A 72089-nucleotide genomic window follows, 5' to 3' on the forward strand; every position below is an offset into this window, starting at 1 on the left:
GTTGTATTTGCTGATTTTATGTACCGTAGTAAATATATTGATAGATGATTAAGTTGAGCGACGGTTTTAGATACATAAAAACTAATTCAGACACAGCTTGGAGTTGTAATTAGACACACACAGCTTGTTCCGAGCTGTGTCCAAATATTAAAATTTTCTTAATTAAAAGCTTAATAGCTCTTGATTAAAAGCTTAATTAAAAAATTTATAATTAAGCTTGGTCCGAGCTGTGTCGGATTCCTATACAGCTCACACAGGGAGTCGGAATTCCAACACAGGGCGTCGGAATTACAAATTAATAGAGTTTGAAGTGCTGCCGGAATTAGTCTCTTGATATGATGAATTTAGTTACACACAGCATCAGAATTTAGGGATTTTGTAGGTTTGAATTATAAAGGCTTTTAAATAAATATGGCAACAGTTTGTGACATTTCATTGTTGCTGGCACGTAGTGTGGTGTTTTGAGAGTTACGTAAACCAATCAGAACTCGAGTTTCAATTTCTTGCTACGTCCTTAATGTGTTGGAATATACCGCATTTACCCAAGTTTAATAGTCTAATGATAATTGCTATTTTAAACTGTTGGGTCTCATCAACCTGAGCTGTTTCCTAGAATCCTTTTATTGAATAAATATAAAAACTTTTTCTATCAATTGAACCAGATATCATCACAATCATAGTTGCCTTTTGCAAAATTCAATTGCTCACGCTTCTGAGGCATCTTCCCTGTACAGCACTTAGTCACTTACGACTGAAAAACAATGATTAGTGATGGCTTTTGCCCAATGGAGCCTTGTGATGAAGCTAATCTAAGATTGATTCATCACTAGTAAACACCAGGTCTGTTTACTTCTATAATGGGTTGGCTTGGTAATGTGCTGGACTAGGAAGGAGTCTCTCACACTCACAGACTCCATGAACTAGGATGTTTGGTGATTCTCATCCCTTGGAAAGGATCCATCTGTCCAGTCTAGCTCTGGATGATGAAAATCACCAATGATCTACATGTGACTGCAGGCAGATAACTGAAGCACAGTGTGTTCAGACTAGCTATTTAAGTGGACTGCCGGTACTTTTGGCCATCTTAAATGTTGAAGAACGCCACCACCTCTAACTCTTTTGCGATATGTTGTGAACGCATAAATCAATGGACAGAGATGGTTTTGGTACCGTTAGATAGGTCAGAATGTCAGCTTCATCTTTAAGATGAGACTAGAAACCGGAAAAGCCAAAATCCTAAATTTTAGGGTAGATGCTCCCCTTAAGAGAAAGTTCACACCACACTGATTCTCTAGCTGATTGATGCTCTGCAGATAACTTGATTTGCTGGGTCCTATAAGAGGTTCTAACCCACAAAGCTACACCTCTACTGCACTGCTCTTCATTCAAGTTATGAAAACAGTCAAAACCTAGCAACTGAAATTCAACAGGTACAATTTTCCCCCTGTGATTTTTGGGGATTGTTTCTGTAATACAAATAATGTCTATTGCACTAGTTTTTAATCACAGTTCACAGTTCACTTTTTTTGTTCTATATGGAATCTGAGTTCGTGTGAAAACATTTAAAAACTTTTTGTGCACTTTCACTTTGATGCATGCATTTACTTCTTAGTTCTTACATTATTTATAGGCCTAGATCTATGGACATGACTTCTTACTTGTCTTCCAGCTCTGCTGGCTGACCGAGTGCGGCCGGTGTTATCTTGACATTGTGAGAGTGGTTCACCAGCTTCACCTGAGTCTCGGTGTTTATTTCCGCCTGAGTCTCTCCTGCCATTCCTTGCAAAAATTTGCTCTCTAAAGGGGTAGCATCCTTCTTAAAAGACTGAATTAAACTCTGGGAATTCAATTAGTTTTCTGCTTTTCTCACAGCCTTAAGCACATGTCCGACCTGGGCTGTATCCTGCACAGTCACCAGTAGTAGTCAACAGGTGGTAGCATCTTTTGATCGCAGCCTCTTGGATGCCATTATATTTACAATGACATTAAGTGCCTTGGCACTTCAATCAGTAATAAATTCAGCATCCAAAGCATTGCTTTTGAGAACATTAAACCAAACAAGGTTAAGTCTTCTTCTCTCTCTATCCAGCAGTTCACAAGTGCTCTTGCTGGCAAGATCAGAGATGACCTCTTTGTGGCCTTCACCTTCTGTGTTATTGCTATTTTCTGTTTTGTGCAGATGAGCTTTCATTTTCACTAGCTCGTTTTGTAACGAGTGTAATTCGCTACACAAAAAGCTCAATTTGTTTTTGTGGTTCTCCTCCATTTTGACTCTTTCTCAACTCTTGCTTGTTGGTTTCTTCCATTTTTGCCTTAAAGACAGAAAACATATAAGAGCACTTCTCTTCCACCATCTTTTCACTTTTTACAGCGCTAAGTGCAGGTTGTTGGCAGTCCCTGCAATACCAATGTACTGTCTTGTTTCTGCAAATTAGCAAGCAGTCTATGTTCAACTTAGCAGAATTGTTTCAGATGATATCCCCGCAACAGTCACGGGCCACTGTAGTGTCATTGATGAGGCAAAACCAGCTTGCAAAATTTACAAACTTCCCCTGGCCCATTTTGCAATTTGATCTTTGCATTTGGTTTAACAGGACTGGAGGCCTTTTCCATTAATCTTTTTCCTCTCTAACCAGTCATCTTGAAATGCAAGAGCTAAATACACGCAAGTTAATCAGATTGAGTAAAACTTACCATAATTACCAAAGTGCTGTAAAAAATTCTGTTACAGACTTGAGAGCAAGCAGCTTTCAGAGAGTGGCAATCTCAGCAACTTGGGTAAAACCATCTAATTTTCAAGTGCCCTGCGACGTGCTATAAATAGACATTTAAGGTGGCAAAGATACCAGACAAGACATTACTTGAGCTCTAATTCAGTTACAGATGGAGGGAATGGGAATGACTGCATGAGCACCTTCCTGCATGACAGCTACCAGGTAACAAGCATGGAAAACATCTACCTTCAGGGCCGTGACTAGAGCTTTCCCACCATTTCCAAAACCATGAGAGTTCCACCAGATTAATTACCTATCTAATTGTTAACAGAATTGCACAATCAAGCCGCGAGATTACAAATGTATTAAAAATTCATCACATTGGAGCTGCAAGATTAAGCTAGTATAAAAATTTCAATCCTGTTGGGTAACTAAGGTGCAGCGTCCACAGACGTGCCTCTTATGTGCCCTGCCACCAATTTCTGCCTATCTAAAAAGTGAAAGAGCTCCACAACACTTAACCCTTTTGCAATCTGTCGTGAACACATAAATCAACGTACAGAGATGATTTTGGTACTGTTGGATTTGTCAGAATGTCAGCTTCAACACAAGACTAGAAACCAGAAAAGCCAAAATCCAAAATTTTCTGCCAGACGCTTCCCTTAAAATGGTACCTGAAAATCTTGCTCTGTCCTCGGGGTACATCTAGAAATGACATCTGCCGTGAAGTGGGTGTCTCAGAGCGTAACATTGCTCTTTTGTAAATCAAGGAATTTAAAAGCAAAGAAAACGCCAAGAAAATTCACCATATCGATATTGAAAACGTTTCGGAGTCCAGCTCCATCATCAGTTCGACTAAACTAAAAATGAATAAAATCATTTTAAAAGTCAAAATTCAAAGACAGACATAAAACCTAAACAAGACCTAACATTATATCGAAATAAAAACCGACAATAATTTTAAACTTATTCCCTGACGTCTCGTCTTCAACTGTCCCCCATTTCTAAAAGAAATTTAAGAATACTGCGATTTTATCTCTATTTAGGACAGAGCTTTTTGTTTCGTCTCGTCCGAGAAAAATTGTCCGAGACGACGGAGACTTATATATTACGAACATGAGCGGTATTGTAATTCATTGCACCTTTGAGATACTTGTCACTTAGTTGACACTCGTAAAATTTTCAACATGAATTTTGTTCATTCGTGAACAAACAGACCTCCTATATTTTATTTTTCAGCTTTTTATCAATTTGAACACGAGTGATAATTTCAATTACTTGGAAACAAAAATTTGGTTCCGGATGCATGGTAGAAACATGTCTCGGCATTTACGTGATTACGTCCATTGCCTTGCCGCCCGACGGCGGGTAGGTACTACGCTAGTCGCTAGGTAGGTACTGCAGCTTTATTCGCTGCAAGCCTGCAAGCACGTGTTTGGCCATTTTATTCAAACTTGGTGTTGGTGATATCCCTGCAAAACATACACAAAAACTGAAAGTGATTTAATCCAGTTCACTGAAAATAATTTTCCTCAGTGCATGCACATAAGTGACGTAACATATCGCATATTAGAAATAGAAGTGTCGCCTGTGTCGGCACTGAAGAAATTGGCTAGGCTCATGGCCTGTTGGGCGTTGGCTGTTGCAGATTCTTACTACTTTTCGTGACTTCATCTTGATTCACAAGGGATCCGCCTTTGGAAGCTGATCTTTCCATAACTGTGACAATTGATTGAGATAGGTCATAGGCCTAGCTGCAACTGCAACTGAAATGTCACATAAATTATGATGGATATGGTTCAACCACACTACCACAGTGACAAACCACAGATTTTTTAGAATCAGTTCATTATTAATTTCCTCATTTAACTAAGATTTAAACCAATTTCTTACCACACTCAGGATGATGTATGTTTCTGGTGAATTTTCCCGCGCATTTTCACTTTTTTTAAGCTATTGCTGTGCACAGTTGGCGCAATGTAATGAAAATTGATTATCTTTGCGCACGTGTTCGCGCCTGTCTCTTATACACATCTAGATGTGTATAAGAGACAGGGGTAGAGGGGCGAGAGGGGGTGCATCTGAAGGGGAAAGTTCCCAAGTTTGTTTCTCAAAGTTTCTCAAATAAATTTGCTGTAGTGCAAGAATTAACTGAACGCTGTCTCTTATACACATCTAATTCACCGATAAGTAAACCAACCGGCAAGGCATGTCCGTGAACGAAACTCTACGACACAACCGACGACGCTTGCAGTAGCAATTTACGACTTCTCAGCTTCGAACATTATTATTTTCACCAGCTATTACTTCTAATTCTATAGAGAATCTGTAGTGAAACTGATCCCAGAATACTGATAACATGAGCAATTCTATGGCTAACTAATGCAGAATCAGGCTAAAGACGCATCAAGCAAGTTGCTACGAAGTACTCGGTGCATACTACGTCAGCAACCTTGTTTGATTCTTAAGGCGTGTAGAGCAATGTNGGTTTGCACTTCACAAACATGTCACTTCATAAAATTTTCAACTTCCGCAATCCGCATTGCTTTACCGTTCCTGCCAAAATATCCTGCAGAAAAAACAAAAACATCATAATGTAAACAAATCAACTAAACGTTTTGTTGAAGATTGTGCATAGTTGCGGTCATGTCAAAGTGGTCAGACTGCATTAACATGTGCTCAACTTACAGTAAAGACAAATTTTATTAATGCCATTTGACTGTTTTAGGGTAAAATTAGAGATTTGGGTAACCCGTGCATTGGTGCATGGACTTTGTAAATAAATTCGTGCCTCATAAAGGGCTTTTCATGGCCAAGATATGGAATTCACGGCTTGGTGAAGTAGAATCACGGCTCGAAGAAATGGAATCACGGCTGGCAAATCCATAAAACCACGGCTCAAAAAATTCTGTCGCAGCTCACCAAGCAGATATATTCCATGCCTGAACATGCCTAGAAAATTAACTTGACATTGTCAAGTTAATTATGTTAATAAAGCCAATAAACGATTTGGAGGCTTGGACTGACCAGACGCCCGTGAAAAGAAACTTAAAAAGGACAAAAATTTAGTCAAGAGTGTTCAAAGATATGCAACAAGGATAATTCCAGGCTTGAAACTCGGTTGAAAGGCAAGTCCTATGACTAAATGCAATAACTGGATCAGGATCAATGTTGTCATTTTTATCATGGTCCATGGATTATGGGTTTTGTTTTCTGAGTTCAAAATTCTATTTGGTTAGATTTGAATTGAATGTCGGAAGAGATTAATTGGTAGGGTAAACGCGGCATATTCCGACACATTAAGGATGTAGCAAGAAATGAATGGTTATAAAAATATCACCATATGCCGTATGCGCAACTCAAGTTCTGACTGCTTTATGTCACTCTCAAAACACCACACTACCAGACTGGAATAAAGGTTAGGAGCCACCTGTAGAAGAGCAAAAATCACCCGTGCACATGGGACAATTTCACCCGTAGCCATGGATAATTTCACCCGTGCCCATGGATAAATTTAAGTTATGTAACCATGCCCGTAGAGCTACAAATTACAATTTCAACAGTAATGGCCAAAAGCCGTTTACAAGCACCATTGTGACAAACCAGAGATTTTTTAGAATCAGTTCATTTTTAATTTCCTCATTTACTCAAGATTTTAACCAATTTCTTAAGTATGATAATGCTGGTATCCGTGATACTTTACTGGTCTACTTATAGGACTCAAAAATGAACTTGAGACTAAAAACTCTCTGCTTTGCCACTATGCCTATGAGTATGAGGAAAGATTAAAGATTATGAAGCTTCCAAGCCTCAGTTATTGATGTCTGCTTAGTGTGTGGTGACCTCATTGAAGTATACAACTTACAAGTATACATAGTGGAATTCTATGAAGAGAGGTACTTATGGCGGTCCACCGCCGTGCGGCGGTCTTAACCCTTCGCAAGGCGGTCTTAACCCTTCGCAAGGCCCCATGCCCTTGGCCCTTGGGCCTCTCTTGCAAGTTGCAATGGTCTAAACTCAACAGTTTGACCCCATGGTCTCATCACAACTCTCTTTAGAAATATGTGGAGTTTCAAAATTGATAGTAAAAAATCAATCAATATTTGAACTGGGAAATTCCTTAGTTACTTACGTTGGTTCCAGAATGATATCAATGACGTAAAAAATGACAATGATGTTTGCTGTCATTGCTGTAGCTTAAAAACTTTAGGAGTAGATGGGTTTGCACTGACAATGTGTGAATGTTCAGTGGAGTGCGACAAAGCCCCAAGCGCCCCACGACGCGCAATAAATAGGCATTTAAGGTGGCAAGGATACCAGACAAGACATTACTTGAGCTCAAATTCAGTTACAGATAGAGGGAAGGGGAGTGACTGCATGACAGCTATTGTGTAACAACCATGGAAAACATCTACCTTTTAGGCCACTACTAGAGCTTTCCCACCATTTCCAAAACTTTGAGATTTCCACCAGATTAATTACCTCCTATCTAATTGTTAACAGAATTGCACAATCTGGCTGCAAGATTCCAAATTATTACAAATTCATCACGTTGGAGCTGCAAGATTAAACAAGTAAGAAAATTTCAATCCTGTTGGGTAACTAAGGTGCAGCATCAATAGACATGCCTCTTCTGTACTTGGCTGTTAATTTCTGCCTATCTAAAATGTGAGAGCTCCATGACACCTAACCCTTCTGTAATCTGTTGTGAATGCATAAATCAACATACAGAGATGATTTTGGTACCGTTGGATTTGTCAGAATGTCAACTTTAACATGAGACCTAAAACCGGAAAATCCAAAATTTTCTGCCAGACGCTCCCCTTATCTTGTTTAGGTTTTATGTCTGTCTTTGAATTTTGACTTTTAAAATGATTTTATTCATTTTTAGTTTAGTCGAACTGATGATGGAGCTGGACTCCAAAACGTTTTCAATATCGATATGGTGAATTTTCTTGGCGTTTTCTTTGCTTTTAAATTCCTTGTGAACTTGCGATATAAGCAGACTAATGATATAAGTTCTTTTGTAAATTTTGTATTGTCTACTGCAATACCTGCATCTGGCGACCTCCAACCTGAAATGTTCTTGGTGTTAGACCGTTAGACACTCATTGAAGTTAGTTTTGTTAGAATTTTGCTGAAAATTATGTTTGCAATGCATCTTGGAAATGTCCATGCAGTCTGTTGACTCTTGACGCATCTTGAAGACTACAGGCAAGGCATCTTGGGTACTGTTGGCAGCATTTTTGGTCTACAAATGCTAAAATTTGCAACGCATTCACCAAACACTGTGCCTGGCCTATGGATTCAAGCACAGAAATGGTTCTACAGCTATAACCTTTATATACCAAGATTCACAAAAGGCAAGCCTGAACAGTACTAGAATCATAGAATGGGAGTGAGGGCACTGTGGAGTAGTGGGAAATGAAGTGGCAGACTGAGCAGCTGAGATTGGTTATCTCAATGCCCACTCAGCCTGAGTAGGTACACTTAGTACATTCAGCTTGAAAGAGTCTCACACAATCCTAAGAGGCTAACTACATGAGCACTGGACCAGAACATGGAAATGATGGAAGACCTTTGTTACTTAGCACACAACTCAACCTCACGATCAATAACACACTCCTTCCATCAGTACGCAACCCAAAAATACTAGGAATACTTAAGTCCCATCGCTCACCTTCCGCACACTCATTAGTAATACCCACAACAAAGCCAACATCACCATCAAAATAATCAAATTACTTAAAGCCACACAATGGGGAAAACAAAAAGAACTTCTCACTACCACATTCCAAACAATTGTGCATCCAACCCTCAAATATACAAACTCATCCTGGTCACCAATCATATCACCCACACACATGAACAAACTTCAAGCAGTCCTGAACTCGGCACTCAGGATAGCCACAGGCTGTGCCAATGACACCAACATCCATCCTCTTCACCAAGAAGCCAAACTCCTACCCCTAACACAACACTTTGAACTTCACAACTCAGACAGAATCCAACCCACCCACTACATGCCCTCACTCTACAGCTGCACCCACACTGCCTCATGAAACAAGCCATTTTCCATAATTCAGGTTTCACCACCAACATAGATATTCTACCAGCACAAGCCACACGAGATACAATTAAACAAAATCTCGAAACAATTCATACTACAATCACAGAAAACTAGCTTGCAACCCTTCCTCACAATAAAATTCTAAACAGTCCCTGAGCCACACCACAGATCCACCCATCTGAAATTAACTTCCCCAAACCTGCATACTGAAACCTTGCACAACTTTGCACAAACAAATCACCACTACTTCTCATATCTAAACAAAATAAACCCTGCCACAAACCCTTCTCTGCATCGCCCACTCTGCCTATCCAACACACACAAAACACCATTCATCTTTTCTTCTGCCCTGAAATGCCCACATCCCTGTTGGTCTGTGATCTTTGAGCAGACCCCATGAATGCTGAGGGGCTGCTGGCGCACTGGGGCAACCAACTTGGCTGGCCCCAGAACTGGGTCTAGGCCCTGCCTCGTGCCATGAAGCAAGGCAGAGAGAGTCAACAGCAACAACAACCTTTGTTTCTTGCTTTCAGATGTAAACTTTTTGAGCAATATCAACAAAATAGACCCTGCCACAAACCCTTCTCTGCATTGCCCACTTTGCCTATCCAACACACACAAAACACCATTCATCTTTTCTTCTGCCCTGAAATGCCCACATCCCTGTCGGTCAGTGATCTTTGAGCAGACCCCATGAACGCTGCGGGGCTGCTGGCTCACTGGAGCAACCAACTTGGCTGGCCCTAGAACTGGGTCTAGGCCCTGCCTCGTGCCGAGAAGCAAGGCAGAGAGGGTCAACAGCAACAACAACCTTTGTTGCTTGCTTCCAGATGTAAAATTTTTGAGCAATATCATTGAGGAACCCAGACTGCAACCCTGGCTCTGCCTGAAGTCTAGTAGACTGGAGTGAGCTGTTGCCTGACTCAGAATTGGGCATGCTTTTGTCAGAAGCCATCTGCACAGATTCAACATGAGCAACTTTGATCAATGTGCTCCATTATATTTGTATGTCATCTATGATAGTATCTGAATCTTATGCCAGTTTTGATTGGTTTTTGCCACCGGTTGCCCCACTTATCCGTATTAATTTTAATGCGTGAAATTCACTTATAAAGCCCATATGAATCGTTTGTCATTAGCCATATCAATCAATAATTGCAACTTATAGAGAAGCTTAAAGGTAATAACCAGTGAATTAATTTAGTGATAAAATGTAAATTTGGCATTTTATTCATTGTGAAAATGCATTTAAAATCCAAGGTTATGCAACAATATTGGTAGTACAGTATGCATAATCCATGATTTAGGAAGCCTTTGATCTTTATGAACAAATTAAAATTTTTAATTAGATTATCAATAGATTTTCCCCCCATTGTGGTTGAATTTTCATGCAAAAAAATAGGAAGACATCACATTCAGTTTTACAGCAGACAAAATTTTTTTATTTTGTTTCGTTTAGGCACAATGATTGTTTTCTTGGATGCTCAGAAGTTTGTGTTTTAGACTATCGTTTCTTAAATTGTGTCTATATGAATTTTACACTTTTAACTGATTAATATTAGTAACATAAATAGGTAGGCATTTTGAGGATAATGTTTTTAGTTTCTGCATGTTTACCTAAACTTTGAACTGCTGAGGAATTCTGATATTATTTAATTTTCTCTCTAGAATTGCTATTTCTTGCAAGAATTTGAAAACAAAGAAAATGCCATATTTCACCATATCTAACGAGAACATTTTAAAAACCTGCTCCATCATCCATTAAAAAAAATTTATTGAACACAAGCATGCAATTAGCAATGAAAAGGTTCCAAAATATGCACAAAAGAGATTGAAACCTAAGTTACAAGAAAATGATGACATGAAAATATATTTATTCACAATTTTAAGAGAAGAATTGTGCAATTTATTGAGACAAGGTTTCTACTCACATGATTATTCAGCGTGCAGGTGCACAGCTTTAAGGGACACCTAGAAATTGTCATTAGTGACACATGGGCCCATGGCATATTCAGCTGCTATGATTTGGTTTAATTTCACACTCAATTTACTTTAACACCTTCTTAACCCTTTAGCGGGCAAGCATTGAAATATCCAGAAATTAAAATTTCAGAAACCATTTCAAGAAAGTAAGAAGTATTATACAATATATTTATTTCTATGAATTTTTGCAAATTTTGCCTATTGAAGGTTTAAATTGCACTTGAAGAATTCAATAAATGTGATCAGTACACAAAATTTTTCTTTATAATTGAAATTCAGTTTATGCAAATGAAAAATTAGAAACATAAAAATTTAATTAAATTTAATCAAGTTGCCAAAATAAATAAATATATATATTTATACTTCCACCTTTTGAAGAAAATGCGGAAAGAGCGTCAGTTCCATTGTCCGAGTCAAAACCTTCATTTAAATGCTTAAATTTTGGCTTTAAGTTTTAAAGAATTTTGCTTGGCTTGTGCTGCTAAATAATATAAATTTTGTACTTGTGTTGTAGGTACTGTGATACAGAAGTTACTCAACTTCTTAAATGTTATAAAAATGGCATCTTCAAAAGAGCATGAAGAACCATGGTGAGTAATCTGATACTTCTATATCACTGATCACTCACTGATTTCTATATCTCTAGACTTCTCATTCACTGGGTTATTGGCCCTATAGTTTATACTTCACCCTGTTTCAAATCCATTATCACTTTTAATTTAACTACCTGATTTTAAAGATGTGCTGACCTATACTCTTACTTGTCTTTGCTGATTTGCTGACCTATACTCTTACTTGTCTTTGCTGATTTGCTGAATTGAGTGAAGTTAAATCGATTATTATGAGGTTTTGATTTATCAACTTTATCTTAACTTGTGTGTTCATGTTGAAATTGTGACTTTGTCTGAATATTTGAACTCCTAAATTAGAACAAATCTGTTCTTAAATGAATATTCTGATCTTATTGATTGTCACCAAAATCATACTTCATTAAAAATGAATACATCTTTTTTTAGCCCAGCTCCAAATGTTATGGTGGTATCAAATTATGCTTTATCAATATTACTTCATTAAAAATGAATACATCTTTTTTCAGCCCTGCTCCAAATGTTATGGTGGTGAGGGAAGTGTATGATAGCAATGGGGCCCATGAACAGTTTGCCTTGGAGCTGGAGCGCTGCTTGGAAGCCGGCCCCAACACAATAGTCATTGAACCAGCGGCCCTTGGTGATGAAACAGCTCGCTGGATTGCCGTCGGCAACTGCCTTCACAAGACTGCTGTGTTGGCTGGATTTGGTTCCCTATTTGGAGGTGAGTTTTCTTCTCAATGCATTTGCATTCATTTACTTTTAAAATGTCAGTTATGTTGCACTCAATACTTCAAATTTATTAGGTTAGGAAAGACTAAAGCTTTGAAATAATTAGTTCATCCTGATATTTTTTAGTTATGCATGTATGAATTTAGGGCATAAGCCAAGAATAAATATGAAATATAGTTCATGACTTTTATGTTTTTCTTTACTCTTGTAGACATTGTAGTTTAAAATTTTAAGAATCTCATTTCTAGTCATTATTAACATTTCCAACATTTACTTGAATTTCATAAGCAATTTTTGGTATTTCATGATATCCTACCATATTTGTGAGATGTGCCACTATTTTTTCTTTCTGAAATGTGCTATATTAGCTAGACTCCCATAAGTCTACTCATTTACATTGAGCTGCCATGTAATAACTAGAATCCTGTGGGGCGATACTTTCAAAACTCGCTAAGTGAACGTAAGTACTTACGCTCTAATTTCTTGTCTATGATTGGTGGATTTTGCTTGAAAGGCCATCAATAATTGGCTGATAAACTTACAATCTCTTAACTTTTTTTTTGAAAGTATAGGCCCAGTAGGCCCAGCGCTTATAATCACCTATGCTCAATTGTATCTTTTTTGCAGCGTGGGCAGCGCCAGAGCGACTAGTGGCTTGGGCTCCACTTGGTACCTTATCACTCGCCTGTACCGCCATATACACAGCCTCATGGCAGTTTGACCCTTGTTGCCAGTATCAAGTTAGTGTTTGTGCTATATTGCAATAGAAAGTGTATCTTTACCAATGACTTGATATTTTTTTGTGAAGGAGGGCCACAGGATTTTAATATTTTTTTTTTTTTGTGAAGGAGGGCCACAGGATTTTTTATATCTATTGAAACATGACAGCTTCTTGGTATGCATTCAGGTTTGTGTTTTCCTAGTGTAAACATTTTGGTGTGCACTAACTATTTTTACTTTATTTATTTTTTATTTTTTTTTTTTTTTTGTTGCCTCAAATCCATATATGTAAGAGACTTGCCATAAAATGCAGTAACTATCTAGATGCCTCAAGATTCTCTCAAGATTTTTTATTTCTGCTATGAAAGGATGTACATAGCCAAGACTTGCAATGGCTACAAATTAAAAAAAAAAGTAGAATGATTTGAGTGTAGATTTTTTTAAACACTATGACTGAATTTAGCCAAGCAAATCATGAATTGATATTGCCATAAATCAAAAGCACTGAAAAATTTTAAAAATTAATTAATCTTACTTCAGAATTGAAGCTTCAACTTGTTAATACGCTTTAAACACAGCCATATTCATGATAAGAATAATAATCAGGAATTTAAAAGCAAAGAAAATACCACAAAAATTCACCAGATCTTTAGAAGAGAAAACATTTCGGAGTCCAGCTCCATCGTCAGTTCATAACACAAAATTCTGCTCAGAAAAAGTTCAGTCCTAGTGACACAAATATATCAATTAGTAAAGTAAAATGCACTGTCAGGTTTCAAAATGAAAAATAAATAAATAAGACATAAAATTAACGCTAGTAAACAGCCTATCTATTTACTATTTCAAGAGGAATGGAGCTAAAAGCGGCAATAAGGTGAAATGTTTGCAGGTTGAGATGGACTCAGGCCGCCTCTCTCGCCTCATGCTGGAGTCTGTGGTGAGCAGCACGCCGGTGGTGCTGGTGCGTCGAGAGGACGGACGACGCAAAGTGTTGCACTCATCCATCTCTGTGCTGGCTGGTGCTCTCTGCCTGTACAGACTCTATCAAATGTATAAATAACACAGCCATGCCCTGCATATACAGCTGTATTTGTATAGAAGTAGCACAGCCCCCCCTGCATATACAGGCTGTGTTTGTATAGAAGTAGCACAGCCTCCCCTGCATATACAGGCTGTGTAAAGTATAAAAGTAGCACAGGCCCACCCTCCATATACAGGCTGATTTGAATATACGAGTAACATAGCCATGCCCCTGCATATACAGGCTGTGTCAAATATACAAGTAGCACAGCCATGGCCTGTATATACAGACTGTATGAAATATAGAAGTAGCACATCTCTGCTCTACCGTGCGATCATCTATTCAATTTTTACTGCTATGTAGGTATGCGTATTGTGATACTGTCGTTTGGCCTGCTAAATGCTTTATTTTATTGATCGTATTCAGGACCTTTTAGACTAATCATGTATGATGACGGTGGTATCTATGATTCAATGATTCATCAATAGTTAACTAATGAAACCTAAAGTCAGTTAACAATAACGTACACCTGCTGGCCGTTATTGTTTCTGAGTTATAATGCCTAAGATCAGACAAACGGTTTTGGCTTGAATTTTTCTTGATGGCTGATGGGACATGAGTTAAGGTACCCTAACCATTTAAACGCCAAAGATAACTAATGTCGTATCTACTTCATCAGTGAAGTAAAAGAAGTCACAGTTCATTTCTCATGAGATTCGCTCTTCTCGTGTTGATTTCTGGATGAATAGATGTTCATTTTGAGCTTGCTCCCTTATCAGCGCCATGTTGCACTGTAGGTTTTGTGTGCCTCACGTATCATGAACATTGTGATCTTAGTGATAGTTATAGGAAGCTGCCAGCTTACGCAGTACTTGCTGAATTAGATCAATCAATTGGCCTTATTGCTCTGTATATAATGATAAGGCGAATGTGCTGGATACTTTGATCAACCAAAATGCAGCGAGTTTTAAGGCGAGCTGTACACATGATGCCATTGATAAAACTCACTAAAATAACTTGTGCTATGCCGGAATCTATAATTTTGCAATTTATTTGTGTTTCAAGTATAAATTGAAGCTTTGATCAACTCAGATGCTGACTTCAGTAGGTGGTTATCAGTCGCGCTGTCATAATTATTACGTTTGCGGTTGAAGCTTATTTGTTATAGGCCAAACGTTTCTATAATCGGGTGACAGTGGTTCGGGCATCAGTCAGACTATACATAAATAAATGCGAATGTTCCTTTTACATTCACACATAAGTAAATGTGTGAATGTAAATGAAGGTGTAGAGAGACTGTTACTTCTTAGTGACTCAAGCAGGGCTGGGGGAACAAACCCTGCTTAACTTGGCTGAGCTTTCTTATTTATAATTACTTCTTCTTTCAATCCTGGAATAAAATGCGAACGACAAATTACCTTCATTCTTGCTAAAAATATTACTAAGAGTTGCTTGACTGGACGATGTAAATGTTTTTTTTTTTCAATTGATGCACTCCTTTACGTTTTGAGTGCACATGTGAGATAAAAATGTTCACATTAATTCATTTCAATGGTGATATTATGCAATAATTGCTAATTATAAGAAACTAAAGCAATTAGTGATGGTCTTGACTCTGATTGCACTATCTGATAGCCATAAGTATCACGATCACTTGCTTGCTTAAATCGCAAATTTACCTGGAATTTAAAAGCGAAGAAAATCGCCAAAAAGTTCACTATTTTTGTTTCTTTTTTCTTTTCGATTTAGGCTCTAATATCCACTATGTAAATTTTAGGTTACTAATTTTTTGTATCTGTGTTCTATATTTTGAACTAATGGCCATAATCTCTCCCCGTATCGCCGTACAAATTCGTTGGCTGCTTCATTGCCGCTGATGTTTCTTTCAGAAGCTGTTCTTCTAGCACAGTTTGTTCACACTTTAATGTTAGTTGCAGCAAAATGAGGGTCTGTAAATTTTCTCAACATCGCAAGCCTGACCTTGTTTATTTATTATTATTTGTATTTCTTTGCGTTTGGCTAGCTAAGATGTGCGAGGAATTTCAAATTTGTGGATGAACTGTCTTAATTAATCGTTAAAAATTAGTTATTGAGCTTACATACCATAAAGCTTTCATGCTAGAATAATAATGAAGTCACTTTCGAGCTCGGTTACTGAAAAATCGTTTCTCTATACTGTAGTATAGTAAGAGTTGTTGCTTGTTAAACCAGGGCTTGACAGAACTTAATTGGTCAATTTCACTTTCAATGACCAATTTCAAGAATTTATTGGTCAATTTCTCTCGTCTGAAGCTTCTGGGGGGCCGCAGTGATTTGCCTCATTACATTTCAATAAATTAAAAGTTTGATGCATTTAATAAGTAACTTTTCATTAATTATTCCATTCCCAAAATATCACGCAATCTGTACAAAGCAAAGATATTTTGGAAGGTCAGGCTGTGCTAATTCGCTGCTTAATATTTTCCCGCTTTTTAAAGGAACGTTCTAAGAAAAAGAATTGCTTGTTGCCTTCTGTTGTAACTTATGTTTTCTTCTAAGTCTAGATTCTCCTAACCAATGGGCTAACTTATTTTCTTATGTTTTATGAATTACTATGAATTTACACTGAAGTCCATTTTTTCGAATGATTTTCATAGGTTTGGCTTCAAAAAATGTCTTGTACTGGTGGCACATGTTGATAAAAATCAACAATTCTTGATTTCAAATGTCACTCTGCGGCTGCATTAAAGTTAATACATTTAAATGTTCAAGAATAGCACCGCTCAGCGGCCTTACATGTCGAAAAAAAAAAACAGGAAAAAAACTCAAAATGTGAGCTTTTTGTGCCTTATAAGTCTGTGCTATTGAAATGTTCTATTTTTAATCCAAGAGATTTAACTCCATTATTGATTATACTAAATCTAAAACATTTCACTGTGAGTGTATTTTCTCATTATTCCATATAAATGCCCCAAATGTATTGATTTCTTTGCGGATATTTTTTTCGAACAAGAAACTCGAAGTTATGGTTTCCATATTTCTGTTTTTCTCGTCATATTCCTTCAATGTGGATTGAACTCCATTAATGGGCACTTATTTCAACTGAGTTTGATGTTTGTGAACTCGAATAATTTGTATGCACTGCAGATGAGGTTGGTTCAAGTGATATGTTGCAACTGTGTTTTCAAATTAGACTGTTGCTCATGGCTCCACACAATGGCAGAAGCTCTCCCATTCCTCTCTAGGTGTAATAAGGTCATTCGTTGACGCCAGTCATTTAATTCCTAATGCATTTCCTGCGTCACTTTTTGTGATACTGATAGCAAGCATGATTACAATATTACTTGACCACGAAACATATTTCCAAGTTATGATGTCAGTTCCGAATATTACACTACTATTAGTATTAGGGTATTTAACTTCGATCCGTCTGGTCCATGTGACATTTTGATTCACCATGCAACAATGATTATTTTGTGAAATACACCTGAGTTAAAAGCGATCGATTTACCAGTTCTTCAATTGATCGGAACGGCAAGTTTCCTGTAGTGAACTTTTTAAGGGCGTTGTGCTACTCGTTATAATGTTGCTGATCTTGTCGTTTTTACGTTTAAGGGCTGCTTATAAGGCGGCCTAATTCAAGCATAGGGGCGGGTGTGTGAAGTTGAACCTTTCAAATCTACTTCTATTGATGATCATCATTTGCTATAAATTGCACAACAAATTTTCTCCTCAAGCGTCCACCTCAACTGTGCATTATAGATTGAACGTTTCAAAATCTACCTCTATTGATGATCATCATTTGCTATAAATTGAACAACAAATTTTCTCCTCAAGCGTCCACATTATAGATTGAACAACCTTGACTGGAATGTTGAGTTATGAGACTAACTTATTGTGGAGTGAAGTAGACTTGTGTACCTGGGTACCTTATTAAATTGTTGGCAACATGTTTGCTCAAATCAGCTACACTCTGCACCGATTTGTTGCTTATGTAACACTGAACTCTAGGCTGTGATTGGTGGACGTCTTAGTATTATAAAAGATTTAACTCAAGTACATTGGTTGATGTATAATTTTGAACTGTAATCATTTTTGTTGTGGTGCTATAGCGATATTTTGCATGTTGCAACATACTTCCCGCAGTTTACTGAACTGTAACGGAATGGGAAGTAGTAATGTTTACTAGGCTCGATCATTGTTAATTGCGAATTGTCTGCAAATTTATTGCTTGATTATCTTAACTATTTATTGTGATGACTTGCTTGCCGCCATATCAGACAGAAATACTATTAAGAAGAACTGCTTGTGGTTGCATGGCCCATGTGCTGTGCTGTACATTAAGTATTAGCAGTTAACTGAGTCTATCAGCATAATATTTTAGCTGAACAATAACCCCAACACGTCGGGTTGTCGTGAGATTCAGCTTTTCATATCAGTTCCAAAAACGTTTTTAACTATCTTATTTTTTTAGGCTTGAAAAAAATTATTGTTGGTGTTCTTAGTATAATCGATTCAAATGCTATGAATGTTTTTCAAAAAATCGTTCAAGTAAGTTAAATAAAATTTACGTGTTATTTTGTTCAGGAGAACGATCACACTGGGTTGAAATGAAATGTCGGAGCATCGGTGTTCGTGCGTAATCAAATCTAGAACTACTGCTGTCATTATTTATATACTGAGTTGTCTGAGTAGGTATTGAGCTGAACAATGTGTGGAGCTGTGTTTCACTGGCAGAAAATTTCGGACTGTACGGGCACCTACGATACGAGGGCATCTTTTATTCAGGAACTTCTATGTACATTATAATTCCATTAGCATATCGTAATGCGGATCTCTGATACGTTCCCTCAATTGCAGGAAAACCTTCTGCCCTCTAATGAATGCTCGTTTTAGGAGTTTGGAATTGGCTATTTATATAGAAAGCTTAGCAACGTTGACTCGTTGAGCCCAGCAATAATTTAGTCTTCATATATTGGCTTTGCAATTATTACTTGATGTTCTTTAATGTGGTTTGCATTTGTGTTCATTATGATTTGAATTAATGAAGACTGTTAATGAGCTTCTTAAGAAAAACTATTTTCTTAAGAAGCTCATGCACCCAACGCGCTGTGCAGTCCCTGATGGTCATTCGGGATATGGTTGTATGGCACTCAATTGATGTTGAACAAATTTCAACGATGTTATTACCAAGCTAAGATATTTCTTGCAACGTATTGTTTCAAGTTATGTATCATGGTTGCATGAAACTGTTATGCGATGAAAGACTTTCGTTCAGTGTCGTAGACAGTTCTCATTTACTGTGGCTTCCTGTTAGATTCGACCACACTGTACATACAATTTCAATCTTAAAATTGTATAAAGCTCAGAACAGGATTGAAATTGTGTGTATATTAGTGCTCGAATTCCTGTCCATAATGTTTGTCGCACGATACCTCTTCTGCAGAGACGACTTGGATTCCAACGTACCACTTGTACATAGCGAGCTCATTTTAGAGCTCATGAAATTTGTCTATTTTTCAATAAAAATGTTGAAGCGTTATGTTTAAATTCACCATCCTCTTCTATTATCGTTAATCAATTTGTATTATTGCTTTTACTTATTTATTTGTTATAATTTTTTCAATCTTTATTATTGTTTTTATTTATTTATTCATATTTATTTATTTGTTTATTAATATTTTTTGCTGCAAGGGAGCGAGACCGACTTTGTATCTCGTGAAGGGACATGACGACCCCTCAGCCCCTAGTCTAAATAATAAAATATTAAATATTTTAAATAATATAATATAATTAGATTTACATACAAATATTTCTTATTTGCACGCTTCTAGTACGCAGATAAGTTTTTCCTAACTGACGTTTGCTTTAGCAGAAAATTCCTCTTTAATGACGCCAGCATATCAAGTTGAGATCCGTGAATAATGAAAAGATAACTAGTAAGTTTAAATCTTAGTAATATGAATCGCTCGATAGTCTTTCGACATCAGACAGAGGCGATTGTGTTTGGACGAAAGAGATTCTTAGATTTCTGAAGAGATTCTGTTGTTGGATAATCTGAATAGTAGATAATTTTTAATAATAATAATTAGTTGGATAATCTAAAGCTAGCGGAAACCAAGTTTTACAGTTTTCTAGGAAAGTACTTAGCTGTAATCCGTTGAGTGATTCATAGCTAGTAAGTTATGGATTTATGCACATTTTTTTAGCGAAGAAATGAATATTAAATCTAATATTAATATCCTTGGTTTATAGACACAATGGCTTTCTAATAAGGTGTATAAAATCTGACGAAATTTTAAACTTTACAGTAGTTTTCAATTGGTGTCCAGCACCTCGTAACGTCATCAATGTTCCTTGAATTAATTCATTTATTCGTGCTTACAGGAATTTATAAATTTTAAAGTTTTATTTTGTTTACCTACCTTTTTTGATTATGAATATTGTAGCCTTTTTGTTGGTACCCCATTTTTCAATCACACATGGGTTATAATCGTGTACTGAGTTAATGAATTTCGTGTGTTAATTCAACGTGATTGCTGCGACATGTGGAGACTGGAGCCTCGCGCAACTCCATCTGGTAAGTTTTCTGGGCCTATAGATCAAAAAAACTTAAGAGATCGTAAGTTCATCAGCCAATCATTGATGGCCTTTCAAGCTAAATCCACCAATCATGGACGAGAAAATAGAGCGTAAGTACTAAGTACTTACGTTCACTTGGCGAGTTTTGAAAGTATGGCCACTGCTTAAATTTTACAACACTTCTCGTGAACTTCACTTCTTGTTTGTTTGTTTGTCTGCTACAAATCTTATAATCGATATTTAACACACTTCTACCTGTCGAATTGATCTGAAATTTTGCGCACTTGCGTAAAGTCGGAGACAAAGCTTGAATCAGTTGACAGAATAAAAATTAAAAAAAAATTCAACCAATTTTTTTATTATGTAAAAATAAAAAATATATATATTCATTATACATTACCTACATCGGAGACACTGGCCTCTATAGATGTGCATGTTGTCCTTAAAATTGTATATTATTTCATTGCAAAGGGTTCATTTATTTAATTTTACTAGTATTTCTGCTCATCATTTCGTAAAAGTTTCTCCCATTGCCGTAAACCACTTTTTTTAATGACATTGAGTCAAGTTCATATCAGTGGATTCGAAATAATTATATGCTTTGCGTCTTCTATGAAAAAGGCCGATGAACTCTATTCGTTCGCATCATCGGTATCGGTTCAAAAAAATGCATATACCTGTCAACAAGATTTGTTCACCTTGTGGGTAAGGGTAACTACCCATTAGTGTGTCTCGATAGTTCCTTGACACCTCATCATAAGACAGTTCATACTTTACAAATTCAAACTAACTTACATGTATTTATTTTGTCAAATTTACTTTATGCAATGATAAAATTTTATGCATAAGCGATAAAATGATGAATAACTATAGTGATGAAATGTCTCGTTTGATGATGTGTCTGGCCACTGTGCCTGACAACCTGATACGTATACCAGATAAGTGGTATTTCCTGTTCATTACAACCCACTCATTCCGCTATATTGTGCCCCGACAACCTGATATACAAGATAAGTGGTATTCCCTGTTCATTACAACCCTCTTATTCGGCTATATTGTGCCCCGACAACCTGATATTCAACATAAGTGGTATTCCCTGTTCATTACAACCCACCCATTGCGCTATATTGTGCCCCGACAACCTGATATACAAGATAAGTGGTATTCCCTGTTCATTACAACCCTCTTATTCGGCTATATTGTGCCCCGACTAATATACAAGATAAGTGGTATTCCCTGTTCATTACAACCCACTCATTCCGCTATATTCACCCCCCAGGTCCTCCTGTAGGGCACTACCTACACGGGGGCGGCCAGGAGTTGTTGGTGTCGCGCAGCCCAGGGGCGTGGCTCGTGCTCAGCGGCGATGTCTCTGTCAGTAGGAAGCACGCCGTGCTGCGTCTGCAGCACAGCGCTGACAACCTGGTCAGATATCGGGAGTTTTATCTGCTTTACTTTTATAGAGTAGAAGTGTCGGCGTTGAAGAAATAGGCCCATGGCCTGTTGCCGATTCTTGAACTTTTCGTGACTTGATTCACAAGGGATCCGGCCTCTGGAACGCGATCTTTCCATAACCAAAGCAGTTATGATCTTTCCGATCATAACTGCTTGTTGTTGTATATAATTAAAGCTTACTAAGTATATATCAAGTATATGATATATAATATATCTAGCTTATGATAAGTATATATAAGCTTAATAAGTATATCCCACTCCTTGTGTATATGATTATAAAACGCAAGCTCGTAGTGCGACCCAAATTTTATTAAAGTCTTGGTGTGTGTTTGCATTATCGAATTTAAAAAAATACGTGTCTGAAATCAACTTCCCAAAAACAATGTTCCATACAACACAATTGTGTGATTAAATAAAAATAAGAGTAAAAAAGGTGCAAGGAAATAAAATTTGAGATTGTTTGCGTAAGGACTTTCTGGCTCGAAATTTTTGTGTTGTATCCTATTTACGTGTATTATGTACTTATGTCCAACCAAATTTCACTATTCAATGCTTCTCTTAACTTGAAAATGAATGTTGCTACATTCGAAACGTCGTTAATATATTATTATTTGCTAAATCTGCCTTTTGATCTACCAACGTCATCTAAGAATTGTTCAACTCCTTGAAAATTCAAATGCACTCTCTGGTCATAAATTGTACGCATATAATCAGGAAATTTTACCTACACATTCCTGCGTGTACTCATGTTGAACAGTTTGATTACTCTACATTTTTTACTCCAAAAATTATGAAGCCGCAAACCAGACTTAGGATCTCAAATGAGCTTCGGCACAATTCATAACTGAGAATTTTAATCTGAAAATTTTGGATTCTTACCAATTATTTAACTTGATTGGGTCGACTCAGAAACATTTCGATGATCTCTTCGCAATATCCACTATTATTATCGTGGTGTTATCACAGGTTCGGGTTGACCGCGACGTATCGAGAATTTGAGAATTTTAATTTGAAAATTTTGTATTCTTACCAACTATTTACCTTGATTGGCAGGAATCAGGAAACATTTCAATGATCTCTTCACATTATCCACTATTATTATCATCATTATTATTATTATCCACTATTAATGATCTTCGACACGGATTATATCTGAGAATTTCAGTCTGAAATTTTTGAATTCTTACCAATTACCTCCTTTGATTGGCTCAAATCAGAAGAGATTTCGATGATCTCTTCACAATATCCACTATTATTATTATTATATTATATTAATATTATATTATTATTACAGGTTCGGGTTGACCGCGACGTATCGCTTGGTGCTGCGGCCGCTGGTGGTGGCGACGTCTATGCTGCCGAGCGCCGAACTCGTCCTGCAGCAGCTGCTCGCGCTGGGCGCTGTCTTCAGCAAAGACTGGACCGAGAACTGCACGCATCTTGTCATGGCCTCCATCAAACTTTCTGCCAAGGTTCGTTTCTTCATCAAACTTTCTGCCAAGGTCCATTACTTCGTTACAAACTTTCAGCCAAGGTCCATTACTTCGTTACAAACTTTNATCGTTGCAAACTTTCAGCCAAGGTCCGTTCCTTCATCATCACAAACTTTCAGCCAAGGTCCGTTCCTTCATCATTACAAACTTTCAGTCAAGGTCCGTTCCTTCATCGTTACAAACTTTCAGCCAAGGTCCGTTCCTTCATCGTCATCGTTACAAACTTTCAGTCAAGGTCCGTTCCTTCATCGTTACAAACTTTCAGCCAAGGTCTGTTCCTTCATCATTACAAAATTTCAGCCAAGGTCTGTTCCTTCGTCATTACAAACTTTCAGCCAAGGTCTGTTCCTTCATCATTACAAACTTTCAGCCAAGGTCCGTTCCTTCATCGTTACAAACTTTCAGGAACAGACATCATTTCAAACTTTTTGTTATTATTTTGTTCGATCAACGGAGACTTAAAGCAATTTTTTCAAGATAAGCTGTCTGTCAATTCATTTTTAGCTGTGTAGTTGGAACTAAATTCCTGTAATATTTTCCAACCATTTGTTTGTCGCTGTGTAGTTGAACTAATGTTAGTTATTGACTATGAGATTTGAATGAAAAAATGTGTTTGGAATTAGCGAGACAAATTTGTCACTGATAATAATAGCGTGCTGCTATGCAATACAATATTCAGATCAACATTTGCCGTTAGGAACTTCATAATACAAAGCAATAATAATTTATTAATACGTATTCAGGTCTAGCATATTATAAAATAAATAATTACGACGTCCGCAGGTAGCGTGTGAGGAACTTAATAATACAAAGCAACATTAATTTATTAATACAGATTCAGGACTAGCATATTATAAAACAATAATTACGAATTTATTAATACAGATTTAGGTCTAGCCTATTATAACATAAATAAATACGACGTCCGCAGGTAGCGTGTGCGCTGGCCAGCGGTGGCCTGATCGTGACACCAGAGTACCTGACGGCGCTTGTACGAGCCGCCACAGACAGCCAACCTGTACTGCCTCCTGCACAGGCATACCTTCCTGCCATTACTGTGAGTGCTATACAGGTTATTCGTGGTGCTATACATGTTATTCGTGGTGCTATACTAATGTTAAGTATACCTTCCTGCCATCACTGTGAGTGCTATACATGTTATTTGTGGTGCTATACTGATGTTAAGTATACCTTCCTGCCATTACTGTGAGTGCTATACATGTTATTCGGGGAGCTTTACTAATGTTAAGGATATCTTCATGCCATTACTGTGAGTGCTATACAGGTTATTCGTGGTGCTATACTGATGTTAAGTATACCTTCCTGCCATCACAGTGAGTGCTATATATCTCACTATCCTATACTAATATTAAATAAAATTAGACATTATGCTGTCATCATAAATGAGTCGTGTTTCATGTCCATGTCACTGTAATTTATGCCATCACGGTATATTTATTATGAAATTTGTAAATCACGTTCATAATTTTTAACTTAGAGTATGTTGAGTAAAAAGGGCCCCTAAAATAAATCTCACGTTAAGAATTGTTGAATTTATTTTCAGTTTTTAAATTTGAATTGACGTGAATTAAGAGTACAATTTTATTTTTAGATCCAACTAATCACAAATCCCGTTTTTATGTTGCATGTTTGTACTCCTATATATAACTAGCATAGGCCTTCAAAACTACACAAAATTTTATTAGCGGTGATTATCCTGTGCCAGAGAGCCTAAGAATACGAAAGTTTTTGATGGAAAACGTGCAATTTCAATTACAGGATTTTTCCAGGGTTTATGATTTTCTTTTCTTCAAGAATATAGTTTGTTTATGACTTTTGTTTGTTGGTTCATAGCAAGAACTGTTATTTTCTAGCTAGTTGGTGGCGCACTTAGGAACCGGATTTTTGTCAGTTCTATATTTGCAAATCTTTCGATATCTATCTAATTTTATTGCTTCATTAATAAGGAACAATTTTTTATTGCTAAGGATAAGAGTGTTACTTTTTAATTGTTATGCTTTCAATACTTAGCCATAAACCGCCTACCACCAGAAAGCTAATAAAAACAAGTCAAGCTAAACTTGAAAAGTTTGAACAAATTTTGTTTTCTCACAATATGACCTTTTAACGCAGGAACCTTCAATCAAACCTTCTCCTAACCTGTTCGCTGCTGATGGTCGAAGAAAGACTTTGTTTGCAGGCAAGACTTTCTTCTGTGGGTCCAAGCGAGCTCATCGTCGGCTCAGTGAAATCATACGACTGGCAGGTTAGCCGCATGCTCATCTTCAGATTCCTTTAATAACCTGCAATAATTTAAATTAAACCATCCTTTAGTTAGCCTCTTGTAACCTGCAATAATGTAAAACGTTTCTAGCGTATGTTTGACGAGATTTACTTGTTCTGAATTTACTTGCTAAATTGAAATCATCCTCCAGCTTTTTATAACCTGCAATAATTTAAATTAAATCATCCTTTAGTTAGCCTTTTATAACCTGCAATAATTTAAAACGTTTTTAGCGTATGTTTGACGAGATTTACTTGTTCTGAATTTACTTGCTAAATTGAAATCATCCTCCTGCCTTTTATAACCTGCAATAAGTCAATACTTTAAAACGTTTTTAGCGTATAATTGAGATTTACCTGTTCGTTGGATCTGAATTTGCTTGCTCACCTTGTAATTAGTTATAATTAAGCTTATTCTCACTTTAGATAATGTACCACCAGATTGTAATCTGAAATTATGCTCATTGTCAAGAACTGCAGCCAATCGAATGAAGCAGTTCTAATACAATTCTGATGACTCTACACTCAGATAAATGTGAGACGTTTCCAAATAGCGGTGATTATCCTGACCCTATTTGGCCTGGTAAAAGCGTGTATCATTACTACTATATCCATCCTATGCGAGTGCAGTGGGTAAGAGTGTTTTTGCAGTGTGAGAAAGAAAGTGTACAGATGCAAGTTGAGCATCTATTTAATAGATGCTCAATATTCAATAGATGCAATAGTTTCTATTGCATCTGTACACTTCTATTAGGCATCATCTACTATCTGTTTACGCATCGTTAGGACAATATGATCCATTCCATTTCCTGAATACAGGCGGTCGCTGCTCCATCCTGCAGCGTCAAGACATTGACTCGGTGAGCGCGGGGTCAGCGCTGCTACTTAAGACCGCTGATGAGGACGGCGGCCCCACCATTGCCTTCACTGCTGCTCTTGGTGAGGCTGGCTTTAGAGGCTTTCCAGCGTAGATTCCTTATATTGTTTAATTATTTCCTTCTGGAGTTGTTATCTTATGCATACACTTCATGACTCTTCATGTTCTCTTCTTCATGTCTCTTTATTTTTTCCCGCATAATTATTTACTTCTGGTGTTATTTTCTTATGTATATACTTCCTCATGTCTCTTCGTGCTTACCTTTATTTTCTCCCGCATGTCGTCAAGTTTAATGTTTTTTTTTATTTTCTCCTCCCCTTAATTGGTCTGTGTCCTAATGAAGTAATAAAATTTCCACAATTAGGAATGCTCGTTAGATATTATTTTGATCTTCCTATTTCTATGTAAAAGCATGCAATTGCTCTTAACCACGTCCAATATTCCGCATTTTGCCGTTAATCCGCCATTTGAACGGCCATGATCCGCTGTCAATTTAAGTCTTCCATTTGCATGAACTTAAGGTACAAGGAAAATTATCTATTTATTTTTTTTTAGCGCATTTTCTCATTTATGGAAAAAATGCACTATTGTGCTCACCATGTCCGTCTGTCTGTTTGTCTGTCTGTCTGTCCGTCTGTCCGTGACGAGAAAATTTTCGTCGACGAGAAAATGCGCTCTCTGTCACTCACTGCAGAGAGTACTGAGTTATATTTTTTTCTTCATTTCTCTACTCCTAGCAACTTGAGAAGATTGCGATCAGATCTAAGAATATAAATTCGTTATTCTTTAATCACTTAACAGGCATTTTTAAGACCGCTCGTTCGTAGCTCGTGCAATTTCTGTAGTGCCGCTCACTAATATTAACATCATCATCAGGTGCTGTGAAGAAAGCTGGTCTTCACGTCATCCCAGAGTCTGACATTGTGTTGGCTGTGCTTTATTGTTCCACTGAACGCTTCTGCAACCCCGCTGTGTCTCAGCAGATCCTGCTCGAGCGATCTGCTCTGCAATCACAAGTAACGATTCTTAATGAAAATATCGGACTTATAAGAACTATATACCTACATGGAACTGAGTGGAATAATAGAAAAATTCTTATATTCAATGTTTTCTTACATTTTGTACTTTGAACGTATTTATAAGTACAAGTTGGCTGTATAACAATCTGATTCATTCACGTTATAAGTTCCATAACCTAAATTATTTTTGTAATTGTTACCAATTATTGGGACCAAAATTATAACAGATTAGTTAGAAAACAAAATCTGCGCTTATTCATCATGGTTTTTGGAATCTGTGCACTAAGATGGAGTTGTATTTGAACGCTGTTAGAGTAAAGATATACTTGCGATTAGATGGTCGTTTATAGTTTTTTGAAGGAAATGAATTTCTTCTTATTTTATTTCCTCACCGCACTTATTTTCCACAGACTTCAACCACAATCTACGCTCCCGAAACACAAGATTTGGGAGGAAGTTCTTCGTCTGCAAGTTCAAAAAAGTCCCCTGGTGGCAGAACTGTAATACCAGAGACTCCGAGCAGCAGCTGCAGTGGTAAAACTTCTACCAACTTGCTCATTGGACAGAATTCTGCAGCGGTCAGAGTAAACTCTGGCCTCAACTCTGACAACTGCACTGCCACTATTTCCTATGGCGTGAAATGCACAGAGCCTATAAAATACGATGTGAAGTCAGATAAGGCGAATCATAAAGTTAGCAGGACTAAGGAAATTTCAGCGTTGCAACCGACAGCAGCTCAAGTGAAAGAAGAAGTTGGCAAATGTGACGAACTACCAACACCCAGTTTAGGTCTGGCTCAGTCTTCACAGAAGTCGATCGTGGTCAACGGAGGTAGATTCAAAAAGCGGTAAGAAAATAGGTAATAGAAGGAAAATTTCTACAATAACTGTTTGAATAATCGTTCTCGTGCCAGATTCTAAAAAAAGGATTAATTCAATGAACATTTGAACAGTGAGTGATTTAATGCTGAAAATTTTAATAAATTTCCATAGAAAATTCAGGTGATTTAGCTCCGGTTCAAATATTGCAATTAAATTTTTGCCATTGCATTTTTCAACAGCGCCAGTAGAGCTCAGAACAATGTATACTTTATTTTGTACGATCTTTGACACAAAACTTGTTGACTCACCAAATTCTAGCGTTGTACGTTCTTATCAACAAAAGTTTAATTCGAATAAATAATAGTAAAAGTAATAATGATAGAATGCAATAACTTTACATTTGCCAATAATAGACCGTTAACTCGCCAGGTTCCGTAGCGCGGAGAACGGCGACATTGAATCAGCCTCTAAACGCCCAGCCATAGCAAAGCCTGCTCCTCTCCCAACCCCGGAAGTCGACCTGACGTTGGTAAATACACGTTTTCTTATTATTTCACCTATTAAGTGCTAGATCAGTTTATTAGAATTATCTTCTTGAAGTACAAAAAAAAATTTTAAAAATGTATTCACTGAAGCATCAGTCATTGTTTTAAAATAGAACCTTAGCGTTTACGGTGATCTTTTATAATTTGGAAATAAAATGTTGATATATTTCGGCAATGTTATTAATGCTGTTATTGTTCAATTGAAATTATATTCGTGACTATGACGTATCAAATTCGTGACTATGACATAGCACAACTAAACTTAGGCTTTGACATTTCAGTATTATTTTTTAAATATAACCTACTGTAATTATTACTCATTCTAGGCTGCAGAGGAAAATGAGATCGACGACATTGCTGATATATCATCGTTCGCACCTCCTTGTGCTAGCACTCAAATTTTCGACGATGAAACTGCAGCAGGCGCCCCGCGTACAAATATTGCAGTCCAGAGCTCCGCAGCAGCACAGAGTAATTCAAAAATACTTAATCAGGTTGGAGTACCATCAACTGTGGGTGATGGCAGACAGAAGATTGAAATGATTAGGAGCAATCGTGTCACAAGTGCTACCTGTGTCCCTCCCACACCTACGCCTCCCTCTCAAGCTAATCATTCTTTGGTATGTGGTGCTGACGCTGGCAACAACTTAGTTCCCGAGACTGCGTCTCTTTCAGACCCAACAAAATCGTCTTCATTTGCTGCTCTTCCCAGTCTTGAAACGCTGCGTGGTTCCTATCCAGAAACGCAGTTTTGCCCAGAATTACAGATTGCACCTCTGCCATCATTGGAGCCGCCCAGCCTCGACTGCATCAGGGCTCCAGTTTCTGCCCAGCTCCGGGATCCTTTTGCGTCCCTTGATACGAACAGTTGTCTGCGTGCCGTCGGGGAAAATACGGTCAAGAACACAAACGTCTTCCAGCTGCCGACCTCTATTGTGCCACGACGAATTGTGAAACAGGTTAATTATAGTGAGAACTTATGTTACTTGTGCTAAAATGTGAGCCTCTTCCGTTCTGATCAATAATTTTGATTTTTATACTCTCCTTTTTGAATTTTTCTGTTTAAATAATTGTATATTGTTTGTCCCTATTATTCAAGCGCATCATAGTGATTTTGTTGTCCCCAGGCTCCATCAGGAAAGTCAACAAATGTTTCCTTGCCGATGGCGGGTGGAATTAAGCGTTTACGATCCACAGTTGAGGAAGAGCAATGCAAGGACCCAGAAAATGACGTGCTCGAAATCAAACCAGAGCCTCGCACGCAAACTCCTTCGCCTCATCTGCAGTCGACTTCACACCTCACCCCAACTCTGGTCTCCCGTGAAGGATTCTTGGCGAGGAAGGTTAGTTATTGTTTCTTAGACTAGTGAGGATTAAAGCAGCAGCGTTTGAAGTCTAAGAGCAGCATCGTACTTCTGTTGTGGTATACCCGAATCTTGACTGAATATATTAAATCCAGTCTTTTGTAGAAAGTGCATTATCGGACATCTTCGTTTAAAAATTTGTTAGCCTACAGTGATAATTATACATATTTTCGTAGTAGGTATACTTCAGAATTTAACGTAAACGCGATAAAGTTACTGAAAAAATTGTTAAGTAGGTATCGCTTTGCGTATCAGACTAAAATATCTAGGAAAAATATTATATTGATCAGGAAATAAGTGATATAAGGATTTCTGAAAATATCACCCATGGTCTATGGATGAATTATCAAAAGAAGCCATGAGTAGCCGTAAGAGCTCTGCCATCCTAATATACCAAACAATAAATTCATGTAGATTCTAAACACTTCACAATGATACGCTACTTGAAACGGATTCAGTAGCTGCATATGAGATACTTGTGTACAGGGTCGGAAAAAATATGGTAAACACCTGACATTTTGTAATATCGTAATATTTGAAAATGTTATTAACAATGAAAACGTGAAATTTTTATGTTTTATTGTTTCTTCTTGCTGCTAATTGATATTTTATCCTCGCCGAGATCTTTTAAGCAAATTTTTGTGTCTGTAACGTAACCTATAACCTATAAATGGCAAAACTCGCTGACTTTCAAAGAGGCTAAATTGTTGGTGCCCGTATGGCAGGTGCTAGTGTGACAGCAACTACCCGAATGCTTGACGTTTCTGGAGAAACTCTAAAAAATAATCACTGCTTTTAAAAGAGAGGGAAAACGTCCCCAGCAAAGCACAGGTCTGGCTGAAAGACGAAGATGTCTGAGAGAGACCGTCTATACCTAAATCTAATTATGAGGGACACTCGAAAGACCACGGCTGTTAAAATTACTGCAGACCTCAATGGACACATACAGACCCCTGTTTCTATGAAGACTCCGCCGATAGCTACACAGATACTGATTCTATGGAAGACCTGCAATTAGAAAACCTCTGGTGTCAAATGCAAATGCTTCAAAGCGTTTTAGAGTGGTGCAAAAAAACTTCAGAGTTGGTCCCTCAAGCAGTGGAAAATTATAATTTTCTCTGAAGAATCATCGTTTACATTATTTCCAACCTCTGACCGAGTTTACGTTTGGAGACAACCAAAAGAGTCATTTGATTCCGACTGATGAACTGGGGTGCTATTTCTTGGAAATCCGGCATTTCTCGAAGAATCAACAGCCGTGACTATTTACGAATTTTGGAGGACAAACTTCATCCAATGGATAATAATAATGCCCCAATCCATACTGCTTGAATTGTTAGAAAATGGCACGAGGGACATTCTAATGAAGCTAACTATCTCATTTGGCCACCACAATCACCAAACCTGAATAATATCGTGCATTTGTGGTGGATTTTAGAGAGGCAAGTCAGAAGTTGATTCCCGCCCCCGTCGTCTTTAACAAGAGCTGGAGGTAGTTTCAACTGAAGAATGGGTTAAAATTCCTTCGGAAACAATTCGCAATTTGTATGAATCAATACCTTGGAAAATTATGTCTGTAATTGCCGCAATAGGTGGACCTACACCATACTAAAATATATTTATTTCTCAGACGTTTCCCTTATTTTGTCTAACCCTGTATATCGTTTCAGGCCGTATTTTTCAAACAAGTGCGCGATTTACGAGTTGACCCAGAAGTGTGACCTCGTGAATCTCTTAGATCGAAATTAATCGTGTCATCTTAGTAGTTCAATATTTATTGTGTAACATCTTGAACATATATTCATGATTTATGCCGTATTGATACTTGATTCATTTAATGTATCTTTACTCGCACTTGTTCATAAAATTGCCTACCCTTGTTCCGACAGAGATTTAAACACGAGAACAAGACACCGAGCGCACCCACTGATGAAACCCTTGAGCCTTCCATCCCCGTTGCTGCGGCTAACCTCGAGCCATCAGCACCTCCCGCTGTAAAGGAGGATGTAAAGCCTTGTGCTGAGAAGCTGGACAATAGTTTCAAACCATGTCAAACATTGATGGTCAGTCTAGTTATGAGAACGTCAATTCTTGGTGAAGAACATCGACCTTCTCTTCCGAACGAGTCCAATGTCTCAAAAAATTTCAAGCGCTTTCGAAAGGTAAGAATATTTCTGGACGATCACGCAATATTTGTATTTTTCATACAATTTTATAGAAACTGCGTATTCTTTGTTTTCAGATCTGTAATTCAGGCTCGAAATTGGGCTAATTGGCCAATTCTAAAAAATGTAATGGACGGAAGTTTAACACTGTCTAAAAGTATGGTTAGAATTTACTCTGATTAAACTTTCAAGTCGTTCAAATCTTACTCGGAGTTCAATTACTTGAAAAATGCTATTAGCCGTGTCGATTTCTTTCTTTTTAATGAGTAATTAAATTAACAGATCCCTCAACTTAACAGAATTTCTCTGTTGATGAACTGTAGGCATACAACTTTAAGCCTCTCTTTCAAAATGTTGATCTCTTTTCTCCCTTTCGGAATTTCCTTCACTTGAGAGCACATAGTTAAAAATTTTTTTTGTTATGAAGTTTAACTTGGAAGCAAATGAATTTTCTGTTGATACAAATTATTTTCTGGATAAGGTTCGTCACGGATCTCAAGCAGGAAGCGTAGTATCCTTGCCTCGCATCATCGGAGGTAAAGACCTCTTGCCTCACACTAGCCGCATTTTCACCACTGAAGCGGACGACACGCAAGGCGCTCAAAATCCGCGGTCGCTGTGGTTCAGCCAGCACCCAGAAGTGACAAGAATATTGGATCAAGAAGACGAGGAGCGAGAAGAGGATGCCAGAGAAGCTCGAATGGACGTCGCTCACTCCGGAGCGAGAAGCTTCTTCAGTTCAGCAAGTAGCGTTGCTACGAAAAGTAGTTCATTTAGAGATTACTTTAACGTTGCAGGCAGCAGCGGTAGTGACAATGTCGCCCGCAGTATTGATCGTAGCAGATCCAATGTTGGATCAGCATCAGATTTCTCTCAATTTCAAATGCCTGCAACAACAGTTAAGCGACGTTTTCCACGGACGCGAATCTGAGAATTTCTGGCAAGAAACAGAAAGGAAAATTTAAAATTCTTCCTCATTGACCAATTTTTTAGGTTGAGAATTCTTTTTCTTTTACATGCATCAAAGGTAAAAAGTTAGCGCTGCCTCACGTGACCGGATTTCATTTTAATTTCATATAAGGAACCTAGTCGTTGGATAGAAGCCGCTCATCTTGTCTAGAGTCACGAGTTATCAGTATAATTCAACTTTTACTCAATTATTCTGAGAAGATGTAGGCGAGTGGAATACATTCAATATTTTTTTTATTCTAACCTACGATAGGAATTGAAAAAAAAAACATTTTGTACGAAAGCTCAACTGGGAAAAAACGGTAGAATCTGAACTCAGAGTACATTCCAACCTCTTTCAAATATTTGTGATAATAGCAACTAAGGATTATTTGAATTATGATTCGTAACGTCATAGCAACCAGAGCACACAATTTAACAAAGTACCCTTAAATAGCTATAATACCATAGGTTGAAATGTGCGTAATAGAAAACCGAAAATAGCTTCATACATCATTCCATCACGCAGAGAAAAAATGTTGAAAATTCCCGCGAACGTTTCAAAGTAATCGTCAATTACCCATCAGTTCTTCGTAGTTTCTTTTTCAACATTAATGTACGAATAATAGGATGAGAGTATTGAGTTTTTGTTTTGTACGTGATCATTATGAAATTTGATATGTTGAATGGAAGAACGCGCTTTATTTTTTCCTTCTTTTATCCTTTCCTTCTTAAGCTGCGATTAAGCAAAACAATTAGCGACTAAAATATAATTGTGCATTTAGCACGGAAAAATAATGCATTTGTAAATAATTCATAATAATGTAATATTGAATAAAAAAAGCCAGCATCTATCACGAGAAAACTTATATAATATAAATGAACAACTACGAATTGCTAGTAGGTAGACAAGAGAGAATTAAAAAAACGTAGACTTCACAATATTAATTATTATAGCAGCGTGCGCCAAGTCTCGATAGAACTGAAAACGTTGCAGCCATCACTTCAAAGCGAGATAAACATAAATCGGGTAAACATCATTTCTTCCGCAATTTTTGCAGTAATTGGATCAACAAATAGACTAGACCAAGTAATAAATCACGGAGTTCAATGCTTAATCAACATTCAATGCTTCAACAAGCCAGCTCCGACAAGACTATAGTAATTTTTATTCACCATGTGAAGCTGTTGCTTAATTCTATTAATCAAACCACTAATCGAACCTCAACCTTCCCGTAACATGCGACTTGAAAATATTGCGATGAAATTCTTTTTCTTACTAGTAAAATCTGTTCTATGTATCTTTAACGCCTCTTTGTTAAGAGGCGTTAATTAAGAGCGTGACCTAATATTTATACTCGAATATAAATTCGCAGCAGAAAGTTACCCTCTTCTTTGCCACGAGCTTGAAGCTATAAAAGTTCCTCACATAAAAGTTCATGCAAGTTGAAAGTATTTCTGTCGTCATCTGGACTTCGACATTTGAAAAAATTTGCAAAAAGTCTAATAAAAAAAATTGACAAATGACATGAGAGGCTACTTCAAACCATTTGATGACGATTCTCTTCGTTGAACTTCATTTCGTACAAAATGGAAGTCGTTACAAGCTAAAACAATGTTAATGCGTCCTGGAAGATATAATATAACAACATTTACTAATCGGACAGTGCATAAATGAAGACAGTGTAATTCACAAACTAAATTAAATATAAATACCGTAATAAAATGCTATAAAACTTACCTTAGTTCACCTTGGGTTGCAGTGCAGTTGTCTATTAGTGAATTTTGAGCGTTTTCAAACTCCCTATGGAAGCATTAACTATCAAAGCTTTCAATTGGACTACATTGAAATCTCCGACTTGAGTTAGTCAATGAAATGTGATTTATACATTGACAAAACCCTGAAACTAAAACCTCGCTCAGCGCAGTTCGTTCGTACAAGGAACCTGCATATCATTGGCACAATCTGGGCTTTCTATCATTGGCACAATCTGAGCTTTACTCATCCTCTTCACAAGCACCTCTTCCGATGAACAACTGCTACCTCTTGCCACAGAACAACTATCGTCGTTTGAATCCTTCTTGGCATCAAGTTCCTTCCATGTGAACATGGCTTCCAGGACGTCCCATAGACAAGACTGCTCAGGGTAATTGTTGTCGACGAGATTCACGAGACAATAGTTGTTCGCAATATGCGAGATTACGGCGCGAGACTCGCTCTTCTCGTCGTACAGCTTGCCCCACTGAACCTCCCATAGCGTAAAAGCTTCATCCTGTAATTAAATTAATTAATAGCGGTTTCACAATTCAAAATGTCGCTAACTTTTTATTGCTGACGATAATCTAACGAATAAAATTTAGATCAAATTTCTAAATGGTAAACTCTGCGATGCAAGAAAAGTGATTCAATTACACTCAGACTTTCTGTTTACATTCAGAATACAAAAATATTACGCGTTATCTAAATACTACATTTAATACATTGTATAATTGCTTTTTGATTGAATGTGTACCTGAGTACCTCAGGTACTCAGGCCCTCAAATACTGTTCCCGTAAATGAGAAAAATCATACATTAAAATGCAATCGCAATAGACAAGAAGAGGCCTGAACTACCATGCATTGAAGCTGTCGCTATATGGTATAATTTTAATAGTTTCTGGTGGAATCAACATTTTGGTAATCCGACATTCAAATGCTATAGCAATAGGCAAGAAGAGGCCAGAACTTTAATGCCTTGAAGCTGACAGTTTGTTTCATAATTGAAATTGGTTTTGATGAAACCATCAGAAATTAAAATGCTATTGCAATAAAAGAGATGTGGCCTAACCTTCCACGACTAAAAGCTTACACTACATTATATAATAGTAATGGTTTTAATGGAATCAGTACTCTCGGGTAGGACGATATTCAAATTCTATTTTAATTAGCGGGACGTGGTCTGACCTTCCACGACCTAAAGGTTACAATATATTATATAATTGTAAATACTCGGATAGGCCGATATCCAAATTCTATTTTAAATAGCGGGACGTGGTCTGACCTTCCACGCCTTCAAGCTTACAATATATTATATAATAGTATGCCTATAATGGTATTAATGGAATCAGTAGTCGAGTAGGCCGAGATTCAAATTCTATTTCAATTAGCGAGACGTGGTCTGACCTTCCACGACCTAAAGCTTACAATATGTTATATAATTGTAATTACTCGGGTAGGCCGATATTCAAATTCTATTTTAATTGGCGGGACGTGGTCTAACCTTCCACGACCTAAAGCTTACAATATGTTATATAATTGTAAATACTCGGGTAGGCCGATATTCAAATTCTATTTTAATTAGCGGGACGTGGTCAACCATCCACGACTTTAAGCTTACAATATATTATATAATAGTAATGGTTTTAATGGAATCATCACTCGGGTAGGCCGAGATTCAAAATTGCATTTTAGTTTGCGAGACGTGGTCTAACCTTCCACGACTTCAAGCTTACAATATATTATATAATAGTATATAAAGGTTTTAATGGAATCAGTAGTCGGGTAGGCCGAGATTCAAATTCTATTTCAATTGGCGGGACGTGGTCTGACCTTCCACGACCTAAAGCTTACATTATAATATATTATATAATTGTAAATACTCGGGTAGGCCGATATTCAAATTCTATTTTAATAGCGGGACGTGGTCTGACCTTCCACGCCTTGAAGCTGACGGAGTCGACGACGGTGGGCTGGATGATCTCAGTGCCCGGGAAGACTCCCCAGGTGACCGCCAGGGGCCGGTGGCGATGACAGTTGGTCGTGTCTTCGCTGCCCTGCAACGTAACGAGTGTCAAGTAAACATGCAAGGCACGTTGTGTTTAAAATGCATGAAGAGAGGAAATTCAAATCGTTGTGCTTGAAAAAAGCGTTTAAAATCAAGCTTATAATCCATAAAAATAGTGTCTTCACTGCCCTGCAACGTAACAAGTGTCAAGTAAACATGCAAGGCACGTTGTCTTTAAAATTCATGAAGAGAAAAATTCAAATCAATATGTTTAAAATGCATGAAGAGGTGACGTCAAATCATTGAGCTTGAATAAAGCATTCGAAATCAAGTTTGCAATCCATAAAAACTAGAAAAAATGCGGGGAAGTAGCAATGATTGAATTCAAACAATGACTTCCAGTTCTGCTGTTCCAAGCACTAAGAAGCTCCAATTCTGAAAAAAGCTTTTAAGGGAACATGGCTAATATATTTTTCAGGTGAAGAAATTTCAAATAACAAATAAATAGAAAAAGCAAGCAGAATTTGGAAGTTTGGAGAATAAATAAGGAAAAGGTTAAGGATTTAGTTCTCAGTAATCAAGAATAGAACTGAGAGTTCAAGACGATTTTCAACACACCTAGAATAAGAGGTAAGCTTTTAACAACAGGCTTACCCAGTACTAAAATGAGCAAAATCCATGGCTAAAAATATAACTCAGTACTCACTGCAGTGAGTGACAGGGAGCGCATTTTCTCGTCGACGAAAACTTGAGGTCACGGACGGACAGACGGACGGACGGGTATGACGAGCACAATAGTGCATTTTTACCATAAATGAGAAATGCGCTAAAAATAGGACTCACGTCTCTGTTGAGGATGTGGTAGTTGACCCTGGGGAACAGAGGCAGGACCTGCTTGAGCGCCGCGGCATTTTCTCTGCTCGTGAAGAACTCGAGGTAGGCTTTCTGGTAGACGTAACCTCCTGGCATACCCCACCCCACCACCGGGTCCGTGCTGCTCGCGCCGTTCACGTTCGGCTGCAACACAATCCGTGTAAAAATGACAACTTTACTGTAAATTATTGCGTCAGATATACAACCAAACATGTAAAATATAATTTACCTAAAAGATGTACCCACCATAACGTGGACAAGTCGTGTGGAATATAACTGATCCAAGAGCTGTAGTGCCAGAAAGTGAAAAAAACTTGTAAATGTGATAACTTAACTAAAAATTGTTGTGCTACAAAATGAATAAACCGTTTGAAATATAACCTCGCTAAAAGATATAGCGTCACAAAGTGAACAACTCGTTTAAATTTATGACTTATCTATATAATGAAGCGCCTGAAAATAGACAAACTGAGTAAAATATGATAACTTATCTAGAAATCCGTCCAAAATACCAGAACTCATCTAGATATTATTGTGGCAAATAATGAAAGACGATTGACAATAGATTAATTCACTCAGACTTAAAAAAATTCTCAACAATAAATAACCCCTATCGATTAAGGCACCAAATTCGCAATACAAACTATTGTATACGTCGATGAAGAAAAGAAACTTTTTTCCAGAAACAACCTAAGAAAAAAACCTACAAACACTGAACCAAGATCCCATTACGATTCAAGAAAATCGGAAAACCTGCTGAAACGATCAGTTTAAATTCTATTTTTGTAGAAAATTCTACCAACCTAGTCAATTAATGTTGTAATTTTTGGGAAAAGTTAGCGAGTTAAAATCAAAAGATCATTATCAGATATAAATTAGCCTGCCTCACCTGTGAGTTGATGGAGAGAACGCCACGCAAGTTGAAGTGCGCGAGCTTGTCGCGCAGCTGGCAGGTCTCAGCGCTCAGTTCGTCGTCGTTCCAGGGAACCTGCACGAACAATTTTGAAACGGTCAAATGGCTAGTGAATGATCCCTACATTGTGAGAAAAATTTGAAAGAGATTCAGGGAGATTGCTTCAACACTTTGAATTATCATGGAGCAAGTCGAGCAGTTAATGAAATTCAAATTTTAGGAAGTAATATGTCGATACGTGACTGTAATAGCGCTAGTCCTGTCGGAGTTTCATCCTCACTTTACAAAGCTAAAGCAACCAAAACTATAAAGCAATTGAGGCTCATTGTAATTGTTACTAAAATTTAAATAGGGTAGACTGCATTTTCCCAAAATGTATTCTAATGAAATGTTCAACTACAACTGCTCTCCAAGTTCGATCATTTTGTACGAAGATGATCTACTAAAAGAACTGATTAAGAACAATAATCAACTGAAATACAGATCCCGTTAATTAATGAGACAGAATTAATTTTAGGAATAACTTTAAAATAAATAAACAAATTTCTATTTAGTTTAGCAACAATTTTATGAACAGAAGTTGGAAAAAGACAACTGAAAAATAAACAAATTTTCATGTAATTCAGCATCAATTTTATGAACAGAACAGAATTTTGGAAAAGGACAACTGAAAAATAAGCAAATTTCCATATAGTTCAGCATCTATTTTATGAATGACTGTAAAATAAAGAAACAAGTTTCCATGTAGTTCAGCATCAACTTTATGAACAGAATGTTGGAAAATTACAACTGAAAATTAAACAAATTTCCATGTAGTAAGGACGAGTGGCAGGAGGCCACTCGTCCTAACTACATGGAAATTTGTTTGTTTATTATTCAGTTGTCCTTTTCAAACATTCTGTTCATAAAATTGATGCTGTACTACATGGAAATTTGTTTCTTTATTTACACAGGCACCTTGGTGACGACTTTAGCTCCCTCCCAGGCGGGGGTGCCGGTGATGTACGCGTGGAAGACGCGCCACACGTCCTCCTCTGAACTGATGCTCTCCCCCCACATCGACAGCAGCTCGTCGCGACTGCTCTTTGACTGCAACAAATAATATTGTAAATACATGAACTAATCATCTATTAAACTCTAAAAAATGATAAATCCATGCCAAAGGATTTCATTATTAAAGGACTTGGACATTTCTGTACTGGCTATCGCTGTATGTGCTCACTTAATTCTCTGTAGTTGAATTTACATTTCAATTTTATTCACTAAGACAAAGGCCATGAATTTTCTTAAATATGAATTTAAGATATCCTTTGCTACATTATACATTTACCCTAAATGGCTTCAAAAATATTCTATGATTAAGATCAGGAAAAACTGGATAAAAAATTTACGAATGTAATTACAGAAATAATTTGCTCAGCCACCACAATTTGAATTCGTTCAACCCTTGTTGTACTGCATACGTACAACTGTAACTACACTCGGTACGATCTTAGCGTTGTAAAAACTAGCAACGTGACCAGCGTTAAAAACTTGAGCGAATAAATATCTGTGAAGCTTCACCTTCAGGTAGAAGAGGTAGTAATCCTTGAGCTCTCCAAACGCAGGAGACTCAGAGCTGCCCCACCTCCCGTTGGGGAAGTCATCCCAGTGCTGTGTTCTGTAACCCAAGGAAACTAGGTAATTATTATTGAAGAACCTCAGCTAAAATAGAAGATCCTCAAATAAAATAGAAGAACCTCAAATAAAGCAAAAGAACTTCAGATAAAATGACCTGTTATAACCATACAAAATTGATGAAGGATAATCAGTTAAGCGTTAAGTAATGAAGAAATAATAAAAAATATTGCTTGAATACTTGAAAAATTCTGTAAACGAAGGTACAAAGGTACACTTGCAACAGAGTAAAAAAATATAAGTAGGAATACTGATATAAATTAATTAATGATGCATCAAATTAATGAACAATTTTTTTCATTTTTGATCAGTGCTGAAATGTTGACGTGAGTGACTAGATATATTTATACTATCGTAATTAATGACCAGCTATCAAATGCTTTTCACTGGCCTGTAGACGTAAGCCTTTGGTCTGGTGGCCCAGAATATGGGCCTGACGTCTTCACAGCAGCGCTTGTAATTGGCCGCCATCTTCCAGGGTAACGGCCGCCGAGGAGCCCCTGCCCACAGGCCAAGTTTCTTCAGGATGGCAGTGGTTGCCACTTCTCTGTCAGGGCACATCTCGTTAAGTTACATTATTAAGTTACATTATTAAGTTACATTATTAAGTTACATTATTAAGTTACATTATTAAGTTACATTATTAAGTTACATCATTAAGTTACATTAGTTACATAGTGGTCAAGTTACATTAGTTACATAGTCGTCAAGTTACATTAGTTACATAGTCGTCAAGTTACATTAGTTACATAGTCGTCAAGTTACATTAGTTACATTGTCGTCAAGTTACATTAGTTACATAGTCGTCAAGTTACATTAGTTACATAGTCGTCAAGTTACATTAGTTACATAGTGGTCAAGTTACATTAGTTACATAGTGGTCACTTTACATTAGTTACATAGAGGTCAAGTTACATTAGTTACATAGTTAAGTTACATTAGTTATATAGTGGTTGCAACTTTAGCACATCTCGTTAAGTTACATTAGTTACATAGTGGTCAGGTTACATTAGTTACATAGTGGTCAAGTTACATTAGTTACATAGTGGTTAAGTTACATTAGTTACATAGTGGTCAGGTTACATTAGTTACATAGAGCTCAAGTTGCATTAGTTATATAGTTAAGTTACATTCGTTATATAGTGGTTGCCACTTTAGCACATCTCGTTAAGTTACATTATCCATATGAATAACTTTGCAGGAATCTCACTCATCCTTACAACCAGACAATTGTTTAGTTCACATATCAAACAAATGGTCGAACATCAATACATTTTGCACATACCGTATCGCATATTTGCTTTAACCACATGAACAATTGAACATATTATTAGGAATTTCACTCATTTATACACAAAGACAATGACTTCTATTTGTAAATTTAATCCAAAGTAAATCTACGTATGTCAGGAATATTTCTCAAACCTGTTGAGTGTGTAGAAATGAACCCCAGGCGCTATCCCTTTGTCAAAAAGCTCTTTTATGAGTGTAGAGGCGTGATGAATGCCGAAATTCCTGATGGCTTCATCGTTGTCTTTCAGGGGCGCAACCACTTCCATGATCTCCTTTGGCACGTCCAGTCTGCTCAACTTCACGATGTGTCGTAACGAATCGTACGACTGGATCGGCATGATTCCTGCAACAGAATATTTTATAACAAGCAGAACGAGTGTCGTAACGAATCGTACGATTGGATCGGCATGATCCCTGTAACAGAATATTTTATGGCAAATAGAACGTGTGTCGTAACGAATCGTACGATTGGATCGGCATGATCCATGTAACAGAATATTTTATGACAAATAGAACGTGTGTCGTAACGAATCGTACGATTCCTGTAACAGAACATTTTATGACAAATATAACGTGTGTCGTAACGAATCGTACGATTGGATCGGCATGATTCCTGTAACAGAATATTTTATAAGAAGCAGAACGAGTGTCGTAAAAAAATCGGAAAGTACCTATAACTTTAATAATTTTACCAAAATATTTGTGCCTATTATCATAGGTAGAAATAAGCTTTGAGCTTGAGTTAAAATATATTAATACAGTTAGTGATTGACGATCTGAAGAAAAATGATATACCGTCACGTGGGGTGACTTCGGCCACACCTACAACAGAAACAAATGGCAGCAAAACAAAATAATAAACGTTTGACAAAGTGACTGGGGTGACTTTGGTCTCCGGGGTGACTTTGGCCAACGTTTATTATTTTGTTTTGCTGTCATCTGTTTCTGTTGTAGTGGTGGCCGAAGTCACCCCCGGTGGCCGAAGTCACCCCACTTGACGGTACATACAAAAGCAGAGAGATCAATCAAAAAAGGCAGTTTATCAACATAAACTGACCGGGGATTATAGGACACGTGATGCCTGCAGCTCTGCAGTCCTTCTCGAACTTGATGAACGTCTCAGCTTTGAAGAACAACTGAGTGATAATAAAGTCGGCCCCTTTATCCACCTGAAAATAAATAATGATAGGTACATCATTTCAAAGCATAATGTACTAAGCAGCAAACAAATCAATAAAGATATGTAATATGAATGTAATTAGATGTTAATTGCATGATATATGTTTGGCAATCATAAACATCACCGAAGAGAGAAAGCAACAAAATGATGAAATCTAATTCAAAAAAGTAGAATCAGCAAGAAATTGGGAAATTTTTGTTTCAAACACACCAATCAACCAGCATCGTTTGAAAAAAAAATCCACTAGAAAAAAAAATAAAGAACACTTTCAAACTCAAAACCAAAAATTTTTTTTTCAAGAGAGTCAGCCATTTTAAAATAACGGAGGTTGTTAAGAATACGCACCCTACTGTTAGTGGGCTGATGTAGATGTTACTGGGCTGCGTATTGTTAACAAGAACATTACTGAGGTGTGTGTTCTAAACAAGGTTAATTGAATGAATAATACCAACAAATTAAATCTATTAAAACATTTTTTGAGAATAGCAATTAAATGCAAAAACATATAACTCAGTACTCACTGCAAAGAGTGACAGAGAGCGCATTTTCTTGTTGACGAAAACGTGAAGTCACGGACAGACGGATGGACATGACGAGCACAATAGGGCATTTTTTCAATAAATGAGAAAATGCGCTAAAAATGCATTGCTCTTTATTAATATAGATATACTAGAAAAAATTTTCTAAACAAGGTCACACTGGGGTGCTTATTCTTAGCAAGATTCAACATGCCTTCTCCTTGAGGTGTCTGATGTCGTCTTCGTACGAGGTAGCGTCAGGGTGACCAGTAGGGTAGCCTGCCACCCCAACAACAAAGTAGTCCCCGAACTGAGCATGGATGTATTCGACCAGGTCGCTGCCATACGTGAACCCATCCGAGGGTGGTGACCAGTTGTCTGCACCGTGTGGAGGGTCTGCAACATCAACAGAATGAGGGTCTGCAGAATGCATCAACATTTCTATTAACAAAATGAAAATTTCACAAATGGTTTTCGTTTGGAACACTGAAATACTGAGGTTTAAAGCAATAATGAGAATAAACAATGATTGGTGGTGACTTGACCAACGGAGCCTCGTGACGAAGCTCATCCAACATTGATTCTTCAACTCCACTTTGCTGCAATGTATTTCCAGTTATTTGTACCAGTTTGTTTTCCAGTTTGTACCAGTTATTTGTGAAACAAGAGATCATCTTCTCTCAACGAGATCTCTTTGCATAAGTTGCAAACATTCAACTTTGCATTCCGAACTTCCGTTCAATTTTTTCAGTGCAACCCGTTTTCATGAACCTTCTTTTCATTAGTCCATCTTAATAGTCTTATTTGCTGTCTTTCCAGCCATCGAAATAGCTTCTTTCTCATTTGTTTAATGACTTTGGGTTCCTTCACTGAGATTTAGCTTGGGTCTCTCACAACAATATATCACCGGAAACAAGCCTGTACAGCAAAACCGTCGGACGGCAATAAAGTTCCGGAAGCAATTCTATGCAGGAAGCAAATCGGTCAAACTGCTGAAGCAACAACACAGCAAGTGCACTCTCCACCGCATCTCAAACTGAACTCATTCTCATTCATAAAATATTACATAATCATTCGAAGATATACATTGGAAACTAATCACGAAACAAAATATGAATGATAAACAAATTTTTACTCATAGAAAAGACTTTTCAACGATTAAGCATAGTAACAAATTTTCAAATCTGAACAAAGCATTATGATCTCTACCTCCTCTGAGAGCTAAAATGTTGCGCAGGCCGAGATCCTTGGCTCTGCTGAGGTGGCGAGTGATCTCTGCCTTGGTCATGTAGCAGCACGTCATGTGCAGCATCGTCTCCAGACCGCAGTAGTTCAGAGCCGCTCCTGGGAACAAATACTTGCATGTTATCACTCACATCCATATGGCTGTGGTATTTGGTAATGCTGATTTACAAGCAGTTATATACGTAATGAAGATAATAATGTGAGCACTGACTACAATAGTGCATTGCCGTGAAAGCCTCGAAATAATCTGACAATTCATTCTGATAACGCTGTATGCTGACCAAAGTAATACAAACAATCTGATAGGAACCTAACTTAAATCACTTGATTTACACACGAGCAGACAAGAAAAAAAAACTATGAGCATTAATAATGAAGACTTACACCATATGGTACAGAATGAGGTACATAATATATTTATGTAAATATTACACAGTTAAAAGATAATTTTTATCAATGAAAAAATGATGCCTATATTATTAACATGAGTCATACAGGACTTGAAACCACACAAGATAATGAATCACCAAAAATAATTTTCACATTACAATTAATTTAATGATTACAACAATCCATTCCATCCTTTATTTGTAGAAAGAAAGTAGGTATCAACTGAATTTCTAACCTGCAATAGTGAGGGAGGATGTCTCTGTGTCACCACCAGGATTGCCTGCAGGGTGCCACGTCACATCACAGAAAAGTGGGTCTCCTTCCTTCAAACGGTCAAATCTGCATTGAGGAAACAAAATTTCTCCATCTTATCATTGGTGCAGAGTGATGAGTTATGAAATTATTATTGCAAGAGTTAGACATCATTATTGCAAGGTTAGTGCATTAGTGAGAAATATCCAACTATAAAAAACTAAGATCCTTTTTTTTTGCTGCCAGTAAACACAGGGGATGAATTTATTAACCTTGCAAGCAAATTGACAGCACCACCCTTAGTTCTCGGAGGGAAAAATTCCAGCGAGAAGAATTTATCCCTGGATTCAATTCTGGCACTGATCTTCTCTCTGAGGTTTTGGTAGCCAGTGAGGTAGTCAAGTTGATGGTGTGGGGTTGCTGGCAGCTCATTTTCAGTTTCTCCTGCAAAATGTCAAAAAATTAGTTGGGTAAAAAATAATATGTATAATACAGTACCGTATATAAAATACAAATTATGATAGACCGCCATCATTTCATTTCCCAGCCAATAAATAATAATAAAGAAAGAATAAATAATAAATCATAATGATTGATTCAATAATCATGGGAAATTTTTTGTCCTTAGATAATTTTTTGATGAAATTCATTTAAATACTGAAAATTAAAAAAAATATGACTAATAATAATCACCAATAGTTATTTTTAAAGCTCTTTAATAGGTCATATTGGAGTTTCATATAATCATAATAATATATATTGATAGTTAAATAAGTTAGTCACTACTCAAATAATTAAACATAAGATTTTGTTGCTAAGAAAATTAATGTTGCAGGAAACTCAGGTCATATTTTATACATTGAAAAGCTTCAATAACTCTCACCATGGCTGTGTAGGGTGTTGCGCTCATTAATAAAGGCCTTCAGATGAGCTAATGGATCTGCAGGAGATGATGACATAGCCAGTGAAGGAGAGGAGCTATGGACAGTATGGTCCACTTCAGCAATATTTCCTTGCACCATTTTCTTGCTGTAGTAGCAGACTAACAGTTTCTAAAATATTAATTATGCAACAAAGTATATAATTGTTTCCTTCTCTATAATAGACATGCTTAATATTTGTTGAAGAGTATTAGAATTATAGCCAGTGTAGCAACAGTACATAGGCTAAAATAGCATTAGTTTATTCTGTAGTGGTGTGGCTTGTGTATGGAAATTTTGAATGAGTGGCTAGTTTTCAAGTGTTTAGTGGATCTCTATTTAATACCTATTGATACATGATTATTAAATGAAAACTATGATTGGAAAATTTAATATTATCCAAAAATAATATATATAGGTAGTATTTTGCATTGATAAGTAATCATGACACATTCAAAGTCATACCTATGGCTATGAGGCTATGATACCAACATACCATACTGGGTGTGGGTGAAATTATTTTTATTAATATAGGTAAGATTTCAACCAGTTTGTGATGAAGACAGAATTAGGTGCAAGCTATTTTATTTTCATTGTTACTGGAATATTTGTATTTACTTTTATTGAAGTTATAAAATGCAACATTTTCAAGTGTACTCAAGTAACTTAACTAAGTTTTAACCAAAGTATGTAGTATGGTTACATACACTTACTCAGAAGCTCAAGTCAGTACTCAGTCAAGTATAAAATGTCAATGCATGATCAATGCATCATTGACTCCTAAGTTGTGACAGTGATGACACAAGTTATAACTTATAGACAATTTGATATAGTAACTATGTTAGGTAAGACATAAGAACTTTTATAATTAACAATATACATTCAATAAGTCCTTTTTCTGGGGGTTTCAATCATAGGTATACTGATAAAACATAATATAAAAATATATAAATGCTAAAAAATAGAAATAAATAACAAAAATATCCTATGACAGTACAAAATGTACAATGAATTATTTAATATCGCGTTTCTAACAACATATAACTACAACTTTACAAGACCATTTATCTTATTCTTATGATCTACCTACATTAAAAGCAAAAAATATTTTCAAACAGTCAAGGATAAGATCATCACTTCAGCTTGAATATCAATAACTGAAGATAGGTATCCTAGTTACGGTACCAGGTAGTGGGTACTTCATACTTGCAACTGCAAGTTGCAACTAGCAACTTAGCAAGTAGGTGAAGAGGAAAGAAAATACCTACTAGAAAGTAGAAGTCAATACAGAACATCATAAACGAACCTGTGCCGCATGTACAATAGGCCTAAGTCAATATACCTACATTACTGACTAAAATCAGAGGTCATGAATTCTTGCCAGAGGCACTAGCTTCTTATACTTTTAGTAGCTAATTCTCTATCAAAATGTGTTGCTATACAAAACTATTCTCGATTGGTTAACAGAAGTAATACAAACATATGTCACGTCAGCATTTGGCCATTCCGACGCCAGTAGGCAAGTCGCAAGCGACAGCTGCCTGGCAGCCTGAGCTGCAGATGCCAACTAGTTACCTCAGCTACCTCGTACCACCGTCTGTCACTGACTGGTCGGTCTGTCACAGACTCACAGGCAGTCACAGTGTCGCTGACAGTCTAGCAGTCGCTCTACGGAAGTAGCACTAAGTAATTTTTTCAGACTTTTCGCACAAAAAAGGAACTAAAATTCTAAAGAGTAGAAATTAGTCATCGACTTTTTTTTCACTTACTTCAATTATGCATTTTTTGTGTCAAAACTAAATTTACAAATCAAATCAAGCTTTAATCAAACAAACTTTCTCCAATTACTGAATAAAATAGAAGTGTCGGCACTCGGCACTGAAGAAATAGACGTATTCTTCACTGTAGTATGAATTTTTGTGTCGCCTTCAAAAACAGACTAGACGAAGCTATGCAGCATATGTTCATATCTAATATACATATAAGCATATGTTCAGTCTTAAAATGCCTAGCAAATTACGGACCAGGCAATAAGTCCAGCAGCTATCTCACTCAATCATCAGTTATGGAAAGATCGGGTTCCAAAGGCCGGATCCCTTGTGAATCAAGGCACGAAAAATTCAAGAATCGGCAACAGGCCATGGGCCTATATTCTTCGATGCCGACACTTCTATTCTATTCTATTCTATTCTATTCTATACATCGAGCACCGCTAGACACAGCTTCGGGCAGGTCGTTTATAAACGCAACGTTAATATGTTATGTATGACTTTCTAGGGTATTTTTCTTAGATCCTCACGACATGTATTATGTTAAAAATATATGAAAAAAAACTTGAACGATTTTTTGAACGATTATTTCATAATAGGCTAGCTCATATAAACAAAAGCACACCAATACGTTATTTAAAAATGACGATTGCGGGTACGTACATGACATAGCAACAGGAATTTCAACATATACTAGTCACTTCAATACCTCTGGTATTATCACTCTACACTTCAGTCTATAATACTGCTTTCTCACTGATTATTGCAAACTAAAGTATTCTGTTATCATTATTTCTATATTTCGTGTAAACGAGCTCTCTGCTGTTTGTTTCTCAGCGCCTAGGACTCATCGGTAAACTGCAAGTTCTTTCCCAAGATCCAAGAATTGTTGAAGAGAATCGCACGCTGGTCCAAGTCAGCATCGTACCCTTCCCGATCAGCTACTGTCCACGTGAAGAATCCGCAGCCTCACCACTGCCAGTGTTGACTGTTGCCCGTGGCTAGGCTAGGGCCGCCTCTTTAGTTTTTATATACATACAGACACTCGGCCTTGTGTGCGTTGCCAGTTGCCACCGTGTCAAGTCCCAAGTCCATGTCTTCTGCGTGTATGTGCGAAGTTTGTGTACAAGTTTTTACCAATGACAATGTTGAAGCTGGCAGTAGTATTCAGTTTTAATTGAATATTTATTTACGGCGAGCATACCACGCATTCAACTTGAAACAGTGAAACTGAGAAAAAACTATTATATACGAGGTAATACTGGGTGAATGAATTTTAATCGATTAATCAAGTACCAAGCTTGTTATGAGGCCTTCTTCCTTATAATTGTATTGATTGATGACTTTATTCAAGAAATTAAATATTATTATTCTCTATTGATGAATAAAGTCATCAATCAAGAGTTTGATTATGTAACAAAAATCTTAGTAAAGAAAAATACTCCAGTAAGGCATGCGCATGATAAGGCACTCGCTTTTAATATTTTTCATTTTATTGTCCAATGGGAAATACTACAATGAACGTCTGGCCTTTTCCAGAAGACTTGTAAATATTCAAAACTCTTACCCGCCATCGTCAAGAGAAATTAAAAATTCATCACTAGGGAGCACTATACCGCCCATTCGGGACCACGGGGACAAGAATGACAATTAATTGAAGAAAGATTAAGCATGAACAAGACTTCTAGCATTATTTTAATTTTCTCTAAAAAAATAGTGAGAGAAGAAAATATAATCCATTAGATTTTCTTTAATTTTCTGCCCATAAATATTAACTTTGTTTAGGCTGATTGGTAATAAGTGAAGTACCTATTTTCCAGGAATACATCATCGAGATTTGGCATTTCTCACGGTAGTTTCTATCAGACACTCAAGTCGTGAGCGAGAAGTTCACAGACTATATGACGTGGCTGTGGAGTTCAGACACTGCTAAGTTACAGCTGATAGTGATACCGCATGTAGATGCCAGTTACCATGCGTAGATACAATGTATCGCAAGGCGACGCAGAGTTAGAACATGAGTTGACCATGACATTGAGGAGCTGTACTGCAATTATTAGTAGAGCAATCTGTCTGCTTTGGCATTCTACTTCTGAGTAGAAGAGCATAGACTCGATTACTAATAATATTGATACTGAAAAATACTATACGTAGATGTTAGCTATCACATGTTAATGCCAGTCTTGCCAGATGTCGCTAGGCAACGTAGAGCTAGAACATGATTTTTCCATGACATTGAGAAGCTGTACTATGAACATAAGTAGCACAATATGTGGGCTTAGACTGTCTACTACTCAATTATTAAGAATATTTGCACAGAAAAATGAGCCTGAAAATTAACGAACACATTTTGTCGATCTTTACTTTTGTTTAAATGTCCAATAAATTGACTGGTGGACGCACTGTCGTGCGTCGAATATACAATTTTCATCTCTTTTTCATATGCATTACTCTGCAGGAGCAATAATTTACTTCCCATATAGGAATTTCAAATCGTTGAAGAAGTGGAATTCACAATTTAACAATACAACATACAATAAAATTTTCCGTTATCATAAATATTTATAAGGCATCATGCGAGCGTTCTCAGGCTTCTGTTATCGGTTCAACGAGGTTTCTAGAGCACATTATCATACTAAGTGACCCCGATGTCTGGTTCGTGACTGGTTCAATAGACTCACTTGGGAAGCTGTTGGTTTATCACTGTCTGCAGATACTATTAGAAGGAGCTTCATCCTAAATTGTGGTATAAATCTTCCGATGATAAGAAATCATGAGCAGTATTGATTTGTTATCTATACAAATAATTGTAACTTTTCAAAGCTATAACTGGTTTTTCCATTTACTGGACTCGTACTCTAAATAAATTGTTCTAGTAGCATATTCAAATGAGAATGAGAGAGAATACACTTGCAAGTCACTCAAATGATCTTCTATACTCATTACTTCGAAGGTGACCAAAATTAAATCAATGAGAATAAAGCCTTTAATACTCACACATGTCTGCAATGTTGGAAAATTTCGAAAACATGCTATTGCGCTCATGTTCCTCACCAGCTAGTGTTTATTTGCATTTTCTTCAAAATATAGAAGAATTTTGAATATAATTTGCCATTAATATACTCAAAATATTACAATTCTATCGAAGTTTTAATGACCTTATCTTCATTACGGAACCTTGGTATCAACGCACTGGCTGCATTTTTACTTTAAACGTAGCTTGCTGATAACCGTGATCGCATGACTATATTTTCCTAAGCAATTTTTATAGTTCGGTGAGTCACATCTTTATTTGAAGAAAATTATTAGTTATCATGTGCTTTTATGGTCATAATAAAATAGATAACAGCCTTTACAACAATAAAAAAATTCTGTCAGCTGCAGTCAAGAAAAATATTTCACGCCCGACCACAGTACAAGGGAGCGCAGCCGTGGGTAACAAAATTGGATCGTAAACAGGCCCTGGGCCCAACGCCAACCATCAGCATTCCATATCTACACAACCATACCATATCTACGCCAACCATCAATCGGGAAGGTATATGAATCGCACTGTGGACTTGGGCTATGCTGACCTCTAGCTATCCACCCCAGTACAACATCTGCCAGTTGTAGTTTTTACTATTGAAGAAAGTTTATTAGTTAAGATCAGTTATTCAAACGACTCCTAAAACTAAACGTGTTAGGAGCAACAATTGCGGGACGAGAAAACAGCCGGTAACCAAAAGTTTCAACGTTGAACTTAAGTCATTAGCCTGTGAAATCATCAGCAGAACCAATCCGAGGTAATTTTTACATTATAAACTCTTTCACTGAACATGCGCGTCACCAGCTAGATCTTATGGATCCATACATCATCTGAACTGAGAGGGCATCAAGAAACGCATTACGGAGCTTTACGGTTACAGGGTAGGCAAGGTTCCTCAGAGGGCATCCCTAATCTTAGGAATAATAAATAAGTTAATTGCAACAAGTGGGTTCTCATATAATTGTATAACAAACTAATAATTTGTCCACAGTTTATCTCAACGATAGCAGCTATCATTTGTAATGAAATCATGACGAATACTTGCGTTAATACTGTGATAGTCATTTCAAAATAACCGCTGACTTCCCTGAAAATGTCAAATGCCGGTTCCCATCTGCTTCTAAAAAGGCAAATCGGCTTGTATTCCTCCTGGTAGGAGTAGAAAATAATCTCAGTCTTCATCTTAATTTTGATTATTTGAAAATGTTTGCGAGTTTATTAATACTGTTTTGTGTTCGATAAGAATACAATATCACCACTTAACTGATCGTGAAATCCACGCGGCTGATAGACTACGGTGCCATCACACACAGAGAATGAGAATCAACTTTAACTCCAAATCGCATTTTGTGATAATTGATACACGATGGTAGAGCCTGTCGCGGTATCTGTTGTTACAATCGTACATGAAATTGCAAAACACACCTCAAAAATACGCCACTACCACTCACGACTGTAGGAACACACCTCAAAAATGCGCTAGTGCTACCCACGTCTGTAGGGACACACCTCAAAAACATGCCACTACCACTCACGACCGTAGGAACACACCTCAAAAAGTTCGCCACTACCAACCACGACTGTAGGAACACACCTCAAAAATACGCCACCACCACTCACGACTGTAGGAACACACCTCAAATATACGTCAATACCACTCACGACAGTTAGAACACACCTCAAAAATACGCCACTACCACCCACGACTGTAGGAACACACCTCAAAAAATACGCTAGTGCTACCCACGACAGTTGGAACACACCTCAAAAATACGCCGCTACCACTCACGACTGTAAAACACACCTCAAAAAATACGTTACTACCACTCACGACTGCAGAAACACACCTCAAAAATACGCCTCTACCACTCACGACTGCAGAAACACACCTCAAAAATACGCCTCTACCACTCACGACTGCAGGAACACACCTCACATATACGTCAATACCACCATGGCAACAACGGGCAATCAATCGTCGTCATCTTTGGACGCCGGCACACCGAAAATGAACTCGTCAGGCTGCCCAGGCTGAACTTATACAGGAAACCACATAACACACTTAAAAAATACACCGCTACCACTCACAGCGATGATAACAACAGTCGTCATAATCTTTTTCATCATCAATCAGTCGTCATCATCTTCTTCATCACCAATCAGTCGTCATCATCTTCTGAGAGCGGCATGCCGTATATGAACTCGTCAGGCTGCCGCGGTTGGACCTGCAAGGGCCCCGGCCGTCGTGACGGGGACCGTTGGCTGACAGTGACAGGACCAGCCTGCACCATACGCAGGGCTGACGTCTGCATCATGTTCACAGGAGGGGCCTCAGACATTTGGTAATTCAATGGAGTTATCAAATTGCGATTATTGTCAATTACTTCCTCTTCACTATCGTCATGTTCTGTTAGTTTCTGTATTTCGTCCGGATCCTTTTCCACTTCTATTTCTTCTTCTTCTTCGTCGTCTTCATCTTCGTTTTGAATTCCGTCGTTGGCCCAACTTGAGCTTAGTTCAGCGGGCGGAGCTTTAGTGCGACTTCGCTGGCTGAACGAGCTGAAAAATATAAGATATTAATTTCTTGCAATTAAATCATCTTTTTAGATTACTTCACTTTCGTCCAGGAATTTAGAAAATAAAATTACCGTTGCAAATTCCGTAACTTTATGTACAAGAAACTTTCCTAAACTCACTGAAAAATTAAGTATGCGTTGACATGAAATTTGTCTTGGTAGATGATAAAATCTCTTTCAGTCAACAATGAATTTAATTTGAAAACATCATAATCATCACATGAATTAGAGGAAGTGGCTTACATTTTATTGGACAAATATCAAATAAAGTTCAATTCACCAAAATAAATACATTCCCTTGTCATAAGACGTTAGGGACATAGTACCTATCAGTGGAGGTCTTCCTGAGATCAGGCTTGATGACGTCATTAGAGGGCACAGATAAGGCGGAGGGCGCGGCAGTGACGGAGGTCTTGGGGGTCTTGGAGGCAGGAGGCTCGTGCAGTTGCCCGCTCAGTTGCACGCGGTGCACAGAGCAGAAGTGGTCGTAACCTGCCCACGTATCGCGTTAAATGTGTGTGTGTATGTAAATGTATGTATGTATATGCTTGTGTGATCGTATATTTAATTTTTTTAATTCTATGTGGAGCTTTTCCTCGAGCTATCGAGGTAACCACTTTTCTTCAATAAATGAAATAAAATAAGTTAGTCTCGTAATAAATTCATTATTATCCTATTTTATTTTTTAATAATATTAGAAGTATACTGTAATACTAAATAACACGGTTGAACTAGTATAGTTCACCCATGACTAAATAAGGAAAGAAAATATTAAGTAACCGAGATGACAGTGAAGTGACAGTGAATACATATTGAATACCACCTAGACAGTGAATACCGAGATGACAGTGAATATATATTCACTATTATTAAGAGTATAATACTAAATAGCATGGTTGAACTAGTATAGTTCACCCATGACTGAATAAGGAAAGAAAATATTAAGTAGTCGAGCTGCCAACGCATCGCGTGAAAATAACATCGTAGTAACTTTATTACTATCTTATTATATTAATTATATTCCTCGTAAAATTGCCCAAAATTAGGAAAGAAAATACCAAGGAATCGCGCTTGTAATATAATTTTAATTATGATGGGGTCGAAAATAGTTCTCCTTAATTGTTGTAACAATAGAATATTATACCGCAATCGAGTGAATATATTAGTGCAATCTTAAATAATATATAAATAACATTAAACGCTATAAAGCAAGCAAAAAAATTTCAATGCAAGAAAATATCAATTGTGCTACCGCACAAATATTGAGAAAAAATTAATATCTATGACAGCGCGGTTACAAAATCAACGATTGTTAGGGGCTTACCGAAGAGAACAAACAACATAAGTTCAAAATAAGTAAAAATCTTTTCCAAATTTTTTATGTTTCCCTCCGTCATTTTATATGAAATAATCAAACAATCTTTTTAGCGCATTTTCTCATTTATGGAAAAAAGGCGCTATTGTGCTCGTCGTGTCCGTCCATCCGTCCGTCCGTCTGTCTGTCTGTCTGTCCTTCCGTGACTTCACCTTTTCGTCGACGAGAAAATGCGCTCTGTGTCACTCACTGCAGTGAGTACTGAGTTATATTTTTAATATATTTTTGCGGTGATATGTGCGACCTGTTTTAATGATGATCCTCAGATGCTGAGCAGGCACGGCCTCTGACACCAACGAGCTTTCCTGCAGTCTCCCCTCTCTATGTTCCAGCTCTGCAAATGAATATTATCGAAATAATTATCAGATGTATTATTGAATATTATTCCAGAAAACATAACTAAGATTCTCATCATCAATCTTGTGATTTCTCTATTTTTTGAGATTTTCTTTCATCATCAATCTTGAGAAACGCAAAATTTATTAAAAATTTAGCTCAAAATCTCAAGATACTGAAAATCTGAAGAAAAGTTACCGGAAATCGACTTATTGAATATTGTAGGTACCTACGACACGAGTCGGAAAAATTTATCGACAAATTCAGTGATCAAAAGGCGTGTCAGACCTTAACGTGGGCCATGCGAAAGTATTGTCACAACAAGAAATTAAGTATCATGTTCAAAATTATATGTAATTGAATGCAATAAATCAGTTCATCAATTGGCAAAGGCAAAGGGAGAGAATAGAAAAGGCCTTCTCGTTATCCGAATCCAACCGTGGTTCTTTTACCTAGTACCGAACACTCATCAGGAATTCCACCAACACAACCAAAAGAACGAAATTTGAACATTCGTTATTTTAAATAATATCTAGATCCGGAATTCATCATCATCAGTTAGTTAAATAATTCTCCTTAGTATTGATAATTTTGAAACGAAGTACACATCTTCACTTTCATCTGTTCGTCTGGATGAAAAAAGTTATTATTGACTTTTATTGATTCTAATAAAGTACTTAGTAATATAGGTAATTAAAATATAGTATGATATTACACTCGCCTTTGTTGGTTACCTCTTGGAAATCTGTCGGCTGATTCTTCACACTTCGTTCAAGCACCATTGATTTCACTGTGAATTGAATAAAATAAATAGATACTCGTTTTCATTTCGCTCTCATGCAATGCCAAGTAGACACGTACTTCAAGAAGTGCAAACAAAACTATGTTATTCTATGTTTACGAACGAGCATGTGAAACAGATATTTGACCAGGAAGCTTGGCAGTATAGCTAGGAAGCCTTGAATTTACCTACTACTCATCGAATTACAATACAAGTCCTGGTAAATGACCGTAACCAAACACTGAAATACAGCTGAAATTTGATCGCATTTGCAATTTTCTATGTAAAGTTTGTATTCATGGTTCTTCTTTTAATTTGTGAGATTACACTATTAAATTACCAAATAATCAACATTATTTACAAGATAAAATGGTGTGCAAGTTTTGTCTAGTAATATTTAAGTGAGTAAGTGAGAAAAATTCTGACCGTTGTAGGTGCTGATCTGAATGCCGGAAAGCGTAGCGAGGCCGGGCATGGAGATCACGAGCTGCTGTGGGAACAGTCCGCCACTCACCCAATACGTATCTGATTTGCTGTTCGTTCAGAAAAAAAAATCATTAAGAAATATAACCTAAATTCTTCAAGTTTAAAAACTATCAGGCAGCTAACTATTTCAAGCAAATATATTGATTGTTATTCGATTAATCTTTGGCTAAGACGGCGTCGTAAATAATCACAATACCGCACCGCGGCGTGATAGATGTATGGATAAGGCAGCAGCTGGAGCATCGATTCGAACTTGAGCTGATGGAAGCTTCTGCACGCACCAGTTTTGTGTTCGGGCTCTCGTGTATCTAGCGCGACGTATCACTACTGTATCGCGTATACTTAGCGATCTATCATCAATAACTTGGCGCGTATCTAGCGACGTATCACTACTGTATCGCGTATACTTAGCGATCTATCATCAATAACTTGCCGCGTATCTAGCGACGTATCACTACTGCATGTATCGCGTATACTTAGCGATCTATCATCAATAACTTGGCGCGTATCTAGCGGCATATCACTACTGTATCGCGTATACTTAGCAATCTATCATCAATAACTTGCCGCGTATCTAGCAAAGTATCACTGCTAAAGTGTGTCATTACTAAGGTGTCACGTGTATTAACAGTTATATATCAACAACGAACTTGTAGATTTGGCTCAGACGCCTCAGAACGATGCAAGTACTCACCCGTCCAGCACAGTGATACTATTTATGTACTATCACCCGTCAGCACAGTAAGTCTTTTAATGTACACCCTCCCGTCCAACACAGTTCTTAAAAACAATTAAGCTCACCCGTTCTGCACAGTAAGATTTATCATGAGCTCTCACCCGTCCAACACAGTACTAAAAAAACAAATAAGCTCACCCGTTCTGCACAGTAAGATTTATCATGAGCTCTCACCCGTCTAACACAGTGCTTACAAAACAAATGAGCTCACCCATTCTGCACAGTATAATTAACCATAAGCTCTCACCCGTCCAGCACGGCTGAGGGAGGGAAGTTCGGATCATGAGACGACGCGTAGACGACTTTGCCCTCAACCATGGCTGCGTTGATAGCGTTCCTGTTGGGCATGGCACAAATATTTATTGGTTTTTCAGATCAAATTATCATATGAAACAAACTATTGCAAATATCTACTAATTATCGGATGTTGAATGCATTCAAGTTGAGACAATGTAAGAATAATATGATTTTAAGAAACCCGTAAAAAGGCCATATACTTTGATTTACACGTGAAAAATAATTCATGACAAACTATATATGCAATCAAAGTGAAAGATGAGACGCAAACGCCAGTAATTCCTTATTACTGACACCATACACTCCAGTTATTTATTGATGACAGGGTTTTCTATATTAAAACTCACTTCAAACTCAAGCTAGTGTCAACATTCACGAGGGAAATCTGCGTGAAAGGTGATTGTGAGTCGTTGTCGGTACCGGGAGGCTCCACGTACGTTATTTGATGTATTTTTGATTCCAACGAATGTTGCTCGACGTTCAAATTTTGATCGATTTCTTGCTCGATTGTGTCCGGCTCTTCGACTGACTCAGGATAAAAAGAAAGTTTTCCGCCATTCACTCTCTTCTCTCGCCTTTCAATCACTGTTATTATGTCTTCTTCTTCAACGGACGCAGTTTCTTCCTCCTCTTCGACGGCTCCAAGCTCATCTTCTTCTTTGAGGATGGGCAATGATTCTTCTTGGTCAGGACTCCTTGATTCTTGGTTTTCGTTGATCTTCAGGCTTGAATTAGGGGCAAGATGTTCAAGGGAATTTCCAGAGTCTTCGTTTGAATCAGCCTCTTTTGGATCAGTATCGTCCTCTGCAAAAGTGGGTGGTGCCTCTTCAGTTTCAAGAGACAAGAATTGTCGATGATGTTCACTCAAAGGTCGACGGAACAAAGAGGCAGCCGAATTGCTTTTTCCGAGGACATGCTGTGTCGACTCAAAAATTACGTCTGGAGAGTGAGAGAATATTGTACGAGGCGTAAGGATAGGAGTCCCTGGTCTCGATGATGGTTCTTTAATATCCAAACCAAAAGATGAGGACGAATCGCTCCTGCGAAGCGGTAGGCTATTCTGTCTTCTAAACACAGGCTTCAAACGATTACTTGTTGGTCTAGCAACACGAGTAGAAGATGGTACACGGGTGTTGATATGAATTCCCTGCAGGGATAAAGAAGACGAGAAATTTTCTATCTGCAATCGCAGGCTGGACGCCGAATGGATAGGACGCAGCGCTGTAAGTCTTGTGGAGCTGTCAGGGCGGAGCGAGCCTGTAGAGGGTGACCTCAAATCGCCAAGCGAACGGGTGTCGTCTTCGGGATGAGATTGCCAAGCCACGGCAGAGGTTTTCGGGGAGCAGGTGTTGAATAATGATCATCACATAAATTCTGTTTCTGATCTAGCACGGTCATGCCGTGGGGATCTGAAATGTTCAATTAGGTAATTCAATCACACAGCTAAAGTTAGGTCGATAGCGGACAGACACCTGTTCTGAAATTTGAATATCGCGTACAGTGTTAGTATAGTTCTTCTTTTATGCAAGTTCAATTGATGCCCAGAAAATGGAATTTATTGACGCTCTTTGCGTTTGTTTTAACTTCATATTCGAATCTTTTGTAGCTTGGATTATGAATGTTGTTACATTCGTTAGTATACTAAAATGTTAATTTACTAAAATGTTTTCTGGAAACCTGTTTTTGAACTACCAGCGCCTGCAGTTAAAATCACCGTTCCATTAATTGATGGAATAAACAAGGAATTTTTTTATAAATTCCAATCTCTGGTCTTCGATTGAAATTTGAATCAGCACGTCGCTCTGAATTATACATCGAACAAATGTATTAAGAAGGATCACTTGAAAACTGTCTCGGTAATGACATGTTGCGGTGCTTGCTCTATGACAGTGAACACTATACTGGCTTGCAAACGTCAATTGTTCGATCGACTCTCGACTACTACTTGCTCATTCTGAAGTTTTACTGTACTTGCAGTATTGATCTGAGAATTTTACTTGATTCGTTTTGCTATGACTGCCACAGGTTTATTAGTTACTAACCATGAAATCTTTACCAAATCTTACACTTTTTGGACAGCATCTAACATACGCCAGTTCGCCAGATGCTAGGTTGTTCAGTAGAATTCTTAAGTGTCCCATTAATCCGTTCTACAAGATGTCTGCCCTAGTATACCACAGTTTAGGTAATAGTGAAAGGGTTTTTTCCTCTAACGTTATACTGACTGAAACAATAAAATGAGTTTATTACGAAACTATCATATAATTCAAGTCAGGCGGTTATATCAATCGAGTCGGACTTGACTGCAGTTCCAAATGAAAAACCACACACAAGGATGCATCAATAAGGTTAAGTTACAGAGGTGCAGATTGCAGATGAACTTTCACTTCAATAAATCAGAAAAATTTAGGAGACCATATATAATCGGAATGATTGGTTAGTATAAATCATAGCGACGGCTCCAGTACTAGTCATAAATGCTGAAGACAATTTAATTTGTAGTAGACTCAGTTATGACTAATCAAATTCATGACAACGCGAGACGCATTTTTCATCTGGGGCGGTCGACGTACGAAATAATTCCGAGACCGCACCCATATGGTCGCGGCCACTGCGTTGACCAAGCTTTGCTCTGGATAGATCAACCTCGAGATTTGAAAGTCCCATTATCTCTAAATAAATTCTTTTTGAATGCTGTTATTCCAAACCTCATAATATCAAATACCGGTGGTAACTTACCAACTAAAATAATCTTCATAAGAGCTGTTCAAACTCACAATGAATTGGTATTAAATTTCAATAAAATATAATTTCAATTCGCAATATGGGTATCACGAATATGCACTGGAATGTCTCCTTCACAACGCTACTCAACACTTTCACAAATATATAAATTATATAATCTTAGAAATATTTGTCATGTACATAGTTTACAGGTGCGTTCGGAGCATGGAAAGCAAATAAGTATATACATACATACGTGCTAAGGAGCTATCTGATGATGCACATCCTGGATACTTTACGTGTAGGGATATTACCAGAACCTGACAATTCATTTTTAATGGGAGAATAGGTGGGCATGGCAAATTTGGGAAGAGATGACATGTATTGTAACAATTTTAAATGATTGTTACTTCAGTTTAAAAGACGTTAGTTTGAGAATTATTTGGGTTGTAATATTTTGAGTGAAAATGACGATTTTCTTTGCCCGATGGACCTCAAATTGGCAATGAAGTTTTCTGCGGTCTCGAAACGCCATATATAGGGTTTGTCCAATTACGTATCCACAATACCGGACTCTATAAAGTCTGGTCTCAAAATTCGTCTTCATCATCGATTTTCTATGAAAATTCGATTGAACTAAAAATCTTTAACAAAATGGCTGGTCTCCAAAGACGCATGGAATGCTCTTCTATGTCAGGCTAAGGCATGTCGGACTGGCAATTCGCCAGTCCTGCCTACGCCAGTTGCTAGGATCCCTGGGATCCCAGCTACTGGCGTTAACAGAGCCTCTCTGGTAAAGCCAGTAGCTCTCTGGTGACGCCAGAGCTGAGCCGAAGCGAGGCGCCGCCCCCCCAAGAGGAGGAAGAGATTCACCGCATTCTTGCGGAGACTCTTTTGTGGCTGTTGCAGGCCACGCGGCGAGAGCGACGGTGGCCGGTGAATGGCAGCACCCAATTCTTGAGGAGTTGGGGCGCTGTCTTCACCTGGCTACTGATTTGCTCTTTGGGGAAGGGGGGGGGGGTCCTTAGGGACCCAAAAAATAAAACATCCTACCTGCTGGGGAGCTGGCTCGGAATACTTTCCATGCCTAAGCTCTTGTTTCCGGGAAAGCTCCATGCAGTGCTGAGAAGGAGCTTTCCTGCTTTTTTGAAGCTGCATGATTCCCTCTCGATGAATTATCTCCTATCTAATTGTTAACACAATCAAGCTGTGTGTTTCCAAAATTATAAACAATTAGATCAGTACTCACTGCAGTGAGTGACAGAGAGGGCATTTTCTCGTCCGCTTGTCCGCGAAGTCACGGACGGACGGACATGACGAGCACAATAGCGCCTTTTTTCAATAAATGAGAAAATGCGCTAAAAATAAGTCACTTTGGAGATGCGAGATTTTAGTGATAATTAGGATTTATGAATATTCAATCTTGATGGGGAGGCTGCGTTAATTGGAACCCCGTAAGTCTGAAATGCATTAGACTATATAGAGGGTTTGTGAAATTTCTGTGATCGTCTGCCATGTTGAGATCCCGCAAGTTGCCGGGGCCTAATGCTACTACTAATCTCATGAATATTTGTCCATGTTCGTCTGTGTGCATAAGCGTGTATTTGTATCAGTGTTTGAAGCCTGGTGCAATGTTTATTGGTTGTTGGGGCACGTAGCTGTATTTTCTTCGCTCAGTCAATATATCGTCTCGACTTTCTTCAATATATCCTCCCGTCCAGAGAATTACGTCATTGCACGGTCTTAAAATGAATAATGAGTAGCGAATTACGTCATTGCACGGCCATACAATGAATAATGAGTACCTAGCGAATTACGTCATTGCACGGCCATACAATGAATAATGTGTAGCGAATTACGTCATTGCTCGGCCATACAATGAATAATGAAGAGCGAATTACGTCATTGCACGGCCATACAATGAATAATGAGGAGCGAATTACGTCATTGCACGGCCATACAATGAGTAATGAGGAGCGAATTACGTCATTGCTCGGCCATACAATGAATAATGAGTAGCGAATTACGTCATTGCTCGGCCATACAATGAATGATGAGGAGCGAATTACGTCATTGCTCGGCCATACAATGAATAATGAGTAGCGGTCAAAACCGTACGCATTAACAATATTGATTGTTCGATAACGATCATCGACAAGTCGGCTCATTTAGCACTTTGAAGCTCGTGGAGGCAGACAAAGAGAGCGGAATATCATAATGCCCAAAAAAGTTTTTATCATGAAAAAATATAATTTACCACATGAATATAAGGTATTATAAAGAAAACTTTGAGTTTTTTAGGTGAGATTGATAGATGATTCGATACAGAAACAATTAATTGAGTTCCTAAGTGGTTTCTGTGTAAAATTGCAGATACAAAGTTCAAAGTTTGAATGTAAGTTCATACATTTCAAATCTGTAGTGTAACGAATCACGTAAAAATCAGACCAGGCAAAAGTCAGATGTAAACAAGCAAAAACAAGACTCATAGCGAATCATAAAAAAAAAAAACAGATTGCCTTTACAAGACAAGAAACTGAAGAAAATCGTGAACTCAAAAGCCGAGGTACAACAAGCATGCGTGATGGATAAACGACCGTCGCTGATGAGAATGACAATTGACAAGTGACAACACATTCGTATTGAGGATTAAGGGTCGGAACCATTTGTAATTGAGAGACCTCATCAGGTATTTTAATGATATATACTTCCATTTCTTTAGCACAATCGCGTATAAAATAAATGCCACATTTTTTTCTTTAAATAACTGAGAGTAGTTCATTCAACCATATATTAAAGGAAGCGTTTTCTCTAAAAAATGCCATAAATTTTGAAATAGAGTACTTAACTCTCATGATATCATATGTAAAACTTTTGATGCAGCCACAAACATAACTTACTTCGATGCAGGAAACTGAATTTTCATGCAACCACGTACATAAATTATGTTAAGCAAGCAATTAAATTTCAAGGCAAAAAGATGCACAACTAAATTTCGATGCATTTTACACAATAAGTGACAATTTGTTTCCGTATAATGTTTAATACGATTCGAAATTTTGCTGGAATCGCACCTAGCATTCAATTATTTTTTACTGCGCATTTAGCGCACTATGACATAATGCATCGTGACGTTATTCAGTTGAATATAACAAATTAGAATATAACGGAAATTTGACGCTAAACTTCATCTGAAAAACCCAGTGTCTTCCATTATGCAATAAAATATTTACACCTATGCATGTCCTCACACCTAATCAATAGCGAGTATATTTCATAGGGGCCAGAATATCTCGCTCCGAATCGGCGTTTTCGTTGGCAAAAGCAACAAGCGTGGTTGCTATCGAAACTCGCGCAACAACATAAATAGAGAGATTGCTCTGACACACAACCTACCACGTCGAGTGCCAGCCGCACACTGCAGCAGTTCTGTTTGGACTGGTTAGGTTTAGTTCCTGGAACGTCAATCGTAGCTCAGGTTATGCATTAATCTCGCTAAGTTGGCTTTATTGAGCCCATAGCGTTAAATCCAATTGAAGTATATCAAAAGTCATGCAGATAGCATAGCAATGAAAAACCGCACCTTCAATTTTCGGGTAACCGAAGTTCAGAATATTCACTAACCCTTCTCAATAATTTGATTGTATTGGAGAATGAGCATCAGTGTACACGTGAGAAACTTTATTATTATCAATTCTAACAAACGCTATCAGAGGCACGCGCACTATAGAACTCCCATCAAAACCAATAAAAACAAACAGAAAAACTCAAGCACGATATCAACGACGTTGGAATGTGAACATAACGTGTAGCATTCCGTCCGCAACGAAGATAAATGACTTTATCACTAAAATATTACACACAGCTGCAGTTGCCAATAAAGTGAACGTGCTGTGATTTAGTGGAGAGCTCAAAAGCACTTCAGCTGAAGCCAAAGTACAAAAAGTTAACATTACACGCAAAATTGAAGTCTTCAATTCATAGAATTATGAACCACTCGTGACCAACAAGAGGCGGAAGGTCTCAGAAACTGTAAGTCCACTTACACAAACTGTCGAGAAAACGACAGCGATAGTATCTCAAGTATGATGGAAGAAGAAAGGACATGTGAACGGATACAGATATGAAGAAACTTGTGCTCGAGATTGGCTCTTACGAGACGTCCGCTACCCGTTCGAGTAGGTATGCCTATGTATCCTGCCGAGGTAACAGTCTAGCCTCATGAAAAGAGAAAACCATGAGGGAACATGAGAACCTAACCTCATGAACAAAGAAAACCAAGTGAAGACTTGAGAACCTAACCTCATGCTTAGTGAAAGAAGCTGTTGAAGATGCGGGTTTTGAAGTTGTGAAGCAGCAGTATAATGGGTTGCTAGCGATTCAGCTATCAAGCTATTTCGCAACGGAGGTCAAAATATTAACATCGCCAGCAAAGCGGGAGATCTCAATTATCCAAAATCTCAAATTAATCATCACCCACATGGGGCGACAGGTCTCAAGTGTCCAGCCCGCTGAAGCTGGCTCGAAAGAAGCAGCGTAAGCAGCTCAAAGAGGCGAATTGACAAGGAGGGACAGGTGAAAAGCAACAGAAACTAAGACACTCGAACAAGAGGTCGCTTACACGGGACGTCGGCCGACCGCACGAGAGAGACAGAGAAGGGAAATGTAAGGAATCCTACCTACATAATAACTTAACCCCACAACCGAGACCTGCAGTCAGACACCGCGAGCTCAACGGTGGGGCGCTCAGGAACAATCCCTCTAGAGTGAGAAATCCCATGGGACACGCATTAGACATGGTTGAACTAGTAGAGTATAGTTCAACCATGCGCATTAGAAGTCCCTCCTGAGGGATGAAAATTTTAAGGCATTGCCCGATGAAGTTGTAGCAAGATATGTAAATTCGAAGTATGGGAAAAAACAAAATTTAGCAACATGGTTTGCCTGTAGGGCAGAAACAACCTAAATATAAAATCATTTCAGTTAGGGCATCTCATGCTCGAGATATTTCGCGGCCCTTTGACCAGATCAATAACTTAAATTTAATTCCATAGAGGATGATTCCATAAAATCTTATCGAACACAGTTAAAAATAAGGTCGAACATTACCTTAGCAACTCATGTCCCTGCCAAATTAAAATATGACGGAATTTTGATCGGGATATCTTGTTTCATATCTGCCGCGGCTGATCTTGTGGATTAATATTGCCAATCATAAGCATCCACAAAATTACGGTGTATGTAAGCGAATAAATCCTGACCTCAGCATGAAAATCTCGTTTTTAATATTTCTAACGTGACAATATCTATATAAGAAATAAGAAATGGTGTTAAATGTTGATTTATATCAGCAAAATAATTAGGCTATTCCGAGTTCATGAGAGTTCAAGGAAATTTTTGTGTAAAGACACACTAGCGACTAGTTTGAGAGGATATTGATACAGTCTGATGTCTAGGGCGAAGTGTACCAAGAATAATTGGGGTGTTTAGCCATCATCATATTTTTTACACAAATACGCTCAAGTTGGAAAAAAAATGGCAGTATGAGCTACACTAAATATAAAACATAAAAACGGCGTACACAGCATAGAAAACATGTAAATTACAGTTCGAATCAATAAGAAACATACTCAAGAAAACTAATAAATCGATGGAAAAGTGCTTTCATCGCAAAATTATTTCAACTCCCTTTACTCCACAATGGCAGTACAACGGAAAATTACACCAACAAACAAGGACTCCTTATGTAAATATAATTTTGCAAGATATCACCATGAAATAACTTGCAAATTAACTTATATTCTTCCTTAGAACATTCTAGATGGTAGCCGTGCAAACATTTTACATACCATCACGAAAATTCAAAGTAACTTTAATTCTAGCGCCTTTGATATGAATAGAAGAAATCACGAATATTAAGAAAAAAACGTAAGGATAAATTTGGAAAACTCCAGTAAATTGCTTCACGTGTTAACTGCTTTTCTTTGTAATGACATGGAAAATCACATTTTTTGCAATTAAAGCGTAACAATCGAATACCCAAAGTGCAGTGAGGTTTAGAACTCAATATTAAAAATTTTTATTTATTTTAAAATGTTGTTTTATTTTAATTAGCCAGAAGAAGACCACAGTCATCAAACTTAAAGGCATGAAATTATAAAAATATGGCGCATGGAATTAAACCTTCACAAAATTTTTCTGACCAGTAACGTCATGACTTTTCAAGAATCTGAATTAAATAACAGCGGCTTTCCAAAACAAGATTTCAAGGAAGAGGCAAACCTGGAGTCGAGAAATAAAATTCAAGTAGCTTAGTTAGTGTGTTACATAGATCGAGTAGCATTGTAGGCGTCATGTTTAACTAATATTTTCAAAAGAATGTGATAAGTCCACCATTTCAGTTCCACACCCTGGGTATAGACTGACCCGATTTACACTGAAGAAGCTTCGCCTCTTGCAGCGGTAAATATACGTGCAATGCTACAACATATTTTAGAAATTTTTATCAACAAAAATAAATTGCAGAATTTTTTCACCGTAAGCCCCAAGCCATCTACGAAAGACATCAACTGCTTCATCAAAATAAATATCGACGTGTTGGTGCTTCACAAATTATATACAAGATCTTCTGAAACTTCGTACAGCTAAAAAGAATGGCATTGAGTACAGAGTAATATCAAGGACATTAACTCATCACGAGGTAATTAGCTGGCGCACATTCAAACAGACAACCCACATTCATAGCAATTATTGGAACCGCATTCACAGGTTCAAGATATTTTTGTGCTTCTAAATTTGCATATGCACTATTATGAATCAAACTTCTGCTGTCACCAAATTCTAACCATTTAAATTATCAAAAAACATCAAAAGTACTGAGAGTCTCGAAGGTTCCTCGTCTGCAAAGCCAGTAAATATGAAACGTAAGAATAAAATAAATTCAATTTGAGAAACCATGAACAGATGAAGTTATTTGGTGATCCCCTTGCTGACACATCTCATTACCTCGCGTGTTTCTGTTATAAATATCTTTAGGAAAATCCATTTTATTTGAAAAATTAAATCGCGATGCAGATTGTCATGAAATAAAATGATTTAATAAAGAAATTACAGTACGCTGCTCTAAAATGTCTATCTTTGGCCTTGAAACCTAAATTCAACATTAAAATTGCCAATTTCTCTTTTTTGCTAGTAAAATAGTGAAAAAACACAACGAGATGAATCGTATACACAACGATGGTCATGGAAAAAATTGGCCATAACCATTATACAAGATTAAATGATTTTTAAAATACAAATTCAACGGTGTTTCTGCGGAAAATCATTTAAAAACGTGTACGTATTAGAAAAGCTTTCTATACATATTTCTATTAAATCAACTTACATATTTATAAAACATATAAATTGGTCCAAAATTCAAAAGATCACAGAAACTCGAAATCCCTGTAATGACCTAGCGTGCTGGATGGCTCAGAAAAACATTCAGGACCTCCTTCACTAACCAGGCTTTTTGATTTATCGTCAGCACCATCAGTAGTCGGAAAAAATTCAATTTCTGCTTTAGAACCACAATCAGAGATTTTACGATCATGAGAAGAGTCTAAGTTTCCGCTGACATTACAACAATCAAAAGCAGGACTTCCTTTCAATGCACAGCCATAACCTCCGTCCGATTCGCCATCGTGAGATTCGAGGCAGTCCGCATAAATCTCTTCAGAACTCGAGCCATTCTTGCCCTCTAATGAACCATCTTTGACGTCTAAGAAATCAAGCGAGTTTATTTCACCTGGTATATTATTTTTAGTATTCTCAACTTTGTGTCTGGTTACACCACTGACATCCACAGGCGTGTTGCTATCAGAAGCAGTATTATCGCGGGCAACAGAGACCGCGTTGTTCGCCATGCTGTCAGAATTGGCATTAATAGCTTTCAAGTCTTTGTCTTGGTCGTCATCACAGTCGTCGTCCGAGTCCTTCATGTAATCAGGCAGAGTATCCATAACTTCGATGAGGGTGCTGGCAACGCCGGTCGTGGTAACGGAGTCGCTGGACGTGTCGTGGAGGTTGCAGCGCAAACGTGTGATCAGGTCATCAAATTCACTCTCCGTCTTGCAGAGGAAACACTGAAAACACGAGTCAGTGTTAGAAGATATTAGTTAGTTAACTACAAATGCATCAAAAAGATTTTCTAGTCCTCAATTATAGACCATCGTCTTTTTAAAACATGAGTCAGCATTAGAGGAAATTAGTTAACTACAAATGCATCAAAAAGTATTTCTGGTCATTAATTATAGAACATCGTTTTTTCAAGGTGGCAGAAAATCAACGCTATCAGATAAGCTATTTCATGGTTCATGACTAGAAGGAACAACCCAGCAACAAAAAACCTTGTTGACACATATAATTATTCTTAAATATTCGGGTAACTGGAAAATCCAGCACTGAATAGTTATAAAAAAGATGCAGGGAACAGCGTTAAGTTCATACACAGATATCCACCTCCAGGAACCTCCATCCAGGAATATCGTCCCGTAAGAAAACCTTTAATCACGGGTTAGAAATTGGTAATTCTTACGACTGGTCTGCGACTTATATCTCGACTTTCACATAAGGAGTTTAGATATTTTATAAATTCAATAATATTTCGACTGTTATAAAAAAATATCACATTAACGAGAACAATATTCTAACTGTTTTCAACACTTCATTACACATACTCGCGAACCAAGATTTTTTGAACTGTTCTATTGAAGTGGAAAATTGATCAAGCCTTTGATAAGCTAATGATCACATTTATATCATACCAAAAAATGATAATCTTGATAATAAGAATTGTAATGCATCTTTTGTAATGCTTTACAATGTAATGCCTTCCCAGATAAAAATAGAGCACCACATTGGCAAAATGCGTACTTCAACCGCCTTTAGCTTGTGATATGTAATACTTGAATATTTAAAACGAATTAGATGCAGTGCGCTTGCTTTATCGAAATGAGTTCAGGAGAAAGAAACGTGCATGAAAATACACTCAGTAATGTAGGGTTCAAATATCTTGATAATTATGACTGATGCTTTGCTTTCAAAATTTCAGTAATTGGTTGTCTGCCGTTGGTTAGCGAGTGGCAGTCCTTGTAGAACCAGACAAGCCAAACTCCTTTCCAGCAGGAGGCAGTGGGGATCTTTTAGGCGGATCTGGGGAACTTGTTTGACATGCCACATGCAGAAGTCTCGAGCCTCTTCTAGGGCAGGGCAGGCAAGGACTTCCTGGCTTTGCGTTTATTAAAACTATCTTGGTCTAAAGAGCAAGAAGCGGAGGAGCGAACGCCAAACGGAAGGATAGAGCAGTTAGGTGATACCGCAACTGTCGCGATCAACTCTCCTGAATGCTCTTCGGGCGCAGAAGAAAGTTATGAGCTGTCAGAGTTGAAAGAGAGACTCGAGACTAGGGAGGGGTAATCCCCGCCCAGTGAACAGTCAGAAGGAGCAAAATATGAAGGTCAGACGAAGGTCACGGGACATACGGCACCTTTCGTCCTTGTCGAGACTGCCGTCGTCAAACACAAGGCAGAGTGCCACCGCAGAGAAACCTTAGTCCAGTTAAAATCGGTATTCCAGTTACATTAGACCTGCATCTTACACAGAGATTAAAACTGCTGCTATCTCTGATGGACGTAGAAGACGTCGACCACTTGCCCATGACAGTCACTGTCAATGATGACGACTGCTTCTCAACTTATAAATATTCCGCAGCTTCAAAATGTATCATGAGAATATAAAGCTGCTGCAATGTACCTCATCTCGTGGGTTGGGGTAGAGAGGGTGATGCGGTCATCCAAAATAGGAAGGCTGAAGGAACCTGTGTCATCTTTAACAGAATATAGGCCTAAGGCTTCAGAGCTTTTTCTTTGACAGCTCCAGATCTTCTTCTAGACCCAATGTCCAATTGTTCTAAACCCAATATCCAACTGTTCTGGTCCCAAGGTCGAAAAGCACAAGAATTGAAAGCACATAAAGCTGACAAGAACATACATAATTGTAATGAACCTCAAAGTCTAGTAGGTCTCAAACAAAGGTTAGCTAGGATGTAGCTTTATTCAACTAAATTATCACCTGAAAAGAGAAGACATACAAAAATTAACACCAGCATGTTCCTAACTCTATACACTGAAATTTATAGACAAATTTCACATCAATAATAAAACCTAGTAAGAAGGTAAAGTTCATGAGGTACCATAGCAATGGAGGGATCAAGGCGGATGAAAGGCATGCGCGGTGTACAGCGGCAGTGGTAAGTCAGGTCCGCCTGCTGCTCCTCGCTCGTCTCTTTTCGCCCCACGCTCACGCTGTCTTGAGTTGTGTGTGGGTCCAGATACAGCACGTCTTGGCCTGGGAACAAATTTATAAATAAATAAACAATTTATTGATGCAGATAAAAAAATTGACAGATCCCTTAAGTAGTGCAATATGTATTGGCACACATTTCTTCATGCTCATGACAGATTTTAATTATTTCCTACTTTAACACTAGCCAGTTAAGTTTATGAATTCTGTGCTGTTCATAAATCATAAGTACAGGTACTCCTCCTGTACATGTGTACATGGACATTTTAAAATCCCAAGCTATTTTTAACCTGTTAGATAACCGGTTTTATTATCAAGGTTTCCAATTAAGGTTAACTAAACATCATAGAAAATTGAGGCCATAAAGACTTAATGTTATGAAAAGCTGTAGGCATGAGAACTTAGAATAATAAAACATTGAGGCCAGGAAGATTTATAGAGCCTAAAATATGAAGGAATGAAGACTTAATATACTAAAACAGTAAGATCCAAAGACTCACCAACATAGCCAATAAGAAATAGTGCTTTTGACGGGGCACCTCCTAGGATGCCGAGGCCTTGAGGTACGTGGAAAAATCTCTGTGGTGGAAAAATATTTATAATAACAAATTAAGAAAGCAATGCAACAAAATATTATGTATTTAGCAGCCTATTTCAGATTAATCAACTAATTAGATGCCTTGAGGCTAATAAAAAAATTGCATCGTAGGTTACTATCATTCTTATTGGACATTAAAATCACTTATATCTTGATTATCATCATCAGGCAAAACGAAAAAAGTTATATTTCAACATCTAAGGAGAAAATTGAATTTATAACAATTCTAACCTTCCTACAAAATAGTCATAACTATTCATTTGCAATGTGCTCAAGCAAACAAAAATAAAATATATAGTTAAAAACTCAGCAAACTGTAACTTCACGGAACCTACAAATCAAACTATTTTCTACTTCTCTACCTACCACATATCTGGCCTGAGCAAGCGGTATGAAAATAAGTGAAAATAGTGTGTTGTAGTGTTAGTAAATAGTAAAAAAAGTGTTATGTAATCGAGTCTTTTGAAATAATTAAGGCTGGAAAACGCACCATAAACTAATTTTATAGAGCGTTTAAGTACCATAACTAACTTTTAAGGTTTCAATGTAGATATCATTCAAGGTGTCCACACCGAGGCGGAGAGGCAGTAAGAGCAGCAATGGCTTCCAAGATCCGTCTGACTTTTTACTCAGGGCACCTAAAACAACAAAAAATATT

General features: G+C 37.5%; 5 protein-coding genes across 7 annotated transcripts in view; 2 read left to right on the forward strand and 3 right to left on the reverse strand.

Moving 5' to 3' along the window:
- Window positions 1-11181: 11181 nt before the first annotated feature.
- Window positions 11182-19348, forward strand: LOC108681434 (transmembrane protein 11, mitochondrial). The gene is made up of 4 exons (XM_018170461.2): window positions 11182-11357; window positions 11864-12078; window positions 12714-12826; window positions 13696-19348. Exons 1-4 carry the CDS (start codon window positions 11326-11328, stop codon window positions 13864-13866), a joined length of 531 nt encoding a protein of 176 aa, XP_018025950.1. The 5' UTR covers window positions 11182-11325; the 3' UTR covers window positions 13867-19348.
- A 3285-nt stretch (window positions 19349-22633) lies between these two features.
- LOC108681429 (nibrin) lies at window positions 22634-34050 on the forward strand. The gene is made up of 12 exons (XM_018170454.2): window positions 22634-22674; window positions 23138-23315; window positions 24268-24393; window positions 25470-25602; window positions 26439-26558; window positions 27373-27512; window positions 27926-28362; window positions 28766-28865; window positions 29208-29840; window positions 30009-30224; window positions 32135-32407; window positions 32892-34050. Exons 1-12 carry the CDS (start codon window positions 22634-22636, stop codon window positions 33339-33341), a joined length of 2847 nt encoding a protein of 948 aa, XP_018025943.1. The 3' UTR covers window positions 33342-34050.
- LOC108681433 (methylenetetrahydrofolate reductase-like) lies at window positions 33651-46714 on the reverse strand. The gene is made up of 14 exons (XM_018170460.2): window positions 46348-46714; window positions 45737-45908; window positions 45448-45551; window positions 44787-44921; window positions 43792-43973; window positions 42937-43048; window positions 42012-42222; window positions 40978-41133; window positions 40473-40569; window positions 39867-39998; window positions 38886-38984; window positions 37967-38140; window positions 37050-37172; window positions 33651-35631 (listed from the first exon to the last, which is right to left on the reverse strand). The coding sequence occupies exons 1-14, from the start codon at window positions 46484-46486 to the stop codon at window positions 35278-35280; spliced, it is 2190 nt and encodes a 729-aa protein (XP_018025949.1). The 5' UTR covers window positions 46487-46714; the 3' UTR covers window positions 33651-35277.
- Window positions 46715-52117: 5403 nt separating this feature from the next.
- On the reverse strand, window positions 52118-59118 carry LOC125178123. 3 transcript variants are annotated; one of them, XM_047881180.1, is made up of 9 exons: window positions 58116-59118; window positions 57719-57808; window positions 56676-56782; window positions 56190-56258; window positions 55377-55466; window positions 54084-54249; window positions 53113-53740; window positions 52733-52817; window positions 52118-52648 (listed from the first exon to the last, which is right to left on the reverse strand). In XM_047881180.1, exons 2-7 carry the CDS (start codon window positions 57787-57789, stop codon window positions 53341-53343), a joined length of 903 nt encoding a protein of 300 aa, XP_047737136.1. In that variant the 5' UTR covers window positions 57790-57808; window positions 58116-59118; the 3' UTR covers window positions 52118-52648; window positions 52733-52817; window positions 53113-53340. The 3 variants fall into 3 exon arrangements, with proteins under 3 accessions (XP_047737136.1, XP_047737134.1, XP_047737135.1); XM_047881178.1 differs by having other exon boundaries at window positions 52733-52901; window positions 52986-53740; XM_047881179.1 differs by lacking the exon at window positions 52733-52817 and having other exon boundaries at window positions 52986-53740.
- A 6825-nt stretch (window positions 59119-65943) lies between these two features.
- Window positions 65944-72089, reverse strand: part of LOC108681437 (cysteine protease ATG4B-like) — an 11319-nt gene continuing 5173 nt past the window's right edge. Inside the window, exons 5-8 of the mRNA XM_018170463.2 lie at window positions 71963-72069; window positions 71334-71412; window positions 70724-70878; window positions 65944-68615 (exon numbers count right to left, since the gene is read on the reverse strand). Coding sequence (XP_018025952.1) covers window positions 67917-68615; window positions 70724-70878; window positions 71334-71412; window positions 71963-72069 — 1040 coding nt within the window. The 3' untranslated portion in view covers window positions 65944-67916. The remainder of the gene's footprint in view (window positions 68616-70723; window positions 70879-71333; window positions 71413-71962; window positions 72070-72089) is intronic.

The sequence above is a fragment of the Hyalella azteca genome, unplaced genomic scaffold, assembly GCF_000764305.2.
Source record: "Hyalella azteca isolate HAZT.00-mixed unplaced genomic scaffold, Hazt_2.0.2 contig7238, whole genome shotgun sequence".
NCBI classification, from domain to species: Eukaryota; Metazoa; Arthropoda; class Malacostraca; order Amphipoda; family Hyalellidae; genus Hyalella; species Hyalella azteca.

Excerpts from the sequence above, each read along its gene's own strand:
- LOC108681434 (XM_018170461.2), top strand. The coding sequence starts at position 11,326 with ATGGCATCTTCAAAAGAGCATGAAGAACCATG. Across the intron at positions 11,358-11,863 it reads AAAGAGCATGAAGAACCATG|CCCTGCTCCAAATGTTATGG; the intron begins GTGAGTAATCTG and ends ATCTTTTTTCAG. Across the intron at positions 12,827-13,695 it reads ACCCTTGTTGCCAGTATCAA|GTTGAGATGGACTCAGGCCG; the intron begins GTTAGTGTTTGT and ends AAATGTTTGCAG.
- LOC108681429 (XM_018170454.2), top strand. The coding sequence starts at position 22,634 with ATGAAGCCGCAAACCAGACTTAGGATCTCAAATGAGCTTCG. Across the intron at positions 25,603-26,438 it reads TGAAATCATACGACTGGCAG|GCGGTCGCTGCTCCATCCTG; the intron begins GTTAGCCGCATG and ends TCCTGAATACAG. Across the intron at positions 27,513-27,925 it reads GATCTGCTCTGCAATCACAA|ACTTCAACCACAATCTACGC; the intron begins GTAACGATTCTT and ends TATTTTCCACAG.
- LOC108681433 (XM_018170460.2), bottom strand. The coding sequence starts at position 46,486 with ATGGTGCAAGGAAATATTGCTGAAGTGGACCATACTGTCCATAGCTCC. Across the intron at positions 43,974-44,786 it reads CATTTTAGCTCTCAGAGGAG|ACCCTCCACACGGTGCAGAC; the intron begins GTAGAGATCATA and ends TTGATGTTGCAG. Across the intron at positions 35,632-37,049 it reads TCAGCTTCAAGGCGTGGAAG|GATGAAGCTTTTACGCTATG; the intron begins GTCAGACCACGT and ends ATTTAATTACAG.
- LOC125178123 (XM_047881180.1), bottom strand. The coding sequence starts at position 57,789 with ATGGTTGAGGGCAAAGTCGTCTACGCGTCGTCTCATGATCCGAACTTC. Across the intron at positions 56,259-56,675 it reads TCAGATCAGCACCTACAACG|TGAAATCAATGGTGCTTGAA; the intron begins GTCAGAATTTTT and ends TTCAATTCACAG. Across the intron at positions 55,467-56,189 it reads CCAAGAGGTAACCAACAAAG|AGCTGGAACATAGAGAGGGG; the intron begins GCGAGTGTAATA and ends ATTCATTTGCAG.